The sequence below is a fragment of the Prionailurus viverrinus genome, chromosome B1 (assembly GCF_022837055.1).
Source record: "Prionailurus viverrinus isolate Anna chromosome B1, UM_Priviv_1.0, whole genome shotgun sequence".
In the NCBI taxonomy this organism is placed as follows: domain Eukaryota; kingdom Metazoa; phylum Chordata; class Mammalia; order Carnivora; family Felidae; genus Prionailurus; species Prionailurus viverrinus.
This window is the reverse complement of record NC_062564.1, coordinates 82,987,123-83,059,211: the sequence shown is the minus strand read 5'-3', so window position 1 is coordinate 83,059,211 and position 72,089 is coordinate 82,987,123. Positions and strand designations below refer to the sequence as shown.

Sequence of the window (72,089 nt, the reverse complement as noted above, 5' to 3'; positions counted from 1 at the left end):
GAGGGAAAAACTGGGTGTTTTTTTCCCTAACTCAGTTCTACTCAATACATATGTATTATACATCCGTAATATATAAAATTCTATATTATATTATGGGAAGAGGGTCAGGAAAAGAATTGCTTTCTTATCAACCAACTGTCCTACACAATTCTCCCTTCCCTACTTCCTCTGAAATCAGCTGTGTGAGGGAGGGGTAGAAGATGAAGCAGGTGGGAAAAGTAGAGATGGGGGACAAGAAGAGAAAGGTGAAAGCAGGTGATACTTTTCGGTGCCTGGTTCAGAGGTAGAGGCACTGAGATTGCCAAAAAGATGGGACTTCAAGCTTCCCTACCACAGTTTAAAAAATAAAACATTCTTGTCTTATACGAAGTAGGGCACGTCCCCAAAATACCTGGGTGTCCAGGTACTGTGCTCCTACTGCTCAGTAGGTGGGTTACTTGTAACTTTAGGAGATACCTCCATGAGACACCCCCTTCCCCCAACCAAGATGTCCATAGTAGCTGCTTCTGATTTTGCTCTAATCCTATGTATTTCTTATTCTAATAGAATATTATATATATATATACATATATATGTGTATGTGTATATATATATATATATATATATATATGTATATTTTCATTGTTGGCTTTGTCCACTCCATGATACATTTTACACGTGATACATCTATGCTATAAATCTATCTTACTTCTCTTAATTGCATATAATGTTCTATCATAAAAATGTACCACGTTTTATTTATCCATTCCCTGTTAACCATTTCCAAGTTTTGAAATTAGCAAATATGTCAATAAATAAATAAAAAAGATTGAAATGAAGTTTTTTTCTGTGTATAAAATCCTGAGTGGGTTTTTTTTTAATGTAGATATCTATCTGAGTGTTTTGGATTAATTTTTAAAGGATAGGTATCTAAAACGTAAACTGTGGGTTCCTAGACTAGAATATTTTCAAGTGTGCTACTACTGAGGTGACTTCCCTATTCCACTCTCATCTTCCGTCAGCAGTCTTTGAGGGATCTGCTTCCTCACAATCTCATCCTTGACATTTACAAACGACGTAAGTTTTGCAAATGAAATCAAATACGTGCACGATGTTACCTAGTTTACACACAGCTATTTTGATGCTCTGGGCATTTGAAACCTCATGTCTTTGTCATCCTATTTTCACTTTGGCAGATTCTGCTCCTCTAGCTCACAGGCTCACTTACCTCTGTTCACACCTCACTTACTCTGGAGACGCCGGAGCGGCTGGTGCTGGGGAGGAGAAGTTTCTATAGCATAAAGACTATTTTTTTTTTTTTTTTTACAAAGATGAAATTACCATGACTTTATTTAGGGCCATGGAATAGCACTCAAATCAAAGAGGGCATATCCAATATGACTCATAAAACAGTTATGTGAAATTCTCTACTTTAATCTTGAATATTTCTTTTATAATAAATACACTTCTCTGAGATAACCTTTAATGGTTGCAGACTATTTCATTTTATGGATGTTCCAGAACTTAATAAATAAATTCCTATTTATTTATTTGTTTGTTTTCCAAACAGTTGGATAGACTATAATTGTAAAAAATCTCAGGACACATTCAACACTGGACTTACTGGTCAGGCGAGCCTGGAAATACATTTCTCCAAGAGTCTCAAGAAAGTTTGGGCTCAAAAGGAAATGGAATATTTTTTCCATGTGTTCAGGCCTAATTGTATTTCTTCTTTTTGTGATTTTTCTGTCAACATTCTTCCTCTGAATTTTCATTAAATTAGAACAATTCTCTGGATTTATTATAAAAACTGAACAATTAGATTATGAAGCAAATGGATTTTGAGAAAGATATACTCGGTTTCATCTTTACAGAATTTCTTACCCAGAGCATAGTATTAACTGGACTAATTTACAATATTACTTTAGTATTGTTTCATTCAGGATAATACAGCTCACTTTGCTTGACCTCAACATGGCATATTCTATTTTTATTGCCTTTATTTCACTCTTCAGGATCTCACTAACTTTTCCAATTTAGTTTTTTGCTTCAAAAGTAACCTTTGCCATCATCACGGTAGCAAAATACAAGAAAATGCTTTTCTCATTTTTGCTGTTAATCACAGTTGGAGGTGATACCCGAGTTAGCTGGAAAATATACAATTAATGCTATCTGTAGAGACTGCTATCTTTGTTTTTTTTTTTTTTTAATTTCTTAATGTCTCTTTATTTTTGAGAGAGAGAGAGAGAGAGAGAGAGAGAGAAAGCACAAACAGGGGAGGGGCAAAGACGGAGACGCAAAATCCATGATGCAGGCTCCAGACTCCGAGCTGTCAGCACATAACCTGATGTGGGGCTCAAACCTATGAACAGTGAGATCATGACAGAGCCAAAGTCAGACACTCAACCGGCTGAGCCACCCAGGCACTACTGTAGAATCTGCTTTGTAAGTAAAGCAAGCAACGGACTCTATTGGGTGCCTGACAAAGTGATGTGCCGACATGTGAGAATATCAGGACTTGTGAGTTCCAGACCCTGGCACTAGAGATTTTTTGCAGATGAGAGTGGTTTTGTTTGTTTGTTTGTTTGTTTGTTTTTTATTTTTCTGTAAACCATAGAAGGGTAAAAAGGAGAAGATGGATTTCTGCAGTTTAGTTTCATGACTTTAAGAAGACCCAAATCTCAGATTTATTTCTTCAGGACAGGGAGCATGACATAGTAATCATCTAATTTTTTTTCTCACTTAACCTGATCTGTGATCTGTTGGAACTTATCTGTTCTTGCAAGCAGAGTTTTGTTGCCACAGTTCTGACATTTAATTAGAAAAATTTTATCGCAAAGCTTCTAATACTTGGGAGTTGGGCCAACTCCATATTCTATTTTCACAAGCACTTCTACACAAATCTTTATAAATCTAAATAGAATTAAAAGAAAAGAAGTATCCCATAGGTACATAACACCTCATGATGGACTGTCCTTTTATGAGGTGGGGGTAATTGGGAGCGTGGGACAGTAGGAGGTCTGTTAGAATAAAAAGTGTGAATAAGTATTATTTTTAATTGGGGCCACTTGGACACTAGGCTATTGTTGCCTTTTTAAGGGATATGTGTTCCTTAGAGCTGCTTTCCTTAAAGAACTCTTGCCTGTGTCGGTGTCTCCACCCACCAAAGTACCGTAAGTCCTAGAGAATGAAGGACATAAAAACAGGGTTTAGTCAATCACTGTTCTTTTATAAACTAGGCCCCTGTTCTTCTGGTTTTGTTTTGTTTTTTTGTCTCCAACAGAACATATTTTGAAATTTCTGTTTAGAATATTGACAGATAGTAGAGTCTTTATAGTCTGACTGACAGTTTGAATCCCTATCAATCAAATATTTAAGGTACTTCTACACAGGGGAACGATGGCATTTTATGTTATTTACGTGTCTCTGGAAGACAAGAACATTTCTGTACACTGACAGACTACATATGTAAAAGTAAAAGCATCTGCCCTCTAGCTGGCCTAATCCTAGAGAAAATAGTAAAGAAGACCAGAATATTTCAAATTGGTAGTATAAGACAAATAAAGAAAAGGCGTGATCATCTAGATAATACAAATCAATTTCCTATCCGTGTTGTACTAAAACCTAGACCCCCCACAGCACCCTGAGGTAATTCCATTACCATGCTAAATTACTTGGCACTTGCATGGCCTTTTTATTTTTGTGTTACTATTATTCCTGGCAAATGAATAAATTTTGCTCAGCAGAAATAAATTAGACAGCTTGTCACTCAAGCTAATCACTCTGGAGCTTTCCTTTCCCGGTTCAAAAGATTGGTTGACACCTACTGGGCATTTATTTAGTCACTTCTTGATAACAGAGCATCTATTTGCACATGGATACGAGTAGAGTTATAAAGATTTAAAAAGTAATTATCTTCAGGTCTCTTTAGGATTTGAAAGTCTAATTAAAGAAGTTTAAGACACTATAAGTCTTAAAGAATTAAGTTTATAACATCCAATCCAATCAGAGTTTGCGATTAAAGTGAGAAACAGGTATGTTAAAGATTGCAGAAACATAAATCTTAGCCGGGATTTAGTTGCTCACAAAACTGAAGTTTCAGAGAGATTTGGGTCTATAACTGTGCTGAACAAAGACAGGTAAGTCCAGATCCCCTTTTCTAGCTGGCATTAGGAATGTACCCTGGCACACACTTTGTGTTAATGATAAATGCTGCCTTGTTGGGTTATACTGGGTAGAAAATGGCCGTGAGACACAACTGGCAGAAGTCATGGAGAAGGGCAAGGACATGGGTTTTGAAATATCTACTCCTTTAGATGACATCTATACTTATGCATAAAATTCACTCCATCCTGTTTATTCCTATATCCTCTCTTTGCTTTGTTTCTTTCAGGCTATACATTTTCTTAAAATATGTGAACAAATCTATTGGTTTTATGTATGCATCAACCCAAGATCTAAAGGATACGAAGATATGAGGCTCCTGGGTGCCTCAGTAGGTTAAGTGCCCAACTCTCAGTTTTTGACTCAGGTCATGATCTCGAGGTTTCAGGAGTTTGAGCCTCACAGGGCTGTGCACTGATGGTGTGGAGCCTGCTTCAGATTCTCTCTCTCTCTCCCTCTCTCTCTGCCCCTTTCTTACATTGTCTCTGTCTCTCTCAAAATAAATAAATAAACTTAAAAAAATTTAAAAAATAAAGGATATAAAGATCGACAGAATTTTGCTGTGTACTAAAAATTGTCCATGTTTTTCTCTTGGGAATGAAAAAGTTTTAAAGGTGAAAAATAAACATCTGAGAAAAAAGGGTAAAGGAAAAATGCTTTTGTTGATTATATGTCAACATCTAAAAACAAATCCTATCCTGAAATATCAGCAATTCAAGTAAATTGGCATAGGATGTGTCCAGAAGAACAGGTTCTAGTAGGAAAAAAAATCCATAAACTTTATCTTAAAAAAATCAACTTTAGGATCATTTTTTGGAAGGTGTGCCTTTGAGATAGCTGAATATATTTCTTTCAGGCAGATGAATTATGACTTCTTGGGTAAAAAATAAAAGCTGTAGAAGTTTGTGACAATCACTAGAAGGGAGAATGGTGATATTCATCACTTTGGCTTTGGCCAGGGTAGGTAAACAGATCCATTTAAAATTTTGGTGGCAGAGGGATATTTGAAAAGTACTTCTAAAGTTATCTATTTTTCCAAACAATTTTCTTCATGTTCTACCACCTTGGGGGAGCTTTATGGAAACGGATGAGCAGTAAATAGACTCTGTATTAGAGAGGAAGAGCTTGCTACCAGCATACTAATTTACTTGTATTACTGAGATTTCAGGAGAGAATTTGCTTTTAGATGTTTACATATGATCAAAAAAAGTATTTTTCCTTTACTCCTTTCTCTCAATTATTTTTCACCTCTAAAGTTTTTACATTCCTGAGAGAAAAATATGGACTGTTTTCAGTATACAAAGCAAAATTCTGCCTTCTTTTTCAAGCCTGGCGTTTCAAGTTTGACCCATACCACAGTGAAGGAGATATGTTTTGTCTGACATCCCTTCGGCAGCGCTAAAAGATATACCAAAAGTCACGTGAGCAAGTTAAGCCTTGTAGAATTTACTTCAATGTCTTCGAAAAATGGAAAAATGCTCACCAATCAGGAAAAAAGAGACCAAAGGAGAATTATGATTTCCCCTTCATAGGTAGTTTTTAAAAAATGTTTTTTTTTTTAAATCAAGCTCAGAATTATTTTATTTACACCGAAGTGTATTGCTCAGTGCCATGGTAATAATCAGATGCAGAGTTCAACAATATGTATGATTCCTTACCGGATATAAATAAGAGTTTAACATCATTTCTATCTCTGGGTGAAAATAAATAGCTCTGAAAAGTCGATTATTCTCATTTTCTTGCACACTTGGCCTCTAATAGTCATTTTGTGTCATTCTTGTCAGGGTCCTGATACGAAGTTGGATTGTATGTGTCATATTAGCTGTAAGCCTTTACTGAAAGTGAAATGAGAAATGCCTTTGCCAGCAATTCAGAATTCTAAATTGCCAGTCTTCCTTGGTTTTAGTTTGCCCCTCATCAACCAGCCTGTGATAGACTCACGCATGGATTTTGGAGTTAGATTGCAGGTTGAAACTTTACGCAGCCCCTTATATTTTTATTTGGCCTGTTATACCCAGAATTCGTGATCCCCAAAGATCACCAGGGAGCCGAGTCTGATGCAAAAGCAAAGAGCCTTTATTCAAGCTAGCTGGAGCTCAATCCCCTACCTGCACCGATGCAGAGGTGAGATACCAGAGAGAAAGAGCGAGTTTCAAAAGCACAAAGGTTCTATAGGGATCTAGGGGCAGTTGGTGGGGTAATGGTTGTGGCCTTAGCCGATTGGCTGGGGAAGGGTCAGAGTCCCCTTGCGCAGGTTGCTGGGCATGGTTTGAACTGGAAGTTTGAACAGGTGAGCGGGAAGTTACTCAAGGGGAGGAAGCGTGGTCTGAGGTTTGAGTGGGAATTTCTTTCTGTGGTTTTCCTGGAAAGGGGCCATGTCGGGGACATAGTCACTCAAGATGGAGGACACAGAACAAAATGGAGTCAGCTGGTCTAGGTCCGCTCTTTCAGGCCAAGTCCCTTTTGAAGCCTCTCCCCCACTGCCCGCTCCCCTCCCCCCCACTATTGGTAGAATGGGAATAATGAATATACTAGCTTCGTGGAGTTGTGAGACACAAAGGAAGTAACATGAGGGGTGGATCTAACTCAGGGTCTGTTACTGGCAGTAGCAGTGCTCCATGGAAAACTGCAACTTTTTGTGACACTGCTATTGGTATGATAAAGGGGTATTTCAAGTCTCCTCATGGTTACCACAGGATATCTTCCCTGGGGATGAGCAAAAAGCCAGAGGACTCAGAAAGCCAATGAGCTCTAATACTGAGATGTGCTCAGGAGGTGTGGTCATTGTCATTGGGTTTAATAATCATCAAAGAGAGTGACTCACTTCTTAGAAAAAGTGACTTCTAACTCCAAGGCCCTCAAAGACTGTGACCAGTAGGCACTGCCCTCTGATGTGCTTATCTAATTATAGATTAGCTATAGTTAATTAAACACCTTAAATCTGATCATTTCTACCTAGGAATGTATATTACCTAGGCTAATATGCTATAGAAAACCCTGAGCCTGATACAGAACCTGGCAGAGGGTAAGCAGGTATTTAATATATATGTTAATAGCTTGTGGAGTAAACCCAGATCTTTCCTTGGTGCTGGGTTAGAACTCTGGGAGCATACCTTGATGGAACTTAGCTAATCTAAGCTGCTGAATAATCCTTGAGGTGAGCTGAAACTGTTATTCCTTTATTTCTACAAATTTTATTGAGTTTATATGGAAATGCTATAGTTGGCAGTCATATTCACAATTTTGCTTAATCCTTACCCTAGTCCTTCAAGGTAAATATTATTCTTAGTTTCACATAGGGGAACAGAGACTTAGGTAAAATGACCTACTGACAGTAGCAATGTGTAGACTTATATGACACCTTGGCTACTATCCAGATAGTGGTGTGCCTTGCCCAGAGAGGATTTGGGACACCAAGTGCTGTCATATTCAGTTGCTTCCAAAATCTTTCTTTGAGAGTGTATTATTTAAATACATTCTTCGTTTGGGGCACCTGGGTGGCGCAGTCGGTTAAGCGTCCAGCTTCAGCCAGGTCACGATCTCACGGTCCATGAGTTTGAGCCCTGCGTCGGGCTCTGGGCTGATGGCTCAGAGCCTGGAGCCTGTTTCCGATTCTGTGTCTCCCTCTCTCTCTGCCCCTCCCCCGTTCATGCTCTGTCTCTCTCTGTCCCAAAAATAAAAATAAAAAACGTTGAAAAAAAAAATTAAAAAAAAAAAATACATTCTTCGTTTTAGGCTTGGGCCATGTTATGGACTGAATGTCCATAACAAATTTATATGTGGAAGCTATAGCTCCTTATGTGACTGTATTTAGAAATGGAATTAATTAAGGTTAAATGAGATCATAAGAGTGTGACCTTGATGTGATAGGATAAGTATTCTTATAAGAAGAGATACCATAGAGCTTGCTTTCTGTTTTTACCATATGGGGACACAGAAAGAAGGCAATTATCTATAAGTCAGAAAGTGAGCTCTCCCCAGGAGCTAAACACTGTTGGAAATTGATCTTGAACTTTCCAGCCTCCAAAACTGTGAAAAAAATAAATTTCTGTTGTTTAAATCATGCAGTCTGTGACATTTTGGTATGACAGCCTGAGCAGACTGAGACAGGCCAACACAAGGCACAGATGCTTGGATAGTCTCTTGTATGCTTGCTGGTTTACTGGTTGACAGAAATAAGGTATGCAAAAAAAACTAAAGGCATATTTTCCTTTCCATTTGTTTATTTAGAGTTAAGATTTATTTATTTTTTTTTTTAATTTTTTTTTCAATGTTTATTTATTTTTTTGGGACAGAGAGAGACAGAGCATGAACGGGGGAGGGGCAGAGAGAGAGGGAGACACAGAATCGGAAACAGGCTCCAGGCTCTGAGCCATCAGCCCAGAGCCTGACGCGGGGCTCGAACTCGAGGACCGTGAGATCGTGACCTGGCTGAAGTTGGACGCTTAACCGACTGCGCCACCCAGGCGCCCCTAGACTTAAGATTTAAAAAAAAATTTTTTATATATAATTTATTGTCAAATTGGTTTCCATACAACACCCAGTGCTCATCCCAACAGGTGACCTCCTCAATGCCCATCACCCACTTTCCCTCTCCCCCATCCCTCATCAGTCCTCAGTTTGTTCTCAGTATTTAAGATAGACTTAAGATTTTTTTTTAAAGAACTTTTAGGTTCACAGAATAATTAAAAGGAAAGTATAGAGATTTCCTCTGCCCCCGCAATGCATAGCCTTGTCCCTTATCAACATCTTCCAACAGAGTGGTACCTTTGTTACAATTGATGAACTTACATTGATGTGTCACAATCACCTGAAGTCCAGGGTTTACATCAGGGTTCACTGTTGGTGTTGGACACTCCATGGGTTTGGACAAATGTATAATGACAGGTAGCTATCATTATATAGTATCATACAGAGTATTTTTATACCCTAGAAATCCTCTGTGCTCCATCTATTTATTCATCTTTTCTCACTCAACCCTGGTAACCACTGATCTTTTTACTGCCTCCATCTTTTTGCTTTTTCCAGAATGTCATGTAGTTGGAATCATATAGTATGTAGACTTTTCAGATGGGCTTCTTTCATTTTGTAATATGCATTTAAGTTTCCTCTATGTTTTCTCATGGATTGATAGTGTATTCGTTTTTAGCGCCAAATAATATTCCGTTGTGTGGATATACCACAGTTTTTTATCCATTCACCTAGTGAAAGACATATTGGTTGCTTCTAAGTATTGGAAAGTGTAAACAAAGCTGCTGTAAACGTCCATGTATAGGTTTTTTGTGTGGATATAAGTTTTCACTACCTTTGGATAATTACCAAGCAGTGTGATTACTGGATCAGAGGGTCAGAATATATATGTGTTTAATGTTTTATAAGAAACTGCCAAACTCTCCCAAAATGGTTGTATCTTTTTTGCATTTCTACCAGCTCTACATCCTTGCCAGCATGTGGTGTTGTCAGTTTTCTGGATTTTGCCATTCTAAAATATATATATATTTTATCTATAAAATATATATACTTCGATGAAGTGTCTGGTAAGGTCTCTGGTCCATTTTTTAGTTGATTTGTTTGTACTCTTACTGTTGACTTTAAGGGTTCTTTGTACATTTTGGATATCGTCCTTTATCAGATGCATCTTTTGCAAATATTTTTCTCCCAGTCTGTGACGTGTCTTCTCATTCTCTTGACGTTGTCTTTTTCAGAGCAGATTTTTTTTTATGAGCAATATGAGTTGATTTAACTATTTTGGAAACAACCCCTTCCCCCCCAATAATGTCTGAACCTAAAAGGTACGTAAAAATGGCAAAACATATTTGAAAATAGTAGATTTGAAGGTCATTGTAGCTTTTTCCTCATCACATGAACTCTTTCTGCAGGACAGTAAATTACAAACCATTTCAAACTGTGTTAAATCACATAATCAATCTGGCTGCATTTGTAGCTGCTTCTGGGAAAGTAATCTTGTTGGAGCTATTCCTCTGGGATGTTTGGTCAGTTGGTCCAGAAGAAGAAGTCCTGGAGACAGCAGTGGGCCTCACCTGTCTTGTCACTACTCATTCTGCTCGTCTCCTGTGATGGAAGCAGGCACAGAATCCTGGACCTTGTTGACATCACTGGTGCACACCCACTGCCCATTGATGGACTCCTTCCACAGGGCCTCCTTATTATTTCTGCCTGAGAAAGGCAGGATGTTGGCCGTGATGGACCAGCTCACATGCCACACATCATTGAACTTATGCAGCAGTTTGAGCAACCACATATTGCCTGAGGCATCGTCATGGGTCCAAATGAACATGTGACCATCCTGGGAGCTGCTGGTGATGGTGCTGGTGAACAGGCTAATGGAGAGGGCCCAGGCCACATCTCAAACCCAGTCACTGTGCACTTGTAGCTTCTGTTTCTTCTGTTGGCTGGTCTCCTCTTCCTTCCACAGCTTGATGAGGTTGTCACAGCCACTTGATGCAAACTTCTTAATACAGTTGGGCTTCTGCACCGATAGCTGGACTATGAGGCTTCCAGGTTCAAAAGGAGGGGGTCAACTGACTGCATTGCAGCCAATAATGTGAGCGTTGTTGATCTTTTTCACTTCCCACTGGTCATCTCCTGTGTACTACAGCAGAGATATGGCCCCATCTGAGTTGATATAGGCCATAGTCATGGAAGGGCCCAGCACACAGAATTTACTGAGAAGTCGTATCCTGTATGCTTGTCCATCCGTCTTCTCCCAGATGCCATTCTCCTCTTTCTCAATAAGGATTTTTTTTGTCAAAGGAGCAGCATGCCAGGATGTTGACATACAGAGAGTGGTCCCAGGCCACTTTCCACACAGGATCCTCATGACCCCTGAGGTCACCAATGAGGATCTTCCCTCCATTGTGCACATTGAAGATTCTGATGGACCTGTCTGATGAGCAGGTTGCCAGGCAGGTGCCATAGTAATCCATTTGGGCATCGTGAAGCATGTCCTAGTAAGAGGTGTCTACAGTGTTGATTGCTGACACCATGGCTCTGATGGCAGCGGCTCCCGGTCTTGGATGTGGCAGCTCCTGGTGGTGCCCCTGAACAGCTCCTCCAGAGCAGAAAGTTTTAATTTTAGTGAAGCCCAGCTTATCAATAATTTTTTTCATGGTTTATGCCTATGGTGTTTTATCTATGAAGTCATCACCATACCCAAGTTCATTTAGGTTTTCTAAGGGTTTTATTGATTTGCATTTTACATTTATGTCTATGATTTATTTTGAGTTAATTTTTGTGACAGGTTTAAGTTCTGTGTCCAGATTTTGTTTTGCATATAGTATGTCCAGTTGTTTGAGCACCATTTTTTAAAAAGACTATCTTTTTTTCCATCATGCTCCCATTGCTCTTTTGCCAAAGATCAGTTGACTATATTTATGTGGGTCTATTTCTAGGCCACTTATTCTGCACCACTGACCTATGTGTCTATTCTTTCACCAATACTACACTGGATTGGCTACTATAGTTTTATAGTAAGTCCTGAGATCTGGTACTGTCAGTCCTCCAACTTTTTCTTCTCCTGAAATATTGTGTCAGCTGTTCTTGGTCTTTGCCTCTCCATACAAACTTTAGAATCAGTTTGTCATTATCCACAAAATAACTTGCTGAAATTATATTAGGATTACATTGAATCTTTAGATCAAGTTGGGAGGAACTGTCATCTTGACAATATAGTGTCTTCTTATTCATAAATGTGGCATATCTCTCCAATTACTTAGTTCTTACATTTCATTCATCAGAGTTTAATAGTTTTTCTTATATAGATCTTATACTTATTTTGTTAGAATTACACCTAAGTATTTACTTTCCTTAGGTGCTAATGTAAATGGTATTGTGTTTTTAATTTCAAGTTCCACTTGTTCATTGCTGGTATACAGGAAGGCAATTGACTTTTGTGTATTATACTTGTGTCCTGCATCCTTGATATAATTGCTTATTAGTTCCAGGAATATTTTGGTCCATTATTTTGGATTTTCTACATAGATGTTTTCCTTTTATTTTTAAGGTGGAAGTTTTAGGTCATTATTGACTTATTTGCTGTGGGAAATCATATTAATTGTGTGTATCAGTGTTGGTAAGAACTTATCTACAAATTTAAAATGATTTTTAAATCCTAATTGATTTCTAGATATTCAAATGAGAAGACAACATTTATGTATCGTCAGAAAAAGATTTAGGGAAAATAAATTAGTAAAATAATAAGTATTATATATATATATCATATAGCATCATATATGTATAGTATTGGAAGGATATATAAAAAATATTAGTGTGATAATGTGATCTCTTTGTGGAGATGCTATATGTAATTTTCTTTGCTTTTGTTTATATGAATTTTTAAAAAAGATTTCATCTTTTTAAAGTAATCTCTACACCCAATGGGCAACTTGAACTGAAACATCAAGATCCAGAGTCAAATGCTCTACCAACTGATCCAGCCAGGTGCCCAGTATGATTTTTTTTATATTTGTGTCTTCAAAATATGTAAAAGAGAATTAAAGTCACTAACAACCAAAAGCAAGTCAATTTTATAGATGGGTGAAATACACTTGATCCTTGAGCAACATGAGGGTTGGGGCGCTGACCCTGCCATGCAGTGGAAAATCTGCATATAATTTTTGACTCCCCCAAAACTTAACTACTAATAGCCTACTGTTGACTATTAGCCTTACTGGTAACATAAACAATTAACACATATTTTGTGTGTCATATATATTATATACTGTATTCTTACAATAAAGTAAGCTGAAGAAAAGAAAATGTTATTAAGAAAATGATAAGGAGGAAAAAAATACATTTATAGTAGGGTACTCTAAAAAAAGTCCACATATAAGTGGACTCACACAGTTCAAACCTGTGCTGTTCAAGGGTCATCTCTACATATCTTCTTCCAAAGAAGGACAAAGAATTGCAAATAAATGTTTAGAGGTATAAGAATTAGCAAGTAGGATGTGTCTTTTGTCCAGAAGATCTATGGCATTAATTCACAGATACAGGTGTAAAAAATGAAACAAAACAAATCACTCAGAATTTCCACAAAATGTTGCTTCCGTAAATATACTATCAACACTAACTTTAAATAAGCTGCACACAGGATATCTTTTAAATGGGTGACTGAGTTGTTCATATTTTGTTGTTCTTATAGGTGTTACCGCACAACTTTAGCTTTGTAGAGGACTCTGTGGGGAGTTCTTGGGATAGTGTCCTGAGAGAAAGGACAGTGGCTTTGGAGTCAGCAAACCCAGAGTTGACTCAGGTACCAGCTGTGTCACTGAAAAATCATTTAAGCTCTCAGAGACTTCATCTTCTCATCAGTAAAGCTGACTTCACAATTCTGTGTCCTTTGCATGATTTTTGTCAGTATCAAACCAAATGAAAATAATATATGCAGTGCTTTATGACTCATAGCACTCTATGCAAATTCTAGTTATCATTATTCTGAAGATGGCTATTACAACCAAAGTTACCCAAATTATAGAAACATAACAGAAGTAGTGCTGGAAATATTAATTTAAAAATTTTTTTAAGACTTATTTATTTTTGAGAGAGAGAGACACACGCACACAGTGTGCGAGCAGGGGAAAAGAGAGAGGGACACACAGAATCCAAAGCAGGCTCTAGGCTTGAAGCTGTCAACACAGAGCCTTATGAGGGTCTCAAACTCATGAACCATGAGATCATGACCTGAGCTGAAGTCGGATGCTTAACCAACTACTTAGCTTAACCAACTACTGAGCCACCCAGGAGCCCCTGGATATGTTAACTTTCAATGTTGGAGTCTTAATTAGGCTTAGGGCATGGCCTTTTCATATTCTTAATTTCTGCTCTGATCTTAATTAATGTATACCACTGTAGGTATTTTGGATTTCTGGTAGATGGTGAAATTTGAGGTTTAAGAACCCTTTTGAGCAATGGCTGTCTAACCAGGGTATAGTTTTGCAAATTCTAATTTTCATTCATTCAATATTTACCACTGAAATCTATTGCTTACGGTATTCCAAGTTTTGTGGTCACAGCAGCAAATAAAACAAAGCACCTGCTGAAATGGAGCTTACAATTTAATGGGGGGGGGTGTTGTGGTCCATAATACAGTGGAAAATGAATATCTAATAGGTCAGTAATGAATATAGGATAGAGCAGGAAGTGTAAGAAGTGCTATGAAGAAAAACAAAGTGGAAGAAGGGAGGTCGTCCAGGAAGCAGAAACTGGGATGGAGATTAAATGCAGAAAGTTTACTGAAAGGATCAACACTTGTCAGAGAACAGGAGGAGGTAGGGTTGGTTGGGGGGAGAACTTGGGCTACAAAGTAGACACAACTAGGCCTCCACTAACACCCTGGGAGCTGGGAAGCCGGGAAGGGCCTTCAGAATAGTGTTGAATTGTGGCAAAGGAACCCAGGTCTTTATGCTCCTGCAATGACCAAAGAGTGGTTGCAAGCTGTCCCTGGGGAAAGGAGTGTGACCTTGTGAGGTGACTTTCTTCTGCGCAAGGCAATTCCCAGAGACAGCTAATAGCAGTAATCAGCCAGTAGCCCTGTATCCATTAGAAGGTGTGCGTGGTGGGGGGTGGGGAGCAAGGGATTGCTTATTTTAAAAGATAATCAGGGGATCTTCTCTTAAAACTTTTTTGAGAGTATATTTGAAGGATATGAAGGAGAAACCAAGTAGACATCTAGGGGAGGAGGATTCCTAGGGAAGAGAATTTTGACCTTCATTTTTAGATTTTTCTTCATGTAATTTCTATGCCCATCTACTGCTTTTCTACTCACAGTAGAAATAATAATGCTACTCTCAGTAATAATAATAACAAAAACAAAACCAATATCATTTTTCACTCTGTAATTGCAAGCTTTAATTTTAGAAGCTGATGTAAAATGTAAATGTTTCATAAGATTTCACTAGAGTTTTAATAAACCAATCCATTTATTCATTCGATTACACAGTGAGTATCTATAAATGCCCAATGTATGCCCGTTACCATGTGAGGTGATATGGGTATAGTGGTGACAGGTGAATCAGTCCCTGATTTGAAAGCAATTGACTTGGGGAGACAATTGAAACACGCTATTTGAAAACACAGCATAAAGAGTGACTTGGTGTGGTTAAGCACAGGGAATGAAGATACAAAAAGCAAGTCATTACACTAAACCACGATGAAACCAGCGTACATGATGGGGAAGGGTGGGTAACTAAAACATAGTCAAAATGAAGCTTTCTTTGAATAGGGGAAGAATGGTGTGTTCACAACAAAGCTGGTAAAGATAGGGGAGGTAAGTTTCTTTGCAAAGGGAAACCATGTTTTGTTCACCTTTTAAGTTGTAGAATGGGTTAAATCCATAAGGGTCTACAAAGATCAAACCACCAACGCAGAAAACACACATTTCTGTAAGAAATCAGTTGTGTGAGAGGTTTTCATTGCTAAAGATGGACTTTGAGCATAAAAGAGACTTAGGTAAAACATGTATCAAGGACTGAGCTGGCATCTTTTATCAGTGTGGCTGCAAGTTTGAATAGAAGTGTATTGATCAGAGGTAGGATGAGTTCTGAAAAAGTTCGTTTTGAAAAGCAACATTGAATGTGTTAAATATTTTTAGGGGATGTGATCTGCTAATTGCTCTAACAAATTTTATACATCCTAGGGAAAGGTTTGAAACTTTCCTGTCAGTCATTCCACCACCTATTTATTGAGTGACGTCTCTCTTCTACTCACTAGTCTAGGTATATAAGGACCCCTACAGTCATTGCTCTCAGGAAACTTAAATCCTGGTGCCTGTGGGGCTGCAGGTAGCTTATGACAAACAAGGAAGCCAATGTTATAAGATGTTGTGAGATATTCCCATTCTCTCATAATTGGCATCCATGATGAGAAAGACTGAGTACCACCTGATTCAAAAGAGAAACACTGAACTGCTGCTCACTTCTGGGGCCCAGCCACCTCACAGGAGTTTCTTAGACTTTACAGAACCAGACTTTCTACTGGCCAGGCTCATAGAAAGTGAGCAATGTGGAGGGAAGAAACTCATCGGGGATTCCTGGTCAGTGATCTGGTAGGGAACACATGGAGGAGGAAAGAAGGGTGCTTTCTATTCCCAGAATCTAAGTGGGGAAGGGAAAGGGACTCTGAAAGAAAAGCTTATAAAGGTTGAGGACATCTGCAAGAAAACAGGAGAGACTGACATTTTGCTTACTGTTGGAAGGCTATGTGGGCAGCATTTTGCCAATATGGCCCTATTTCTATATGAGTAGGGGAGAGACACCTGAATGGAACAACAGGGCTTAGAGAAGGGCAGCGCTTGAGCAGCTGAACTCCATCCATTTGGTGTGTACAGATGCCAGAATATCCAGCAGATCTAGCAGAAAGTGTCGCTGGCAAAGAATTATGTCGCTGGCATCTGGCATAAAAGGACTGCCCCCTAAGCAAAGTGACATTAACAGTAAGATCCTTGGGACAAGAAGTTGGGGATGGCAGTTGAGCCAGAATGGAAGAGGTAGAGCTGGTATAATCCCCATGTGATGTCAAAATCCTCTGAGATTCCCCCATGCCTTTGAGAGATCCAGCTTTGTACTTTGACTCCCAGAGTCCACTGGTGGCCAGTTTATGTAAGCCAGATTAGCAGCTACAACCATCAGGCAGAGAACCACAACCTGGAACAGTTAAGTACAATGAATTTTGTACTTCACATTTTGAAATTGAAATAGCTTTAATAACAAAAGAGACCAGAAAGTTTATTAAGTTTCCAAGATGTCGGGAAGTAATAGGAAATGTATATTCCATATAGCGTAAGTGAATAAAAGATTGAATGTTTTGGGGCACCTGGGTGGCTCAGTCAGTTAAGCGTCTGACTTCAGCTCAGACCATGATCTCTGTCCATGAGTTTGAGCCCCATGTTGGCTTCTGTGCTGACAGCTCAGAGCCTGGAGCCTGCTTCGGATTCTGTGTCTCTCTCTCTCTTTGCACCTACCCCATTCTCTCTTTCACTCTCTCTCTCTCAAAAATAAATAAACATTAAAAAATTAAAAAAAAAAAGATTGAATGTTTTTTAGCCAGGTGAATCAAGACTTACCAATAACCAGTTATACAAATAAAGAGTCCTAGGAACTGAGTGCTATGAAGAAAATAAAGGAAAAAAGTGAGATAGAATTTAATGGAGGAAGGAGAGAGGCAGCTGCTTTACTTTGGGTAGGCAGGAGAGACCTATTTCATTCAACAAAATGTCATTGTTTTTCTGCCCACTCACTATTCCCAGCTCTGGGGATATGGTGGTAAACAAAGCAGACAAAAAGTAAAACCATCAATAACCTTTGAATGTGTGAGACAGGAATGATATGCAGGAGGCAACCAAGCAAAGATATGAGACAAAAAGGAGAAAAAGGTAGAACAAGAAAGGAAGAAGCATAGCGTGTTGGAGTTTCAGGAGAAAAGGTCAGTGGCTGGGGCCTATGAATAAGGAAAGGGTTGAAGGGGGTAGGGGAGGGAGAGATAAGATCTGGCCTAAGGACAGTGAGATTCTTGAAGGTGAGATCCTTGAAGAGCATGCTGAAGAGTAAGGGTTTTGCTCTGGTACAATGGGAAGCCTAATGGAGATTTTTAAATAGGGGTAATAGTTTATGGGTTTTTAAAAAAATTTTTTTTTAACGTTTATTTATTTATTTTTGAGAGAGAGAGAGAGAGAGAGAGAGAGAGAGCATGAGGAGGGGAAGAGCAGAGAGAGAGAGGGAGACACAGAATCTGAAACAGGCTCCAGGCTCTGAGCTGTCAGCACAGAGCCCGACGCGGGGCTCGAACTCACGAACCATGAGACCATGACCTTAGCCAAAGCCAGACGCTCAACCGACTGAGCCACCCAGGTACCCCGGGAAGTAGTTTATGTTTTAATTTATGTTTTAAGTTTTAGAAAAATTACTCTGATTGCTTTGTGGTAGAGGGAGTTGTAGGAAATAAGAATAGAGTTAGGGAGATAAAATGTGGGCTGTCACTGTGTTCCAGACAATCTCATCTATTCTTTGTAGTAAGAATAAATGATGTTGGTCACTTTTCAGTGCTCCCTTTTCTAAATTTCAAAATACTTAGGGATGGAGTTACTTTGATCTGAGAAAATTACAATATTCAGCACTTTTGTGCTTTAGTAGGCCTAGAAAGAATTGCATTGATTTAGGGTAAGTAAGACTTACATTAAACGGATTGCTTTTGATTTAAAGATATTATGTTTCATCGGAGAATGGAAATTATTTTCACATGGTTGGCAATATTTGAAATAATTACTCAACTTCAGTTGATAAATGGTCTAAAAATTATTTTATTAGCTTTCCTCAGAGCACATCTCATTACAAATAACACTACCCTCAGGAGAGAAGAGTCCATGAGAAGGGTCAAGGACATCCTGTGAGTAACATAAGTAGAGGCTGAAATAACATGTTCTAATATATGATGCACTGATAGCATTTGGCAAAAACATCTGGAAGAGACCCAAAATGAGACAACAATCCCAGTTAATAAGCTCCACTGAGTGATGTTCATCAACTGATAATGTGAACTCAGGTTGAACTCTAGTCATAAAACTTGGAAAGAGGGAGGTTTGAGAAATTGTATGTTCTTTATTGCGAAATGACTGGCCTGAGCATAAGATCAAATCTAGGAATGACTCTTAGGGTCATATAAGTTCAAGGCCAAGCTCAAATAAATAGAAAACACTCAGCACGTGCTGATCATCTCAAATTCCATTCCCAAACCCATCTATACTGAAGAACATTTTCAATACCCCCTGAAGGACTGATATTCTTGTCTCTAATTTGAACTGAAGTCACAATTCTCTGTAAACCACAATTAAGCAGTCACTAGAACATATTAGACAGGCAAGCAACACAGTCTAGGAACTCATAGATCTAGAGGACTGTTTTTATTATTTGTAAGTAAAACCCCATGTAGACTAATGTAGTTTATCCATTAGAGAAGTGTAAGTTAGCAACTGTGTGGTCATGATTTTTTTTTTTTAACTTCGAAAAAGTTAGTGGTTTCTATTGCAGTTTTTCTTTAAAGATGTAATACAGCTTATTATAGAAAATTTGAAAGCTAGGCAAATGTAAAAAAAACACCCTAAAATTAGCTATAATACCATTTCTAACCACACACATGCATGTGCTCGTGTGTGCACCTGTATACACACACACACACACACACACACACACACACACAATGAGCTCTTACTATTGGATCCCTTTGTAATCTTTTTTTTTTTTTAATTTTTAAACATTTTTAAAGTTTATTTATTTATTTGTTTATTTATTTTTAATTTTTTTTTTCAACGTTTATATATTTTTGGGACAGAGAGAGACAGAGCATGAACGGGGGAGGGGCAGAGAGAGAGGGAGACACAGAATCGGAAACAGGCTCCAGGCTCTGAGCCATCAGCCCAGAGCCTGACGCGGGGCTCGAACTCCTGGACCGCGAGATCGTGACCTGGCTGAAGTCGGACGCTTAACTGACTGCGCCACCCAGGCGCCCCTAAAGTTTATTTATTTTGAAAGAGAGCAAACAGGAGAGGGGCAGAGAGAGAGAGGAGAGAGAGAGAATCCCAAGCAGGTTCCTCACTGTCAATGCAGAGCCTGACATGGGGCTTGAACCCACAAACTATGAGATCATAACCTGAGCCAAAGTCAAGGGGCAGGTGTTTAACCAACTGAGCCACCCAGGCACCCCCAGGTTGGTAATCTTTTAAACATGTAACAAACCACATTCCTTGTCATTAAATCTAACAGACCCATCATAGTGTGACTGTTAAGTAATGTTCTGAGATTTCCAAAATACACTAGAACTTATACATTCTAAATTGTCACTTTGGGAGTTCATGGTATGCGTTTAGGCAAACGATGCTGCTGAGCAACACAGATGTGCCACAGTCTTCTTATAGTCTATCAAGGAAAGGCATGTGATGTGTGGCCAGGGCCCTGCCATACCCTGTCTCTTAGGACGGGAGACATGAAACCTCAGACATCCCTTACCTTCACTCCTAGGGCAAGGCTGTCGTGGTGCATCTGGTGTGAGTGATAGGGAGGGGGAGGACTACATGTTGTGACATTAGACCCTTTGGTTTAAACTTTATGTCATACGCCTGAGGGGCTCATGCAGTCTGTCAGACATTTCTGACCCAGGATCTGCCCTGTCCTTGAGATGACAGGTACTCTCCAGAGATCATCTGGATGTCTGGCCTTCCTCTGCATGTTTCTACCCTATGCTTGTCACTCTCTTTACTGTTAAGGGAAGACTCTAAACTCCAGGCAGGTGAACTATAATTGAGATCACTTCATACCAATGGAAGCCTAACAAAAACTGTGCCTTGGAGGCGAAGACTTGAATGAAACTCATTCCCTGCCCTCAAGCTGCTCACAGAATAATAAACTTGGCCTTTTGCTTGTTTTATTTATTTAAAAAAATTTTTTTAAATGTTTATTTTTGACAGAGAGAGAGAGAGAGAGAGAGACAGAGCATGAGTGGGGGAGGGCCAGAAAGAGAGAGGGAGACACAGAATCTGAAGCAAGCTCCAGGCTCTGAGCTGTCTGCACAGAGCCTGACACAGGGCTCGAATTCACAGAGTGTGAGATCATAACCTGAACTGAAGTCAGTTGCTCAACTGACTGAGCCACCCAGGCACCCCTGCTTGTTTTTAATCACAGTGCAGCTTTATCAGTAGGCACCTGGGGTATTTGAAAGTCTCAGTTTTTCTATGGCATTCCTTTCCCGTCCCTTACATGTTATTTCATTTGTGCCCGGACAGCCACACAGTGAGAATACAGGCTGATGTCTTCCTCATGCTTCTGCACATTCTCTGCTCTTGGCTTTGTTCATACCTTCATTCCTTCGTATTTATCCTCCTGGGATGGGCTTAAAATTTTGAAAATAATAAATCATCAAGGTAATACATGTACGTTTTTAAAAGTCAAATGTCGGGGCGCCTGGGTGGCGCAGTCGGTTAAGCGTCCGACTTCAGCCAGGTCACGATCTCGCGGTCCATGAGTTCGAGCCCCACGTCGGGCTCTGGGCTGATGGCTCAGAGCCTGGAGCCTGTTTCCGATTCTGTGTCTCCCTCTCTCTCTGCCCCTCCCCCATTCATGCTCTGTCTCTCTCTGTCCCCAAAATAAATAAAAAACGTTGAAAAAAAAATTAAAAAAAAAAAATAAAAGTCAAATGTCTTTTCATGGGATTATAATAAAAATCGTAACAGTTGATATTAATTGATCACTATTCTAAATGTTTTATATATATATATATATATATATATATATATATATATATAAACTCATTCACTCCTCACTACAGCCCATTGAGAAGGTACTTCTGTTATTATCACCCTATTTTGCAAATAAGAGTAATGGGGCACAGAGAGGTTAAATAGCATTTTCAAGACCTCACAACTAGTACTGGTAGAACTTGGATTCAAACCCATGTGTCATGGCCATAAGAACTGTGTTTTTAACCACTATGCTATTCTGTAACAATTCTTTGTTCCAGCCTCTCCCCACTGCTCATTTTAGGCCCTAGAAACCAACACTCACACAGGTGGTCTTGTTATTCCCCAGGTAGCTTACTGTTTTTTGGGAAAATTCTAATACACAAATCATGTTTCCTCTTCCTTTCTAATTCATCAGTTAACCCTTTAATTTCTTTTCCATTTTCCAGATCTTTACTGAAATATTCATCTGTTGTTATTATTATTTCTTCTGTTCTTTCCATTTTGCTTCTTATACCTTACTATTATTGTTAGATGGCGTCTTAGAAAAGAGAAAATAGTCACATGTCCATTGTACCATCTTGAATGAAAAGTCTGCTTTTACATGACCTAGGGAAGTGGTATTTGCATTAGCATTCATAGGGTATAACTTGTGATCCACCCCCAGCCTGCTCTCCCAAACTTGACTTTGGGCTTACATATGCTTCTTATATATGCTTCATATTTTTCTGAGTCTGGTGTCTAACCCTTTCAGTCTTTCTTGAAACCTACAGCTGAACATGATCTTTCTCTCTCATCTCAATTCCTGGAACACTTGTGGTGTTTCTCTGGAGGCAAGATGTGCCTCATGATTTCTGTTTTATTACCATCATTCCTATGCATAATTTTATTTCCATGTTGCACAGAAGCTTCTTAGGAGTGACTGCCAAACCCTTTTGTAGTGGGAAAACCTGGGCTTGAAATCAGGTGCAGTTCTATTCAAGCAATAATTACGAGAGTAAGAAATATTTAAATTTACAAATTCTCAATAGCTGAAGAAAAAAAGCATTTGATAGGATTCAATAACTGTTGCTGATGAAAAAAATATTCCCTAGCAATTAGGATGGAGCTTTCTTAAACTATAATGGTTGTAGACAAAAAACTTATATTATTCTTCATGGAGAAACTTCAGTTCAGACATATTCCCTTTAAGAAAAAGAGCGAGAAGGATGCCAACTATTACTGCTACTGTTTAACATATTACTGAAGATAGTGGCTAAAACAACAAGTCTTAGCTTCCATGACCTTTGGTTGTGGTTATGCAACTAAGTCTGGCCAATGGCATGTGAGTGAAGGTTACCACTTATACCACTTGCCAGTCTGGCCCAGAAAACCTCAAATGAGTGTCCTTCCCTTCTTTTTCCCTGCCACTAGGTGATTGGAAAGATGACTTTGCAGACCAAGAGGAACTATGAGCCTAGATCCCTGAATGACTTTATGGAACAGAAATCTCTCCCCTTCCCTTCCCAGATTCACACTGGACAGTTATGTGACCAAAATGACAAAATTTAATTGTGCTGAACCCTAAAATTTTCACCTTGTTATAGCACTTAGCCTATCTAATACAGAAACAGAGATTCTACCATAGCAAAAGCCTGAAATATATGTCATTGGCTTAGTATTTGGGTGTCAGGGGACAAAGATTTAGATATTACTTCCCCAAAGCAGACTATTCATGCTATGCTGAAGTAAGTAATCTGGTAAGCATTGTTTATAATAATTTGGAAGGGATACTGTGTGCCTTCTGCATCTATAGTTTAGAAGAGTGGTTAGAGCCCAAGTTTTAGTGTTTGTTAATTGTTATTGCTTTTAACAATATTATAACAAAAAATGAGTTTATTAGGAAAGAATTGCCTGATTTTCAAGAAGAAATTAAGAATCTCAGAGTGTTGGGAAAAGCAAACGCTTCTGAGCTTAAAACACTAGGACAGATAAGACTGTCAAAGACTTAGAGGGAAAAGACATCAATGCTTCTCATTAACCAAAAGAACCTGGCCCTAGGGCTGAGATCACATCAAGAATATTGCTTTTTATCATAGCCCATTATTTAAGATGCCTCAAAGGAGCTGTCATTAAGTCAGAGGCAAGGATTAATTCCAGCCCACAAAGAAAGGAAAAGATGTAGAATTTTGTCTCAGAAATAACTTTGGGTGTAGTTACAGGCAAATGGAGCTGACTGAAAGCAAACTGACTAGAAGTCACTTAATTTTCTAGGGAATTTGTGTTGCCAGAGTTAAGTGTCAGCCTGGCTTGAAAAAGCTTTTGCTTGTTTCTCTAGCCAAACAACCCTAGCATCATTAGAAAACGTGTTACAAAATTTGTGTACTCACAAGCTATACACAGGGAACACTGTTCAACACTCAGTTCAAATATGGCCATGGAATTTAATGACCAGGAAGAACTTACCAGGTACAAAACCAAATGTAAGTGCATTGCCGTAGAGAATAACGGATCTTTCCATATCCTGGGCAGGAGTCTTCACAGTGTTGCCCATCAGATTCTCTCATTGCTATGGACAACTGACTGATAATGTGTTTCAAATTCATCTCTTTTTTTTGCAGATACCTTAGTTCCACCATTGTGTATTAGGTATAGCAGTAGGCAGAAAACTTGTCTTCTTAGTTTATTGACTGTCTGGCCATGAGAAAATACATTGCAACCTGATGAGAAGACTGTACATCCTAAGGCATCCTGGGCTTTGCTGTACATGCAATAACAGAGGGAAAAAGAGAAGAGTGTGATACATGTGCGGGAATGAGGGTATACATAAGTATGTCATGACCAGAGGCCTGGGTTGTGGAAGGGACAGCCAGATGTCCAATAAAATCCATTCTACCTTTATTCCTGGACCCAGGGCTTGACTTTTCCCAGATCCCCTTGCAGTTAAGTGTGGCAACGTGACTGAATACTAGTTAATGGAATGTGAGTTGAGAAATGGCCATTCCCCATCCCTGTCCTTTTGGTTCTTGATTCATGGGAAGGACGGATGAAACCTCCCACATATGCTTCTACATACTATTTCCCTCTTCTGGAATAATGATGTCCAGGGAAACTTTGGAAACCATGTGTTGACGATGGCAAAGATGCCATCAGCTTAGATTCATGAACAACTATGTGAAGGATAATCTCTATTCCCCACTGACTTGGAATATTTCTGTATCTTTACCCGAACAAAAAACAAACTTTTTTATGTGTTAGCATCATTATATTTTGGGGCTTAAACTGCTCTAATTAAAGCCACAGGCAATCTGGTGGGTGAGATAATGTAGCAGTAATTTCAGACAGTGACAATACTCAAACTCAAATGGATGGCAGCCTGAGTAGGCTTGGAATCACCATCACATAAGGCCCTGAGGATACAGAGAAGAGGGCTATCTGGTCAGCAGCCAGATGAAAGAGGTAGGATTCAAGTCCATTTTTCAATTAGTGGAGGAATTGTGGGAAAAGCCCTTCTTATAAATCCAAAATCAGTATCAGTCACTTGAAGAAACTACCAGGAAACACAGTACTGTTCTCATTTCCAAGTATGTCTTCAGAATACTTGAGGACAAAAAAAAAAATACATGAACTCTTGGTCTGTCCCAGTTTTGATTTCAAGAAGTTACCAGACGCCTATGTAATAATGTATCATTGTGGTGGGCTCTATTCTGAGCACGGTGAAGGAGTTAGACGTGAAGATCCTCTGTATTGTCCTGGAAACTCTGCTGGTACACACTGGAGGTAAGAGAAAAGTAAAACACACGATACTGGAGGCAATACTATACAGCTGTATTAAATAAGAATAAGGGAAGAAAGCTGGGAACTTGGAGCTCCCATATATTGGAAGCTTTGTGATAACCCTGAGGTAAGGAGATGAAAGCAAATAATTAAAGGTTGTTGTTATTGTTTTTAATACTACACGGTTATCATTTCTTAGAGGGTTGAGTTTTGCTTTAGAAGTGAAAAGGAACTGTTATATGTCAGGGGAAACGGACAACATAACTCCTATGCATTTTGTTCAAACGGTCCAGTAAGAGACATGATGGCTTCTTTTGCTTTCTTTTTGGGTTTTCTTTATAAGGCCCCTGTGGGAACCATGGTCCCTGGTCCATTGCTGCATGGGGTGGCTAGCAGATAATCTGGAAATAAACACTATTCACTAGCAGACTTATTGGGAGGGGTGGGAAACAGATGCACGATTTTCTGTCTTCTGTTGTTGGGATGATACTCTGCTATGGCTTCCTTGGGTTTCTAAGAGGGAGAAGTAGCCTGATTCTTTCAAACAAGGATTTAAATGATGTAAAATTTGTTGAGCTCATGAATTATCATATACATACGTACTCCTAACATTGCACCAAACGGATGTCTGAATAGGAAAAAAAAATAGTTTTTAAGACTATAGCATGTTAAAAAAAATGGGATCACGTTCCTTTTAAAGTGTACAGGCCAAGTTATTTTATTGATGAATTTTTCTGTTTTTCACTTTCTTTGAAACAGTTATCCTTCAAGTTTCAAGGACGAGTTTTGCAGAGTCACAGCACGTTTTGAGCACACCCAAAAATATGTTTCATGAGATATGAACCATGGTGCAATACCAAGGTATCGCTGGTGTTCAGGTTTAAAATAGAACTCTGGCTTAGAGATATTCAGCAGGATCCTGCAATGTTGGTTTCACTAGTGCCGCTTAACAACAAGGAAAAAGAAACTATTAAGTATCGCTGAACATTTTTTCCGAACTTATTAGTTTATGTACCTGTTTTTTTTTTTAGGGGAAAACATACTGTCATCTACCTTTTCAAGAATAAACTAATACCTGTCTTAAAGGTTTTGTGAAGATCACATTAAGCATTTCAAGCAGTTTGACATATGGCAAATGCTCAATAAATGTTATGTTAAGGTATCATTATCCATGAAGTTTGTGTTTCAAATAAATTTTATTTATTTATTTATTTATTTATTAATTTAACGTTTATTAATTTTTGAAAGACAGAACGTGAGTGGGGGAGGGGCAGAGAAAGAGAGAGTCACACAATCCGAAGCAGGCTCCAGGCTCTGAGCTGTCAGCACAGAGTCTGATATGGGGCTCGAACCCACAAACTATGAGATCATGACCTGAGCTGAAGTTGGACACTTAACCCACTGAGCCACCCAGGTGTCCTGAAAATAAACTCAAATGGTAAAATATTTATTGAATGCATAATTATACTACGGTGCTGTGGTAAGAAAAAAGAAAAAAAATCAATCTTGTTTCTGCTAAGACATTACAGTCTAAGATATATAATGCCAGTGTTCACATTTATGCAGGCAGGAAAGTGAAACAAATCATTGTTATAATCACAACCATGTCATTTAAGGAGAAGAGACAGTTTAGGAAGGTTTATGGATCTAGAAAGCACCTGGAATTAGAAAAGAGAATTCTCTTTTCAAAGAGAATATGTCAAAATGATCAAAACTTTCTGGGTTTAAAAGTCAATAGAATGAGTAATTCTGAAAAGAATGGCTATGCTTCTGTCTGTTTAATAGTCATTTAATATCTAAAAAGTAGTGACTTCTTACTTTGAGGAAATTTTTTTCCTGGTAAATTGTATGCACTGTAACTGGAACTTAAGAGTTATGCCACACTTAACTTGTAGGGTGGTTCCGTTATTAGCTGTTAAGAACAAATGGTAAGAATATTTTTCATAACATTCTGAATCTCCATATGCTTTCCATCTAATTCTCTAAGAAAGGAAAGAAAGCAAGTCAGAATTATGAGAGGGGAAGGGTTTTTTTCCAATTACAAAACCTACAGTGAGTGAGTGTGACGGATATCTAAAACATGAGGAAAATTAGTTGATCACTACTTCCTTTTATCATTGAGATCCAGTTTTTCTAACTCTATTGTCTTCAAAACAAACCTACTTTTTCAATTTAATTCCAAGTAACACTTCAAAGCTATTTAGGAGAACTGAAATCGTAAAAGGCAACTGATTTCGTTTTGTACATCTAATCAGTGAAAACACATATTGTAACATTCCAGTGACAAAAGATAAGAAATACTACCTTTCCTGTTTTTCACAACAAAAAACTGAGATGGCAAAAAGAAACATAGGAACAGACTTTAAAAGGTACATATTTCCACAGGGCATTTAAAGCGGATTGTCTCTAGAACTCTATGCTGCTTTGTGGGTAGCAAGTAAGGAAGACTTTGTCACAAGTGATGTTAATCAGAGCTGCCTTTTTATTGAGCACCTCCTTGGTGCTGAGCACACCCTATATACCTCATTTCACACAAATGTCAAGGCATTTTTGCAAGGTAGTTATTCTTTTCTTTTTTTTATGTTTATTTTTGAGAGAGAGTGCGAGCAGGAGAGGGGCAGAGAGCGAGGGAGACACAGAATCCGAAGCAGGATCCAGGCTCTGAGCTGTCAGCACAGAGCCCAATGCGGGGCTCGAACCCATGAACCATGAGATTGTGACCTGAGCCAAAGTCAGATGCCCAACTGACCGAGCCACCCAGGTGCCCTTCAAGGTGGTTATTCTCATCTTCCCATTACAGGTAAGGAAACTGAAGTTATGTGAATAAACAAGCAAGGGTTCAAACTCTGGATCCAAAATTGATTCTCTTTCCATACCATGCCAGACTAAGCCTTTCTATCGCTATGAATAATGTCATTTTAAATATTAAGAAAAGCATCATGGGATAAGAGCACATTTTTTCAGGCCTCACAGGAGTTACAAAAATGAATTAAAGTCCCTGCTCCCAAGGGATCTCAGTTAAGTAGGGGATAGAATTTAGATCATAGTAAATGCAACGCAAGATGCACAGGTGCTGTGAGAATTCAGACCACATGTTTCATTCTAGAGACTGAAAGTGGGTTACCAGTTAGTTGCCAGTGCACATATTCTAGCTGAACAGAGCTGAGGGCATAAGCTTAGATAGATACCTGTTGACACAAGAACAGGTTCATGCATGATTTTGGGTAGAATTTTGTATTGATTTTTGCTTGGATGACATGCGGCTCTTAGGAGTTTCTTATGAGAAATGTGCTACATTTGATAAGACAAATGCTTAGAATAAACCAGAAGGCTCTTGCTCCACTACTGTATATGAATATCACTAAAATAGCCCTTACACCACGGCGTTCCTCGGATCCCCATGTTCTTCGCAAGTGTCTCACCTTTCTCCATTCTTTTCCCTTCACATGGCCCCTCTGCTCACACCTACATGGGCAAACACCCAGGCCTGGAGGATAGAATTTTCTAATCAGCATCACTCCCACCCCTGATTCTAGTCTCAATTTTAAGAAATTCAATATAAACCATTCATGTTGGCTTCCAAGGTAAGATTTCTTTACTATCACTATAGGCTGGTTTAATTATAACAACATGAAGAGAGTAAAGGTAATTTCTTCCTACAAACATTAAATTGAAATGTGAAAAGTCCACAGATCGAAGTACAGAGAAATTAACTGGAAAAGTTCCAGGAGTGTAAAGCAATTCATACTTTCATTATTCTCTGAATTCTCTTGCTCTTGCTGAGATGGTACAGTCACTCTAGTCTCTTGTCTTTGACTCGTAAATTGCATTAGCAACAAACCTAGTCTGTTCTCTCTTGGTTCAACATTTTATTTTTATTGAAAAAAGTACATTTAAAATTGCCTTCGTGCAAAAAAATGAATAAAAAAATTGCCTTGGTGCTTGAGTCATTCATTTGATTAAATTAACCCAATAATACTGTTAAAACTACCTTAAAAATACATACTAACAGCAATATCCTATTCTTCTTTTCAGCTGAATGATCAATTTAACAAAGTAAGACTCTCAGAAAAAATGTGTATGTTAAGATTTAGATTTCGTAATTTATTTAAAAAAAAATGTAAGCTGCCAAGCCCAAATGTGTACATAATATTATTTACTTAACTATCACAATGAAAAGCCGTATGGATTTGTAGTAATTTGGAAATAGAATATCACAGGAGGGCACTTCTTTGTTTTTATATTGCCTTTTAAATTTTACTATAAATGAGTGAGAGCTATGTAGTTACAAAGCCTTAGTCTCATGTCTAGAAATTTCCTTTGGATTATTTAAGCTAATTTCCAAAGCTTTATTAAGAAGAGAATGTGGGAATGGATGGATTAAAGAATTCAATTGAGAACACAGTACAAATTATTAAAATATTCACCTGCTTGTCAACTTGGCACATCTTACTGAATTTATAGGGTTATTAACTCTGCAAGGTAAAGTCATTAATTCCTTTCTTTGTCAGGACACTGTGACCTCTTACATAAATAACTCTTCCAGTGGAACACAACGCATCTGTCAGTGCCCTGAAAGAGTTAATGCTCGACTGTCAGACAAACTCTTTTAAATAGGTCATTTACACACATGAAGCTTCCTTTTAACATGGGAGAAACTTTTTGTGTTGTTTTATGTATGAGAGAAGGAATGTGAATGTCATTTTATACATCTATATCTACCTTACATATAACTCATGATTTTATGCATGTGTGTATGGAAGGCATCTCCAAACACAAGGTTTACTCATGTGACTAAAATATCATCATCATCATCATCATCATCATCAGTGTAGTCCCCTATCTTGCAACGAGGGAAATATTAGGATTTCAGGTCCCTTAATATATGTAAAACAATGACAAGATGCAGAAGTTTGGAATGAGAACTTAGATTTCATCTAGATGTGACAAGCCTTTCATTCGACAGCACGATCATTAAAGTATAATAAAATAGAATAAATCACTTGTAAATAACTGCAGATGAAGCCAACCAAAGTTTGGGGATCAGAATTCCAAATCAATTAATTATAAAAATAATGCTAACACACAAAAGCAAGCATGAAAGAAAATATTTGTTCTACATTTTGAAATAGACACCTAATGAATACAGACATTTTCCATCACTGAGTCACTGGACTCATTACAATGAAATTTTCATCCTGAAGTACGTACAGCTTAGGAAGGTATACGCTATATTGGAGTGTGTAATTCACACATTCATTTTTCACTTGACTGAAGTCTTGTGTCTTTGACTTCTTCCAGAATCTGGCTTGATGAGCAGATTCTCATGAATTACTGTTCTGTAGAAGGATTATAGAGGGAAAAAAAGCAGTAGTATGGGGCATAGTTATATTTAAGCACAATAGGAAATGAATACATAAAACATACTTTAGAATTCTACATTCTCACAGAGTTGTTCTTGAACATAATTATTAGGGAATGAAAGGAATTTTCTTTCAGATTAGCACTATTAGAATAATATGTAGAGAAAGAGAGAATTTTTTAGAAAATCTATTCCAAAAGCCTTAGATAAGGCACAAACGTAATTACTCTGCTCCTAATTTCTACAGAGATGAGAAACTAACACAGAACTTGTGTAGGAGCCGAGTACAGTGGGAAGGCAGCAAATGATAAGTGAGTTGAATTAACATATATGTCTTTGAATCTAAAGCAACCTCCCTAGTCTATAATCTCTCTTGAGAATAACTTTTTTCTTTGGACATAAACAAGAAGAAGTCTGTACAACAACTCATTGCTAAATTTCTCTCTGATACTACCACATGGGAAAAGGGTGTTGGATTGGTCTCCTTCATCAAATCTGACCCTCCACCTTTCTTGGCTAGAAAGTTGGATTTATGTTACTGCTGGAGAGTGTGTTAAATGGATGAGAAGAGTTTTGCTCTTATTAAAACAGAGTGTTTTCCACAGTTTTCTTCTATTTGGGTATAATGGGAACTGTGTATCCCAAACATTTTCCCGTGAGAAATGAGCTGATGGAGTCACATGCGCCCACCACCATGGACAGCGAACTCCGACTCACTTATTCTCCTTCCCCACCAGGCATAAACAATGTGCAAGTTCAAGGGGGGTAAAGCAGTTCATACTTTACACTCCAACATTTCTAGTTCTTGTTAAGAAGGCATTGTCACTCTACTGTCTCTTATTGCCTTTGACTTGTACATTTCTTTGTAGCAGGATTCTATGAAAACAGGACTAAAACATTTTTTAATAATTGTGTGTGTTTCCCAATGTTTCCTGTGAGATGGATCAGATTTTATAACCCATTTCACTAACTTACTAAGACACATTTGATAACCTCATTTGCACAAATAGGGGGAAATAAAAGAAGCCTGAAATTTGGCTCATCTGACTTGCCACTGGTTCTTTTCACTGTCTTTCCATATATTTGAGACATGAATTGAGAACCAAAGCATTAATCTTGCTAATATAGAAATGCACATAATTCCTTGAGTACAGCATATTCTGTCTTCTTCCATGCCTTTTGTCATATTGTCCTTCAGCCTGGAACTGCCTTATCTTGCCCTGGGTAATGTTCATCTCTCCTTTAAGACGGGCCCCAGGTGATTCTGTCTCCAGAAGCCTCTGCTACCTGCTCCAGTCTCTTTAGGTGGTATTGCCCCTAATACCTTAAAATTTGTTCACTGCAATGACCACCTTTCATTAGATTCTCAGCTTCTAAAGGATAGAGACATTAACTGGTAAATCTAATTAAGTGTGGTGCCTAGCCCACAGTAAGCATTTGGTAAATATTTGTTGCACTTAAACTAACAATGGTATTTTAATGTGCTTTGGTGGATTAAATTGTCCCAAACTTTTGCAGACTATTGTACAGAGAGACTCAATATTGTATAGGAAGAAATGGCAGAGGAAATGCTAAACACTAAATTTGTCACCAAAATACATCAGTAGTTAAAAGCATATAGCAATAGAGTAACAAACAAAATTAGGCTTTGGGTAGTAATTGCTCCATTTCAGAAATAGCATCGAAACATTTTTTTGAAACCATGCACAATGTAGATTAAAAAATACACATGTTAGTTCCACCTGCAAGTCTTATAACAAGGTAGCCTAAGTAAATTAAGTAAATCTGGCACATGACTGAAAACTTTGTTAAGTATAGGCAGATTGGGTTTTATTAATCCTTTTAGCTGAGAACTGTGTATATGCCATTTAAAATTTTTTTAAATGCTTATTTATTTACTTTTGAAGGAGAGAGAGACAGAGCACAAGCGGGGGAGGGACAGAGAGAGAGAGAAGGAGACACAGAATCCGAAGCAGGCTCCAGGCTCTGAACTGACAGCCCAGAGCCTGATGCAGGACTTGAACTCATGAACCATGTGTGAGATCATGACCTGAGCTGAAGTTGGATGCTTAACCGACTGAGCCACCTCGGTGCCTCCTGTATATGCCATTTACTCTACATAGCATGACCTTCCTGGGACTAAGTAATTACGTGACAACCATGGTTAAGCTTTAAGAGCAATCCACAAGATAACCTGACAAGGCAAGTCCTGCTTATAGGTTATGTAGCTGGAGCAAATCTTTAAAACTTCCTTTCCTCACTCCAAAGTCTAGGAAACCTAGCAAGGCCTTTGAAGATAGGTGCTTGGTCCCAGGTTAAAACTAGAATCCAAAAATTTACAGGTCTTCAGTTCTGTCATAATTTTTTATAATTATGGAAAAACCCCAGTCAGTTTTGCAGAAGGCAGAGTCAGGTCCTCTTTGCTTGAGTCTTAAAGCCCATTTCACAGAGATTTGTTCTTGGTGGACATCTCCCAAAATAGACATCGCTTGGGTTTATGCTTCAGGCAACATTTAATAGGAACTATGCACTTAATTATAGAGGTTATACAAGAGGCCATAATGAAAAAAATAAATGAAATTGGCTTGGTATTTAAACCAATAGCTCAGGCTGCAAGCACTCCTCGGCTCTTATGAATTAATTGCTCTCATGCTGGTATAGAGGCTCCAGCATTGTTACAGTTTATATTTTTTTCTGTAAGGGAGCATTAATATTTGGATGTTTTTTAATGTACAAATCTCCCACTTTTTAAAGTTGGCAATGAATGCTGTTTTAAAAAACCACTGTGTGGGTTAATACTGTTCTATGTAGGGGTACCTGGGTGGCTCAGTCAATTTAGCATTTGACTCTTGATTTTGGCTCAGGTCATGATCTCAGGGTCTTGGGATCGAGCCCTGCACGGGGCTCTGTGCTGAACATGGAACCTGCTAAAGATTCTCTCTCCCTCTGCCCCTCTCTCCTGCTCAGGTGATATCTCTCTCTTAAAAAAAAAATATGTTCTTTGTGAAAAAAATTGACCTGCAGTTTTCCACATGTTGTGTATCTACATAGCACCTGCAAGTGGAAAAACAGGGGGCCACGTGACTAGCCAGTTGTGTAGAGGAGGTCATTTGCTCATGGAGCCTACATTACTTATTAGAGCTAACAGGCATGAGCACTTACTATGGCCAAGAACTGTTCTCAATGCTTTACTTGTTATAGCTCATTTAATCCTCATAAAATTCCATGAGGTCGACATTATCATTATGTCATTATTAAATTATCTCCACACTAACTACCATTATCTCCATATTAGTAGCTTCTTCATGGTTACGTAGCTAGTAAGTGTTGGGAGTATGGATTCAAACCCACGTCTGGCTGCAGATCAGGGGTTATTAAATTGTATCCTCTATAGGGCCTCCTGGATATAACTTTGCAGTTTGGAAAATGAAAAGTATACAGAAGATCTTAAGTTTTGCTTTTAGTTATAGTATGTGTTTTATATTGTTTTTTAAAATGTTATTTATTTATTTTGAGAGAGAGAGAGAACACAAGCGGAAGTGGGGGAGGGTCAAAGAGAGAGGGAGAGAGAGAGAATCCCAAGCAGGCTTCCCACCGGCAGTGCAGAGCCCAACTCGGGGCTCCACCTGAGCAACCGTGAGATTATGACCTGAGCTGAAATCAAAAGTCAGACGCTTAGCCAACTGAACCACCCAGGTGCCCCTGTTTTACCTTTTTTTTTTTTTTAAATACTTTGTTCCTAAGGGATAATTTCATTATGCTGAAGACATAAAAAAATCTTACAGAAGTAGCATCGATAAAATAGAATACAAATGAATCTTACTTGGGCATACCTCTCCCAAATCAGAAGTAACTAATTTTTTTCCCTCACCAAAACGCAAAAGGCATTAAGAATATTAGCACCAACCTGGATTTCTTGTTTCTACAGAACTTTCAGGATCTGCGTCCTCTGGTTGTGCAGTTTGCACAGGAAATGGAGTTTTCTATGAATAAAAACCAGATAAATATTAATGCCACAATTTTCTAAAGTTAAGACCTTATAAAGAAAATGCCTCAAGTTAAAAATATTTTGGGGGGTGGGGCTCCTGGGTAGCTCAATCGGTTAAGCTCCTGACTTTGGCTCAGGTCATGAACTCGACGTCCATGAGTTTGAGCCTCATGTAGGGCTCTGCGTCGGGCTCTGTGCTGACAGCTCAGAGCCTGGAGCCTGCTTCGGATTCTTTGTCTCCCTCTCTCTCTGCCCCTCCCCTGCTTGTGCTTCTCTTTCTCTCTCAAAAATAAATAAACATTAAAAAAATTTTTTTAAAATATTTTTTGGGACTGAAGTTTGTTTCCTTTTGATTAATATGTGCTTTGTAGAGGTTACTTTTGGAAGAATTTATGGTTTCATAGATATCTACAAACTTTGATTTCAATTTGTATTTGTCTTTCTAAATAGTATTTGATGTTTCCATAGGTGAATTATTACCCCAAACATTGACTCTCATATTTCCATGATGTAATGAAAAGCTAAAATGGATTTTTTTTAAAAAAGAGGTAAGGGAGCCCCTGGGTGGCTTAGTTGGTTGAGGGTCAGACTCTTAATTTTGTCCCAGGTCATGATCCCAGGGTCGTGGGATCCAGCCCTGCATCGGGCTCTGCAGAGTGTGGAGCTTGCTTGAGATTCTCATCCTCTCTTTCTCAGATTAAAAACAAAAAAGAAGTAAGGTCTCTTAGCATAATGGACATGATCCAAGTTTTCTATATACAAATAGAATATTTTCTCTGAATTCTGCCAACTAAGTATTTTATTGATTTTTTTTTAGGTTTTAGATTGCCAGCCAAGAGAGAAGACAACTCATTTTGCCATATATGCCCAAATACAAGGAGATGATTTTCTCCCAATATTTATCCTGCAGACAAGAGGAGTCATCTTGCATTCAAGTCTTTACAAAATTTCTCACATTACAACAGGCACTCTCAATTACTTTTATTAAGAAGTATTATTTAGACAAGATACATTTACATGGAGTGTTTATAATCCATCATAGGTTTGGATCATTACAGAAGTCACCTAATAGAAGTCGTTAAAAAAGAAAAAGGCAGGGGTGCCTGGGTGGCCCAGTCGGTTAAGTGTCCAACTTGGCTCAGGTCATGAGCTCGCCGTTTGTGGGTTCGAGCCCTGCGTCTGGCTCTATGCTGACAGCTCAGAGCCTGGAGCTTTAGATTCTGTGTCTCCTGCTCTTCTCTCTGCCCTTCTCCTGCTCACACTTTGGCTCTCTCACTCTCGCAGAGAAAATAAATAAATAAATAAACATTAGAAAAAAAAGAAAAAAAGAAAAAGGCAAAGGAACTTAATGTGAATTTACTATCAGTCTTGTTACACCCCTGTCATAGCAATGTTGTAACCCTTCTAAATAAGTCTTTTTAAAAAATATATATAGTGGTTATGGTGTGGAGATCACAGAGATCAAGAGCAGAGGATGAATGAGAACTCAACCGTACCATTCTTTTGGGACTAGGTCTTTAATGATCTAGGATCACAGTTCTAATTATAGCATCATAGACACACACAAATGTATCTTAAACATCTTAAATAGAAGGGGCCCCTGGGTGGCTCAGTCCATTGGGCGGCTGACTTCTGCTCAGGTCATGATCTCACGACTTGTGAATTCAAGCCCTGAGTTGGCCTCTGTGCTGACAGCTCAGAGCCTGGAGCCTGCTTCGGATTTTGTGTCTCCCTCTCTCTCTACCACTTCCCTGCTCACACTCTGTCTTTCTCTGTCTCAAAGGTAAATAAACATTAAAAAAAATTTTTTAACATCTTAAATAGAAAGTTATAGTAAAGGTTATGTGCTCTGGAATGCTGTATCATATGGACATAAAGTTAGCTTTTGTGATGAAGAAAAGAAAGTCACTCATGCTGGAAAACACATAGATGGAGTTTGAAAAATTTGTATAAAGAAATATGACAATGAAAACCAGCAAAAGTGTTAAACATATGTAAATATATCATGTTATTTTTAATATTTTGCACACACAAGTTAAAGTATATACTACAATTAGAAATTTGACTCTTCCATCTCTACGCATCAAAGTATATTAAGTCAAGTGAGACAAAACTTTATAAAATTTTTCATTGGGAAATGGAGGATAGTTTTATATTTCAGCTTCCTCTATAGGGCAAATGCAAAAAAAAAAAGTGTCCAGTTGAAAAAGATGGAATGAAATTTTGTTTCTCTTTGACTTGAATTGCACTCAGAGGAAGCGCACTTATAGCAAAATTAAAAACTGAATCTCACCTTTGTTAGTCGTTTAATACAGAAGGCAATTGAGAGGATAGTTCCGATGATACCAGCCATTACTGCATACACAATCCCTGTTATCTCTATGGGAGAAAAAGAGAGCAGAAAATTGCAAAAATATGCAATAAGCTACCACAAAGCAACTGAAAAATAAAACAGGTAAAATCATGGTAGTATCACTTTGCGTTTTTACGGAAAATATATTAATATACTTTTAGGTATATCTTATATTTTAGAAGATTAGGTTTCCACAGTAACCATGTGGGAAACTGGAACTTTGAGTGCTAAAGTCTTTGTCCAAGGTCACACATCTAATGACAACCAAGACTCAAGAGTTCCAACTCACCTCCATTGTTCTACAGGACCTCACAGGCATAATTATGGATAAGAGCTATGTGGACATTCTACCTTGATATGGAAAAAACCCGCAAACTCTTTCACAGTTTCAAAGTTATGAGAGAAAACAATGTCTAAACTATACTATATGCTAATATACAATGTGCACACTGATTAGTATATTTCTAATGTAATAGACAAACTATATGACATTGTAAATATGCTAAAAATATTTTTCAAATCTTTTACTTGTTGAGAATGAAACACAATTGAAGTTACAGTTTCTTGCGTATTCATTCATATTTGTACTGCTTTCAAATGAGGTAAATAGAACTGAAGGCAAGACATAGAAGTAAAATGGCATATCTATTTGGCTAATTTATACTTAAAAGACTTATTATTGATTGAAAAAAAGGTAAAAGTGTTTTTTCCTGTCCCTGGTGTTGTCCAGCTTCCTTTCTATTTAGCTTTAATTCATGAATAGGGATTCGTTTCTACCATTCATTTTCTTGTGCGAAGTATGGATACAGGCCAAGTGTGAAGGGAGGCTGAGAAATGCAGAATAGTAAAGGAGCACATGAATCAACTAAAGCCAGGTCCACAGCAGCACCTAAGAAGTGGGGGTGACGGTCCTCCAGTCATAGAGGGTTGGGAGGATAACCCCAAAGTGGTAGCGTAGGCCCCAAAATAAATCAGGATTGAGATATCAATGGTCTATGTTTATTCTTGATGTGGTGCCAATCAATCAGATGATTTTAAGCTCCTTGCTTGCTTTACAAGTAGGAAACAAGGAAGTTCAATTGTTTTATAAGCTCTTATGAGACTTTGCTCAAGTACCCATGGTTGGTTAGAAGGCTAAAATATCTAAATTAAAAGAAAAATTAATATCAGATTATGTATTGCTAGTTCCAAAATGTTTAGGAAAATAAGAAATGCATATTTTAATTTTAAAAAGAGCATGTGTTGTTTGCCTTTACAGTTTTGTATGATGAGAGTTAACAACATATGCTCTTCTGATTTAAAAATTGATGCTTTTGGGGGCACCTGGGTGGCTCAGTTGGTTGAGTGTCTGACTTCAGCTTAGGTCATGATCGCATGGTTCATGAATTTGAGCCCTGCATTGGGCTTGCTGTTTTCAGCCCAATTGGAGCCTGCTTTGGATCCTCTGTCCTCCTCTCTCTCTGCCCCTCCCCTCCTCATGTTCTTTTTCTCAAAAATGAATAAACATTTATTTTAAAAAATTGATGCTTTTTATTTTCTTAGGCAATCGCAACTAGTAATGTGTCTAGTTGATCTTAAATCAATAGTTTAAGATGAAATTATTATTATTCTACACCAACTGTTAACATACCTCCCGCAGAAAAAATGTGTTCAAGTAGTCCGTCTCCTAAAAAAAGAAAATTTCAAAATAAAGTCAGAATACATAGAGTGTGTCTTTACAATTCCATATTGGAATTAGATTGTTGAGTGGGTTTCCTTTTATTAACTGTGCTTTGCAGCCACTGTTAAATTTTTTAAAATTGTTTTTAATGTTTACTATTTTTGAGAGAGAGAGAGAGAGAGCAGAGGAGGGGCAGAGATAGAGGGAGACACAGAATCTGAAGCAGACTCCAGGCTCTGAGCTGTCAGCACAGAGCCTGATCCAGGGCTTGAATTCACGAACTGCCAGATTGTGACCTGAGCTGAAGTCCAACGCTTAACTGGCTGAGCCACCCAGGGGCCCTGCTACTATTCAATCTGAAGCAGTTAGCTAGTAAAATTTATGAAGTAATGTGTCAATATTAACAGTAGTAATTTCAGTATCTACTTTCAAGCACTTATCGACTTATATCAAAAGCAGTGCATTTTCAAAAATATGTAAAAATGGTGAGGAAAAAGGAGACACAGTGAGCCATTGCCCCACACAAACTGTAGCTCATCCCCAAGAGAGGTCATGTTGCTATGAGTTTTCCAGATTTATACCACGGTCACCATCTGGATCCATTTACTGTGTCTCATTTGAGCTTTTATCAATGGTTGCACCGGATTCCCTATCTGCAGAAGTTTCTAGTAATGTTGCCTTAATGCACCACCAGAGTTAACCTGATGAGTCCACATCTTACATTTCTTTCTCTGCTGTCTCCAATGCCACTTTAAATCATGAAGCCATATGACTACTTCAGCCTCACAATTTTCTTGAATTTAGTTGTTACAAATAACATTATACCTTATTGTGTCACATACTCAGGGACTTGGTGATATTTGATCATTCCTTAGAAGTTATGTTTAAAGGTTATTTGGGGCTTGTCTTCTCTTTCTTCATGACAGTTGGTGGTTGTGGTTGGTGTATGAGCTCTGGAGCAAAACAAATGGGGTTTCAGTCATAAGAATCTCTTTTACTAGTTGTGTGACCTTGGACAAGTTACTTAATTTCTTTGTGCTTTAATAGTTTCTTGGGCAAAGGAAGATCATAACACCTGTCTCTCTGGATTCTGCAAAGATAAAATTCTGGATGTCTGCAAAGATAAAATTAGATAATGCATGGGAACACTTACAATCCCCCACTATGCTAGCCATTATTTTTAGGATTCAGGGCATATAGCACTGGGTGTCTATATTTGACCTTTAAATGCTTTCCGGTTTGACACCATCATGTTGGCTTCACATTGAAGTCACTTTGAAAATTAGATTGTCTCACTGAATGCAGAAGCCTAATAATTAGTTCCAAGCACTTAGCCTAATTTTCCTCTCCTAGTCTCTGTTCTTAAAATCTGCTGCTTCCATTTATCTCAGTGTTATTTTCTCAATGTTTCGATTAGCTAATGAGACTGCAGCCACTCTTAAGTTTTTTCTGAGCCTTAAAAAAAAATCTAGAGTATCTTGCCTAAATCCCACCTGCAAAAGACACTTTCCCTTTCTGCATTCAGCCAGCTCTTGTGAAGCCATCTTCTTTTTCCTAGAAAAATAACCGGAGGGGTGTCTGGGTGGCTCAGTCAGTTAAACATCCAACTCTTGATCGTGAGATTGAGCCCTGGGTCAGGTTCCATGCTGAGAGTGGAGCCTGCAAAAAAGAGAACAGAATGGAAGGGAAGGGAAGGGAAGGGGAGGGGAGGGGAGAGGAGAGGAGAGGAGAGAAGGAAAGAAAGGGGAAGAAAAAAGAAAATAGAAAAGACAAGAGAAGACAAGAAAAGACAAGAAAAGACAAGAAAAGACAAGAAAAGACAAGACAAGAAAAGAAAAGAAAAGAAAAGAAAAGAAAAGAAAAATAACCAGACATAGTGAATGCCACCTGACTACCCTTTTCTCAGCACTCAGCCTGGCTTAAGAGTTCTCATTTACTAGGCAATTATGCTATGTCAGGCTTGGGATGAAGCAATTTTGCCTATGTTTTCTTATTTGATCTTTAGAGAAATACTGTAAGATGAATGTTATGGGCCTATTTTAAAATTCAGGGGACAGAAACCCCTTAGGGAAATTCACTCAGGGTCAACAGCTGGGACAGCTGAACACTGCTTGGTTTGACCACAGACCATCCTCACCACTGCACCGTGAGATCCCTTTTACCTGTGTGCACCATTTTGTGGTCGCATTCAGCATTTATTCACTCTGATAGATTGTTTTAATTTTTTAATCCCACAGTAGTATTTCTGGGAGATATTCCAGAAGTGAGAACTCCTCTGGAATAGGGATTGCATCTACTTAGCTTCTGTTTCTCAGTGTTTGTCACAGTTTTGCCACAGTGACAAGTCTAATGAGATAGAGTTGCGTCAGAACAATGACTCCAAAGTAACTATTTTAATATATGAACAAAGCCTGTTTTTTCGTTGTCTCTTCTTTGTTTTTGTTTCTTAAATTCCACCTATGAGTAAAATTATATGGTACTTATTTTTCTCTGGCTGACTTATTTCACTTAGCCTTATACCTTCTAAATCCACTCATGTTGTTGTAAATGTCAAGATTTCACTCTTTTTTATGGCTGAGTAATATTTCATTGTGTATGTATACTACATCTTCTTTATCCATTCACCTATGGATGGACACTGGCTGCTTCCATTTCTTGGATGTTGTAATTAATGCTGCAATAAACATAGGGGTGCACATATATTTTCAAATTAGTGTTTTGATTTTCTTTGGGTAAATATTCAGTAGTGGAATTGCTGGATCATATGGTATTTTGATTTCTATTTTTTTGAGGAAGCTCTATGCCGTTTTTCACAGTGGCAACACCAGCTTGCATTTCCACAAACAGTGAAATAGGTGAAGGGATAAGAGTACACTTCTTGTGATCAGTAATCACTTCTTGTGATTAGTTTCAGACCTGAAACTAATATCCTACTATATGTTAATTACACCTGAATTAAAAAAAAATTAATGAACAAACTTTGTTCCCCATCTGAGAGATACTGGTGTATAGTAACTAAAAGTTCTTGTCTTATTTTCTTACCATGAATGTTGAATTGTAAGGCCTCTGTGGTAACCACATCTGTATAAAACAGAAGTTAAGAAAAAGATCAGAAAAAAGGTGACTGAGTGGACTCCAGAACATATCGTAAAATAAAAATTTATTCCATGTCTCTCCCAGTGGCAGCTCTGGAATTTCTACATCAGGGCTTTACAGCTGAGGAAAATGTATCTTTATTTCCTCATGTGTGAAATGATAAAACCTGCCTCAAAATATTATAAGGACTAAATTAGTTTAGTGTGTGTGTGTGTGTGTGTGTGTGTGTATGTGTACACACATTAACAGAGTACTTGGCACATAATGAGCTTTAAATACATGTTGGTTATTATTGTTATTATTCTTATAAAGGGGGGAAAGACTGGAAGCTGTTTTTGCACAGTATTTTCCATAACTTTGAAAAATTGTTGAAAGGGGGAGAATCGTGATGATTACATAGGACGAAAGTTCTGCCTCATGCCTCCCTGTCTCCACCTCCTTGGTCCAATTCTACTTTCCTGGTAAAAATTAAAACAAAGGCATGACCGAATTCAGTTTTCTTCTTGCTTGATAGAGGGTGAGTCAATTCTTTTTTCTCTTTCAAAAGTAGCGTTTCAGAGTTGTAATAGAATTGTAGGAAATGCTGGCTCCAGTCTGAGGTGACTGGCTGAGGACATGGATAACCAAGTGATGTAATAAATTCTAGGCCATGGTTATTCTTTAGAATAAACATAAGCATGCAAATATATTCTCATATGTCCTTTTAAAATCTCATGAAATGCATTATAAATTGTTTTTTAACATTAAACAATTATACTTTTAAACTTTATAAATGTAAAATTATGAATTGTTTTATCAAGTTTGATAAATTAAATAGGATTTTTTATTGCAAAAATAATCTAGGTTCAATGAAGAAAAGTTGGGAAATGTGAGGAAAGCAAGAACAATATAAAAATCATCCATTATCAAACCACCCAGGGATGGGAACTTTAAACATTTTTGGTATATAGCCATTTGAACTTTTAGCTACTGCATCTAAATATGGGATCATTGTGTTTTAAGTATGTATAAATATGTACATAGTGTTTAAAATATTATACCACAGACATGCACCGTATGCCACAGATTATTCTTCCATGACAAGATTTTTAATGGCTGTATAGAATTCCATTGTATGAATGTACCATTGTTCAGTCATCAATCACTGACTTTGAGCATTTCTGTTATTTATGCTTATGAGAGTTATAAATCATTCTTAGATAAATATCAGTGAACTAAACTCTGTGGATGTATCTCTGCTTATACCTTTGAAACATTCTAGTGAGAGAAATGGGGCCCAACCACAATGAAGAGTGAGTGGAAAAGTGCCTCCAGACGTTCCCCAGAGAGAGTGTCACTTTGGCGCTTCAGCTAAATGCTCAAGGTTTCCTGGGGAATCTACAAAGAATTGAAAATGTCTGACATTTCTGGTCAGTCTACTCAAGGTCAGAGTACCAAGACCTGCCTCTTCCTACCAGCTGCCAGCTAATCCTTACCCCCAAATTGTGCAGGCAGGAAACATTATCCCCAAACTGTTTTCTGCAATGTTTTCCCCTCTTTTATAAATCCTATTTTCACCATGTTCTTCAACTTGGTCCAACCACCTGATTCATCACATGTATTTAAAAAAACTGCTGTACAGATTCACTACATATGATAAATGAAATACACCTCTAAGTTAATCTTCAACACTCAGGTGTGATGATTTAAAAGATAATATAGGAGGGGCGCCTGGGTGGCGCAGTCGGTTAAGCGTCCGTCTTCAGCCAGGTCACGATCTCGAGGTCTGTGAGTTCGAGCCCCGCGTCAGGCTCTGGGCTGATGGCTCGGAGCCTGGAGCCTGTTTCCGATTCTGTGTCTCCCTCTCTCTCTGCCCCTCCCCCGTTCATGCTCTGTCTCTCTCTGTCCCCAAAAAAATAAATAAACGTTGAAAAAAAAATTAAAAAAAAAAGATAATATAAGAAAAAACATTTTAAAACAATAACCTGGTGATGGTATTTGAAGTTCCAGCAAATATTAAGATCAAAATTATGGAAAGAAATATTTTTATTGAGGATCAATGAAAGTGTGTAAAAATTATAAAAAAGGATAACTAATGAACGAACTTATCTATAGCTCTTAGTTAATGTTACATCTCCTTTATACCCTTCAGTTCAGTATAATTATTTACATGTAGGGCATTAATTTATAATTGCTTTAGGATACCAAATAGATTCTTTTGAGATGTAAAACTTGTTTCCAGGGCTGCTAGTTCCCAGGGCTAGCTCATTTTGAATTCCCTCAGCATTAGAAGAGTGCTTTGTACATAATAGGTATTCAGTGAAATACTAATAGTTATACACTTTTTGGCCAATTTCTTCTAGAGAAACAACTAGGTGAGTTTCCAGATTGCATCTAAAATGAACATAACAAGGAAGTAAATAAGCCCTACTCAAAGTGGCAGGTACAGAATGAGTGCAAGAATATTTGAAAAACACGCATTCACAGAAGACCAACAAAATACTTTAAACATTTCAATAACATTCACATATTTTAAGCCCAAGAAAAAAAATCTAAAAGTGAGAAAGAAAACAAACCACACCCAAATTTTTAAGGGTTAAAAGTGTTAAAATGCTAAAAACTTTAACTGAAGCCAGTGAGGAGTTTTCACTGTGAGCACAAATACGCCCCTCCTCCAGGCTTCCTAAGTCTTCCACAGGACATCAGGGACTGCAGGAGTCTGGGGCCAGTGAGGGAGGTGTGCTCAGTCTAAGGGCCGCGGACCCCCTCCTCTTTATGCACACCTATAAGGCCTTGTGTGATCCAGCACCCCCCCCTTTTCTCCACACCTCATTGCTTGCCCCCAACCTTCTCTCTTCAGGTGCAAGCCACACTAAGACGCCTCTTGGTTCCTGAAATGTCCTGTACTCTTTCGATGCCCACACCTTTGTGCTTCCTCTTCCCTTTGCCAGAAATATCCCTTCCCAGCCTCGTCTTGCCTAGTTATCTGCTTTTCAGGTCGCAGTTTAATACCATTTCCTTTTGGAGGTCTTTTCTTATTTTCCCTACCTAGACCACAAACTCTACCAAGTCTCCAGGGTTTGTCATGGTGTGGTAGAGTCCCAGTGAAATCTTATGATTGACTATTTGTAATCCAAATCTGTCTTACCAGGGCCATCATGGTTACAGGGAACCTTGGGTATTCATTCATTTATACATTAATTTACAAAAGTGTTTTAGCATGTTTACAAAGAACACAACAAACAAACCAACAAACAAATAATTCACGGTCTTCACAGCAAGGAAATTCCAGTTTAGTAAAGAAACCCAAAGATTTAACCCATGTATAATAAGGTGTCTTAGGGTGGCAGGGAAGTGGGGGCACAAAGGAGACTATGGTCAATTCTCTGGGAAGGAGGAGAAGGTGGAAAGGAACACCTCCATGAGGTGTTCTCCTCTTGAGAGAACTCTAGGATTTTGACTGTGTGGCTATTTAGGTATAGAGTCGTTAGTGTCAGCAATGTGTTGGAATTTGATACTATTAAGGGAACTGCAAGTATCTATGCAACTGCAGCACAAGATGTGAAGACACCAATGCAGCAAACAAGGGAAACAGCTGAAGAGGTAGTGAAGTGCGATGTGGTGTGGGCTGTGGTATGGAATTTGGACTATATCCTTAAAGCAGTGGAAAGACCATAAAGGGTTTGAACCAAATTTTCATTTGGGGAAGATCACTGTCAATAGCAGGCTGGATGATGTGGGAAAAAAGAGCATGCCCAGAACTCATCTTAAGAGGATCCCACCTTGTGTTCAGTAGTGGCCAAGATAAGCAGTCCCCTGGGAACCCAGCCACACCTCCTCACAGAGCTTCCTTATCACTACTTTGCATTGCTTTTGGTGGAGAAGGCCTGTAGTCTAAAGGCTTAAAGGAGGAGAAAATTACAGCAAGTTGTAAAAAAATATGGCAAAGACCCAACAATAGTATCTAACATTTCTTAAAACTGGTACATTAGTGCTCTGAATTTTAAACAAAGTCAGAGGAGAAGAAAAAAGTATTTTAAATGTATAAGCAAAGTACATGTAACTTTTAAAAAATTTTTGATATTGAAATGAGAAGATGCTTAGGGAAAGAGACCCTGTCAAAATAAGTCTTGAACTTTATCAAAACCATTTTAATTCTCTAGCAAATAGACTTTTTTTCTTTTCCAACAGCTATTTCTCAGAGGAAAGCAGAGTTTAGTGGAAATTTTGTTCCGAAGAAGTAGAGGCTGAAGCCCAAAGCTCCAAATTGTAGTCAGAGCTCAGGAACATCTAACATCAAAGGCAACACATTGTTTAGAGGAACAAAGTCCTTGAGGCAATTTCCAAAAATTGCATATACTTTATTCAAGTCCCAGTTGTGAATGTTGTGTTTTACTTGCACCCTTACAAAACCTGAATGGTGGCCAAATTGATTTGAGGCTAAAAATTTCCAGTTATGTTCTTAGAAATACCTGCTTTAATTCTCCAGATTTAGTTGTTTTGATGCAATTTCTTACCACAGTCACCTAAAGTCACCAACACAGTAAGTAAATACTTACAGTAAATAAATAAACAAATGTCTTAAGAGCAACTTAATAAAAAATGCTTTTAAACTTCTTTTGCTCAATAATCAAATATCTGGAGCTGATCTATAAAATGATCTTTGTCACGGTTTTCCTTCCATCTTCAGAAAGAAAAATAGATTATCTTGTAAATATTTCAATAGTAGTTAATACTTGTGCTTGCTTAGCAGTATGAAGAGGACTCAGATATCTGTTACTAAAATACATAGTTTGCAAAAAAAAAATGTCAGCTTGAAAGAAAAATAGCTCTACTCACTCACATAAATTTTTATATTTTCTAGTACTTAGTTAAATTTTACAGAGCTTGCTGGTTATTCTAAGATAGATTCACATGGGACAAATTGAATAATTTTATCAAACACTTCAAATTAAATAAACTAGCCCCTGGTTGAAAATGTCACCTAGGAGAAACAAAAGAAGTATCTCTTTGTACATTCCCAGGTGCTTAAGCTACTTTCAAAATTCAAGGTAAGGAAACCAAAATCCTTAATATATACCCGTAACAACCATTGGGAGTATTTTGATGTTTATATTTGGCAGCAATAGCTCTCCAGTCTATCTCGCTCTCCCACGTTCCTTGGCCCTAATCAGCTAATGGACATCTGAGGACACATGCAGTTATGCAAAGCAGAAAAATTTCTGTGAATAAGAGGATACACAGGGCTTTTTACAATAGAATCTTCGGTTAGATTGATTAGGTAGAAAGCATCCAAGCAAATTTGCAACCATTGAACAACAGATGTGGTTTGCCTAAACCTCTTAGGGATGGGCTTATGAGAAAGGCCTCTCTCTCTCTCTCTCTTTTTCTCTTGTGCTCTGGGCCCCCAGATTTCTGTAAGTAAATTGGCTTTCAACAAATCTGATTGCATCATTCGCTAATGAAAGGTCAATTTAAATACTGTCCTTTTTAACTCAGAAGGTACTTTTACATTTTATATTACAAGGTCTCTTGGAACAACTAATCCAACTTCCTTACTTTACACATAAGAAATTTGATATTATAAAAATTAAATGATAAGCTCAGTTTAACACAGCTGGGAAGGAATAGAACCAAGGCCTAATTCTGCTGGTTCCAATAACGTTTCCATTTCCAGATCTGTGACTGGTCAAAATCTTGTCAGTAAGATTTCTCGGATGTATTAGCATATTAGCTGGTGAACATTGGGGTGCATTGTACACACACAAAAAAAAGACAATTAAATTCTGGCATCCTAGGGCCAAGGAGTTTTAAAATAGTCATGTATTATTCATTTTGACTTTTTCACACCAATTTATTGTACTAATTACATTACATCTCTTAGCCCTCAGTGTCCTCTTGCTATAGCCTCTTGCTACAACCATTACTGTTCTAGTAATTTTGACACGAGGGTCATTTTTTAAATCTGTTCACTTTTCCTAGGTAGAGCACAGCCAGACTATTCCTGAAAAATCTCACTGCCATATATATGTGTATATATATTGAATATATATATATAGAATATATATTGAATATATATAGAATATATATATTGAATATATATAGAATATATATATTGAATATATATAGAATATATATATAGAATATATATAGAATATATATATTGAATATATATAGAATATATATAGAACATATATATAGAATGTATATATAGAATATATATATGTAGAATATATATATATAGTATATATATGTAGAATATATATATATTGAATATATATATAGAATATATATTGAATATATATATTCAATATATATATAGAATATATATATTCAATATATATATATATATATAGTGTGTGTATATATATATACACTATATATATATGAGGTACTATGGAAGGTGTGTCCGCATTTGGCTACCCAACATTACACATTTCCTTAGCTGCTCTAAAAAGTATACTCTGCAGTCCTTACCCCATGCTTACTTACAAAGACCCGCTGGTCGAAACTGGAAGGATGGGAAGAATTTTAGGTAGAAATGTGGAAAAGGAGGAATGAGGGTAAAGAAATAGCATGTGAAGACAAGGACATTGCGGTGTGCATTTGTGTGGAGACCAGGAGACAGGTGGCAGGCAAAGGCTGGCAAACTTCTCAGATTGACAAGAATTTAAAGTTTAAGTAGAAAATTAGTGCAAAATAAAACACAAGGGTAGCTTCAGCAAGGCCTCAAATTCCTCATTTAAAATTTTGTTTCAGTCCCCAAATACTGAAATGGCATTTGCTATGGCACTTTGTACAAAGTACATTACAGAGACTGGAACTGAATCACATAATTTTAGGTTCTGGAAGGGTGTAATGAATGAATTAATATACTACCCAGAATATTAAAGATTCCAAATTTTCATGACTGTATCATCTCACACTTATAATATCTGAATTGTTCCAGAACATTCACCTCCTTTCTTTCTTACCCTCACAGCTCTGCCCTCACAGTTGTGCACTAAGACAGACTGAGACATCTGTATATTGAGGCAGGGAACATGAGAAGGTCCCTGTCACTATTCCCAGGGTACCAAGAAGGAGGGGCAACTTGTGGGCCCAGGACACATTTAGGGATACAACGGGGAATAGAGGTCCAGTCTCCTAACACCATCCTCTGTGCTCTATCCACCAAATCACATGGCTCTCCCAAATAGTTGACATTCTAACATGAAATGTTATTAGAAGGAATAAAAATAAAGTGCAATATTGGACAAATAGCCTACAATTTTGCTTTATGCCAAAACTTCCAGTAGCCGAGCTCCTGTCATGATGTGATAAAGTCAGCTCTTACAGCTGTTGGTTTGGGTTTGGTTCCCTCCTGACTTACAGTTGATAGAAGTCTTATCTTACGAGAGCAAACTCTTACAAGGACACATCCTGCCTATGAAATGCCTTAGTTTCCAACTCAGAAAACTAAATTTTCTTAGTGCTATAGGTTTTTTTTTTTTTTTGGCACTGGATGACCATGAATATTGGTTGATACATTTATTTGTGGAAGTTTTACATAGCTAATCTGTGGTAAAACAGTGACAAAAACTCACATCTGCTGACTTCCAACCCAGTGTCTTTTCTGCCAGGCCCTATTATTTTATGCAGAATGAATGTATAAATGGGGATCTTGCCTGCCCCACCCCCACCCTCAAAAAAATGTTTGGAGAAGGCTTTGGCTGTTAAGCAATAATATACTCAATTTTGCTCTTGAACTGAAGGATTGACAAACTCAATCTGGGTCAAGTTGTCATTCATTTTTCTTTTTGGGAAGGGTTTTAGTAAGCCAAAATAGCCAGTTACAATTCAGAAAAAATGAGCTTGCTAAAGAACAGAGTGGTTGTTGTGATAATATTTGAGCCTAGTGTTTTGAATAGCCCTCAATATTCTGTTTGAACTTTCTGATCCCTAGCTCTTAAGGAAGGGAACAGCCTGTTAACTGGTGCATTTAGCAGGTGAGCTGTCAAACGCAATGACCAGCTTCTGTTCGTTTATAGAGTGACATGCTCTGGTAGTTCCCTTGAAACGAGGTAGTCACACTTCTGCCTTTCCTTAACTTGATAGAATAATAGCTCCTCATTGAGTCTGACTTGAAGCTGTGGACTAGAATGACAACAGCTTCCGTCAGGAACCTTGAACTTTATAGCCTGGTTCTGTACTACCCAGTTTCTGGCCATTCTCGTTGTCCCAAATCATTGTTGAGGCAGCGGGGTTAGAGAGATAAATCAGCCTCTAATCTCGGCCACTGTACGTTCTTCAACCCAGATAGAAAGAAAGCAAGGGATGTTCATCTACATTGTCCCAGTGAGAAAAGAGGTCAGAGTTCCAGTCCAGTCCAAGCTTTGCCACTAACTGGCTGAGGATCTGAGTAAGTCACTAAACTTATCTGAGCCTCAGTTTCTTGCTTCTAATATGAGAGTAATGGAACAGATATCCTGTAAAGAATGTCACTACTCCAGAATCATGGAAATTTATATGGCTGAGATAATAATATTCATATTTAACACATTATGTATTCATTACATGCTGGGTATCCTCTCTTGCCACCTTCAAAACCTGAGAGCATATTATTATATATTAACCATTATTTGTAGAGGAGAAAAACAAAGATCAGAAACATTGCCTAACTTGCCTAAGAGATTCAGTTGATAAATGGCAGAGCTGGGTTTTAAATTCAGATCTATTTGACTGCAGAGCTGTCTGCAAAGGTCTACTATGATCTATGCAGAATAAAAAGAACGAGAGCCCCAAGTAAGTTGCTTTGAGAGATTAAATTCTCAACAAAGTATGTAACTACTCTCAAACAAGTCTTCACTTATGGCAAAGTAGGGCTAAGTGAAAAGATACAAAAATAATAACTCACCTTGTGTGTAACCTGAGGTGGGACCTCTAACACAGAAGGGCAGGGTGACATGCAGTGTCACAGCCATGTTATGGAAAGACAGATGTTTCTGGTTAGTAACAATTTGTTAGCTGAAACCTCCCTTTTTTTGAGCCAAGAATCTTTCAATCCACTTACTATGCCTATCCCAAATCCTCAGAACAAAAGAGGATCACGTACTTTAGGTGTGCCAGCTTTATTTAAAATATTGGCATTTTGGCAACTGAACTTCCTGCACACATTAGGTTTGAACTTAAGGAGTTAGGCTGGATGAGAAAAATTCTAATTAAAAGTGAAGGGGTGCCTGGGTGGCTCAGTCAGTTAAGCATCCGACTCTTGATTTTGACTCAGGTCATGATCTCAACGATTGTGAGATGAAGCCCTGCATAGGGTGTGGAGCCTGCTTGGGAGCCACTTTCCTTCTGCCCCTCCCCCAGTGGTGCACTTGCTTGGGAAAATGAAAAAAAAAGAAAAAGAAAATCTTATCCCAAGGTTCTCACACCACTGATACTTTCTGCCACTGGTTGAACAATGACAAATAGCAACAATAAAAACTAGATCAACATTCTCAATCCTGACTGCATATTGGAACCATCTGTGGTGCACAGGCATGAGATTCCAGTGTGCTGCCAGTGGCAGGAGCCATCGCTCCAGACTAAATCCACATGTAGAAGCTTCATTTTCCAGGGCTTTGAGAGCTACTCTTAAATTTTCTGAGGTTCTTATGGCACCCTTATCTACAGCTTGAACAAATTCAGAAGACAATTGGAGAGTAGCCTGATTTGCTTGAGAAATACTAACATTCACAATTTTCCATATTACATGATGGTACGTCTTGTGGTTTTGTCTTAGAAAAGCCCCTCTCCCCCTGCAGTTGATTTAACTACATGCAGTTTGCAAGGGTAAGCTCCTGAGTGTGTGAAACAGACGACAGGTGGAATGGCTCTACTGGGAAGGTGGGCAGTAAGCCTGGAGCCTCGCACCCTGTGTCCACTGCCAGCTAGAGGCAGCTCCAAGGAGCTCTGCGAGAACTTAGCTAGGAAATCCTCAGTCTCAAACTGACTTTTCAAATTGCAGAATGAAATCCCTTGTGCAAGAGTTGGCAGACTTTCTGTAAAGGGACAAAGAATAAATATCTGAGGTTTTGTGGGCCACATGTTGGTCTCTGTTACAGCTTTTGTCGTTACTGTGCAAAAGTAGCTATAGGCAACGTGTAAGCCAAAGCATAAATAAATAAGTGTGGCTTTGTTCCAATAATTATTGATAGACACTAACATTTTATTGATTTTATAGATTTTATTAATTTTTATTAACTTTCATTTATTATTGAGAGGCAGAGAGAGACAGAGCATGAGCAGGGGAAAGGCAGAGAAAGGGGGAGATGCAGAATCCGAAGCAGGCTCCAGGCTCTGAGCTGTCAGCACAGAACTCGACATGGGGCTCGAACCTACGGACCATGAGATCATGACCTGACCTGAAGTCGTCCGCTTAACAGACTGAGCCACCTAGGCACCCCGATAGACACTAACATTTTAATTTTACATAATATTCACATGTCTCAAAGTATTATTATTCTTCTGATTTTTTAAAGCACTTAAAAAAGTAAAAGCCATTGTTAACTTGCAGGCTATCCAAGACCAGTGGTGGTCTGGGTTTGGCTCCCAGGCTGTAGTTTGCTGGCTCCTGCATTACTGTATTTAGAATCTCTGGCTATGGAACTCAGTTGTCAGTATCTTATAGAGACAGTCCTTCAGATAATTCCAACATGTAGTTAAAATAGTGAATTCCTTCATTAATGGGCCTTGAAATCAATTCAGTGTGTCATTACTGGCATTAAAATAGTAAATTGTACAAAATAGAAGAGACTGCATCACACATAATAAGGATACTTATTATTTTGTGGAATTTTGTTTGATACATGTTTATGTATTTGTGCACAATGACTTACAGTATACATTCACTATGTCCTAATCACATGTGAATGTGTCCTAACGTTGATATACCTTGCTGTACCCTACCTGAATACCTGGCCTCTGGAGGGGCTGAGGAAATCAACATCCCATGACACAACTGAAATCCATTCAAGACACCCATGAGCTGTTGCCAAGTTGGCTCCACCCTAGAACAATCTTATCCAGCTTTTATAGAGTCCCTAAAAGCAGTTACAGTTTCTAAGTGTACTGCATCATTAAAATGATTTAAGAGTTCTGAGAGAGAATTCTTAAGAACATAAAGTTAACCACTGGGATAATTACAAATAGGTTATATACATTCAAAACAGGAGGAGGATAAAAGCAAACTGACCATAGGGTGTATGTCAAAACATCAGAAATAAATCATTAAAAAAAGAAAAGTGTGGAATAAAGGCAACAAAAGATACTACATGTCACTTGTGAGCCCATAAATGTACATAAATTAAATTTCCATATTAAAATACAAAGACCTTTAGATTGAGTCAAAATAGGATAAAAGGCCCCAACAAATGTATGCTAGATCACAAGGAGCACAAACAAAACTAAAGAATGCAAAATGTGTAAAAAAAAAAAAGTGCGAAGGTATGTTAGACAAATAAAAATAAATAAAAACAGGAATCAAAAATTTAAGATTAGACAAAGTAGAATTAAAGGCAAAGACACTTAAAAAGACATGGAGGATTAATTTATACTGTTAAAGGATCTATTACACAATGATTCTTAGGTAAATATGGGCCATTATATCCCCAAAACGAGCAACAAGAAATATAAAGCAAAAGAAGAAATTGACAGAATTACAATGGTTGTGGAACAATTTTAACAGTGATAGATCAATGAAGCAAAAACAAAACAAAACAAAACACTGACAGGACCTGAAAAATATCTGACTTGCAATCACAAGTGATTGATGTTGACTTTTCTGGAGTAATAAATCAATGAGAATAAACTTTACGGTGTGTCCCTACATTCCTATAGACTCATTTTGAAGTGACGTTGCTGAATTGCCTGACAAGATGGCTTTGAGATCTGTACGTGACAGAATAGCTCAGAGGACACCAAGAGGCATATGTGTGCAGTGTCTCTCCTAGCAAGATGCAATTTCACTGCCATGGTTCATCTTTCCAGTTGGCTTCAATAGATGGACTATACTCACTTTTCGTACTTTAGGATTATTTTCTTTCATTTGATTTTTAAGTGCAATCATGACTGAGAAATAAGTGGTAATCATCAAAGGTATGATCCTAAGATTAAAAGGTACCTAGCCCAGATTAAAAGGAGCAAAAGGCTAACATCATAGTCCCCCAATTAGGGCTCATTAAGTGCAGCAGCAGAAGACAAACCATCAGCTTTCATTATAGGCTCCACTTTAGTGAAAGCATAAGCAGAACACTGACAATGTTACAAGTCAGAAGAGCCAAGCCTGAAACAAGCCCATATGACAAACGAGGTAGTTTAATGTATTGATTAAGTGCTTGGATTCTAGAGCCAGCCTTTGTGGGTTCAAACTAATTTCCCTACTAGTTGAGGCCTTGGGCAGGTTGGCTAATTTCTCGGTACCCTTGTTTCATCTTTCGTAAAATGGGGATAATAATTGTTGCTTACCTTATAAATTACTGACTTAGTAAAATGAGTTAAAATATGTGTAAATTTTTGCACAAATAGAAAAGCTGTTCTTAAAATTCCTATGGAATTTCTAGAACCACAAATAACCAAATTAATCTTGAAAAAGAACAAAGGTGGAGGACTTACACTTCAAAATTTCAAAACTTATTACAAAGCAACAGTAATCTAAACAGTGTGCTGCTAAACCTCTTACTCAACACATCTCTGGAGGCAAAGGAAACAAAAGTAAAAATGAACTACTGGGACCTCATCAAAATAAAAAGCTTCTGCACAACGAAGGAAACAATCAGCAAAACTAAAGGCAACTGACAGAATGGGAGAAGATATTTGCAAATGACATATCAGATAAAGGGTTAGTATCCAAAATCTATAAAGAACTTATCAAACTCAACACCCAAAAAACAAATAATCCAGTGAAGAAATAGGCAAAAGCATGAATAGACACTTCTCCAAAGAAGACATCCAGATGGCCAACCGACATAGGAAAAAATGCTCAACGTCACTCATCATCAGGGAAATGCAAATCAAAACCACCATGAGATACCACCTCACACCTGTCAGAATGGCTAACATTAGCAACTCAGGCAACAACAGATGTTGACGAGGATGAGGAGAAAGAGGATCTCTTTTGCATTGTTGGTGGGAATGCAAGCTGGTGCAGCCACTCTGGAAAACAGTATGGAGGTTCCTCAAAAAACTAAAAATAGAACTACCCTACGACCCAGCAATTGCACTACTAGGCATTTATCCACGGGATACAGGTGTGCTGTTTCGAAGGGACACATGCACCCCCATGTTTATAGCAGCACTATCAACAGTAGCCAAAGTATGGAAAGAGCCCAAATGTCCATCTATGGATGAATGGATAAAGAAGATGTGGTATATATATACAATGGAGTATTCCTCGGCAATCAAAAAGAATGAAATCTTGCCATTTGCAACCACGTGGATGGAACTGGAGAGTTTTATGCTAAGTGAAATTAGTCACTCAGAGAAAGACAAAAATCATATGACTTCACTCATATGATGACTTTAAGAGACAAAACAAATGAACATAAGGGAAGGGAAACAAAAATAATATAAAAACAGGGAGGGGGACAAAACAGAAGAGACTCATAAATATGGAGAACAAACTGAGGGTTGCTGGAGGGGTTGTGGGAGGGGGGATGGGCTAAATGGGTAAGGTGCATCAAGGAATCTACTCTTGAAATTATTGCTGCACTGTATGCTAACTAATTTGGATGTAAATTTTAAAAAATAAAAAATAAAATTAAAAAAATAAAAATAAAAAATAAACTCTGAGGACCAAAAAAAAAAAAACCCAAAAAACAAAACAACAACAACAACAACAACAAAAATCCCACAACAAAACAAAACAAAACAAAACAAAACAAAACAATGTGCTGCTGCTCAAAGAATCAAAGGAATAGAATTGGGAGTCTAGAAATAAACCCACATTTTTATCAATCAATTTTCAACAAGGGTTCCAAGACCATTAAATAGTGAAAGAACAGTCTCTTCAACAAATTGTGCGAGACAACTAGTATCCTAATGCAAAAGAATGAAGTTGGATTCTTATCTCACATCATCTAAAAATATCAGATCAAAAAAAGGACCAAAGACATAAATATGAGTTAAAATTATAAAACCCTTAGAAGGAAACATGGGAGTAAATCTTTATGTTCTTGGATTTGCAGTGGTTTTCTTTTACAATATAGGACACCTAAGGCACATGCAACAAAATTTTAAAAAATAGATAAATTGGACTTCATCAAAATTATAAACTTTTTGTGTTATCAAAGGATGTTCTCAAGAGAGTAAAAACACGATCCACAGGATGGGAGAAAATACTTACAAATCATCTATCTGATAAGGGTCTTGTATACAGAGTATATAAAGAACTGTTATAATGTAACAAAACCACAAACAACCCAATTTAAAAACGGGCAAAGAACTTGAGTAGACATTTCTCCAAAGAAGATACACAAATGGCCAACAACCACATGAAAAGATGCTCAACACCATTAGTCACTAAGGAAATGGAAATCAAAGGAAATGGAAATCACAATGAAATATGACTTCACACCTACTAGAAAATAACAAGTGTTGCTGAAGATGTGGAGATATTGGAATCTCATACACTCCTGGAGGATGTATAATAGTGTAAAATAGTGAAGCTTCTGTGGAAAAAGTATGGCATTTTCTCAATAAGTTATACATAACATACCATATGACTCAGAATTTCTACCCCTAGATACACTCAAAAGAGAATTGAAAACAGGTGTTTAAAAAAAAAAACTTGTACAAGAATTTTTATAAAACACTATTTCCAAAAGCCAAAAATGTACACAAGACCAGTCTATCAACCGATGAATGAATAAATAAGATGTGGTACATCCATGCAATAGAATATTATTCATTCATAAAATAGAATGAAGTACTAACACTTGCTACATGCTAAGTGAATGAAGCCAGACATAAAGACCATGTATTTACGATTACATGTACATGAAATATTCAGAATAGGGAAACAGAGACAGAAAGCAAATTAGCTGTTGCCAAGGCTGGTGGGGGTGGGGGGTGGGGGGTGGGGAACAAGAGTTTAATGCATTTGGTACTTCCTTTTAAGCTTATGAAAATGTTCTGAAACTAGATAACAGCTATAGGAGTACAGCATTGTGAATGTATTAAATACCACCACTGAGTTGCACATTTAAAAATGGTTAAAATGATGAATTTTATTACATGTATGTCTCCACACACAAAAAATTAAATATATGTACCTGGCTTAGAGTAGTGCTTGGCAGTAGGTAAATGCTCTATGAATGCTGGCTATTAATCTTTGGAATGTAACTGTATACAGAACCTAATCTGTACTATACCCATCTAGAGATGGATGCACCAAAGTTGATTAGCTATACATAGAATTTTGTACGCTAAAAATAAAGATGGCACCTTCTTTTCTGGTGCTTACGTATAATAATTTGTATACAAAGAAACTCTTAACAAAAATCCCCAAATAGAGAGGCACCTGGGTGGCTCAGTTGGTTAAGCATCTGACTTCGGCTCAGGTCATGATCTCGCAGTTTGTGACTTTGATCCCCACGTCAGGCTCTGTGCTGACAGCTCAGAGCCTGGAGCCTGCTTCAGATTCTGTGTCTCCCTCTCTCTCTCTGGCACCCTCCCCTGCTCATACTCTGTCTCTCTCTCTCTCAAAAATAAAGATTAAAAACAAATTAAAAAAAAATCCTCTACTATAATTGGAAGAGATGATTCTTCTTCAAAATATCTTTCACTTAAAACTTGCACATAGTGATTAATGAATTATTTTTAAATAAAATGGGCAAAAATTCTTTCACTTTTTGATAGCAAATGCATATGTACTCACAAAGGTATTTCAAAAAAAATTATATATGACAAATGTAGGTAAAATGATCCTAAGACAAATATTAAATTCAGCATGATATTAGAAGAATACTTTATAATAGCCAAGTGATTAATACTAGGATGTGAGGTATAGGGCAATATGATAATATCCATTGATATAATTCATCATTCAACATATTGAAGAATAAAAATACTGTGAAATAAATAGAAACTAATAAGATGAACAGACATTCTTAAAGAAAACCAAACAAAAGTTTAAAAAGTATTTCTGTTATGTTAGGTATAACAGATACTTTCTTTCTTGTGACAACTGTCAGGAAATGTATTATTTTACCATTAAGCTATGGAAGTCAACTTTCAAAGTTTCAACAATGATGCATAAAAGGCATTTTATAGAATTTAAGATCTTTTCTTTTTCTTGATTAAAGCTCTTTGTTTAATGCTAGCAAGAAATTTCTTAACATAAGGATTATTTGCTGAAAGCCGCAGACATCATAATTAATGGCGAGACATTCATATTATAGACAGTTTCAAGACAAGGATGACTATCACGACCATTTTGCAGCATTAACTAACATAAATAACATTTAGAAGTTCTAACAAATGCAATATCATAAGAAAAGCAGCTATGAGCATTTATTTCAAGTGAAGAAGAAACAAAATTTCACTTTTATAAGGAATATGATTCTTAATTTTGGAAATTGAAGAGTCAACTATTTTAACCAAATAAGGTTAGCCATGTCACTTATAAAATGAACGTATACAAAGTGATAAATTCATCTTAGGCCATTGATAATTTGAAAATGTAATGAAATATATTTTAATTAAAACAATAAAAGGACATGTAAAATATCTCTTCAAAAGGAAATACATAAAATTTATCTAAAGTTTTTTTCAGAATTTTTTTCCGAATTTTTTTCAAACTCTTCAGAGGACATAAGATAGGGCTCAGTGAAAAAACATGATATATTCCCAATTCAAAGATTTACTATTACAAAATGTTTTATTTGCTCTGAGCCAATTTATTCATTTCATTCTATCATTCATTCCATTCTAGCCAAATAACCCTGGAATATTTTTATGTTGCACAAGGGATAACTTTCCCAAATGATTCTGAAACTCATCTGGAGGAATAAACTAAAACTTCTGGCTTCCAGTCAAGGCAAACTAGCTTCTTGCAGATCAAGCCTCCTGTCCACAACAAGTAGAAAAGCTGAGCAAATTTAACACATCTAGAGAGGGCATCAGAGCCTACCAAGACAGTAGGCTCTGAAGGTGGAGAGGAAGTACAGAGAGGTGAGCTTGCCATTGGCTTTCCCCTGAAGACATTTGTCTATTTTCAAGTGAGACCTGAGAGGCCCTGAAACTTGTGAGAGATTTTAATGGTCTCACAGAACTAGGGGTTCAGAGCCCACTGAGGAGGAGTGGGAGTCATGACAAACTCAACACGTGTAAAAAAATTTTTTTTAAGTTTATTTATTCAAGTGCTCTCCATACCAAACATGGCACTCAAAACTCACGACCCTGAGATCAAGAGCCATATGCTCTACCAACTGAGCCAGCCAGGTACCTCTTATTCTAAAAAAAACTTTTTAAAATAAACGCCATGAGATTTTTAAGTTGGGGCCTCCAAAGTGCTATTCCCTAGAAGTGTGTGTGTGTGTGTGTGTGGTGGGGGGGGGGGCGGGGAACAGAAAGTGAGCTTTCAAAAAGATGGATTGCTAGCTGCAACTCCGTTGCTCAGTTGCTGAGTGGATTAAGATGTTTCTTCTCAGTAACTACCCACTGGAAGCCAAGATCTGACCTGGCACTGGTTTGCCTCACCTCACTCACCTCACCTCAGACCTGACTCTGATGGATCCCAGCTATGTTTAAAATTCTGACATGTTATTCATCATTGATTTTTTGAATTAATTTTGAGTTTTTAAAAAATACTTTATGAAAGTATTTAACTTGATGACTAAGGTTTTGGTGCCCCCTTAAATTTGGTCCTGAGGTGAGTACCTCACTTGTCCCATTCTAATCTTCAGCCCCGAGTCCTACACTTGAAATTAGTGAATTTCACTGCATGCAAATTATAACTTGGTAAAGCTGTTAAACACACACACACACACACACACACACACACACACACACAGAAATGGTTTGTTTTCATTAGCAATCAAGGAAATAAAAGTCAAAACATAAATACACCATATTTTTCACTTAACCTTAATTTCAGATACAGATTTCTGGGACACAATTTGGGAAGAAGGTACTGAGACAAGATGCTTTCAAAATTTACTGATGGGTATATACTTTGGCATAACTTTTTGGGAAGCAAATTTAGCAATATTCATCAAAATGTTTAAAAAGTACATATTCTCTTTAATTTAGCAATATTCATCAAAATCTTTAAAAAGTACATCTTTCTCTCACAGAAAGATGAGTCTACAAGGATGTCCATCGTAGTGTTGTTTAGGTATTAAGGAAGGCACTTGTGATGAGCACTGGGTGTTGTATGTAAGTGATGAATCACTAAATTCTACTCCTGAAACCAATATTACCCTATATGTTAACTAATTACAATTTAAAGAAAAACTTGAAACAAACAAACAAAAACAGACTGTAAAGTAGAAACAACCTAAATATTTGAAACACGGCATAGGTTAAACAAACCATAGTTAGGCATCAGATGTAATATTGTGGAGCCATTAAAATGTTTTGTAAGTGTACTCATTAATATGGAATAGATGTTTTTTAAGTGAGGAAAAGTCAGGTTTCAGAATATTATACACAGTAATTTTTTTAAAAAAATTTTTAACGTTTATTTATTTTTGAGAGACAGAAAGAAACAGAGAGCTAGCAGGGGAGGAACAGAGAGAGGGAGACACAGAATCTGAAGCAGGCTCCAGGCTCTGAGCTGTCAGCAAAGAGCCAGACGCGGGGCTCGATCCCATGAACCGTGAGATCATGACCTCAGCCGAAGTCAGTTGCTTAACTAACTGAGCCACCCAGGAGCCCCTACAGTAATTTTTGAAGTACATATTTATAAACATGCCTAGAAAAAAACATCTGGAATATTTGTACCAAAATATCAACAGTGCTTATTTCTGGATAGCAGATCAGGAATGATACTCTCCTCTCTTGAGGAAGAAAGTAGAATATGTTGGGTAAGGCTGAGGGTTCTATGGTCAAACCTCCTGGATTTGTATCCAGCTTTCCTGCTCACTGACTGTATGTCCTCAGGCAAGTTTTTAAAACATTCCGAACCTCTTTGTTTCATCTGCACGATGGGAATAATACCTATTCCACAGAGTTATTGTCAGAATAAAATCCACGTAGAGGGCTTAGCATAGTGCCTGATATACAGAAAGTGTTCAGTTTGAACTAATACTTTTCTCATTTTTCTTGAATGAACACATGAAAAGTTAAATATATGCCATGACCCTTGTTCCCTCTTTATATATGGTTTTTGTAAAGGTGACAGTTCATTGTCTCTATCACTGGGTAATTGCTTAAGTTTAACACTTCTGTCAGTTATGTCGGTTTCTTGGAAAGAAACCCAGGCCTTTTGTTTGTATCTTCAAAGCAAATTGCCAAATTTGAGTCTGATTCCAAAATATCAGAGGAGATGAAGCTTTAGCTGAGATGATGTCAGGAATCTCCTCCAGCACCTTTGCTCTGGCAGTTGGTATGACGCCTGGGGACAGAGAGAAGAATGTATGGTATTTTATGATTTGGGGCCTACAATGGTTTTAGAGTCATTTAATTTTCTGAGACAGACATGGGCCTGGCTCCCATGATGTTACAGAAGTCTCTTAGTGAACAGTGTCCCAAGGTTCTATGCGTCTGCCACTTTTCTGATACTCTTAGCTGCTGGAGTATGGCTGTTGGCGGCTTGGGGTTGTGTATCACAATAGAATTGTGTGTCATAACAGCTATGTATGAGCTGTGTATTGTAACAGATGTGGACAAGTTGTGTATCATAACAGAAACAAGCCCTATTAAAAATTGAAAATGGGAAAATTCGTAATGATGGTGTATCTCCTCTGTTTGCCGACAATTCTTGCTTTTTTTCTCTATCAGATTCCTGAAATAATAGTCAGCAGACATTCTAACCAAGTTTATTTGAGTAACCACAATGAAATGCATCTGCCAGTATCTTGGTTTTCCTGTTCATATTTGTCAGCATTGCTTAATGACAGAGGCCTCTTAGAAAGCAAAGATTAGGGGCGCCTGGGTGGCTCAGTCGGTTGAGCGTCCGACTTCGCTCAGGTCACGATCTCACGGTCCGTGAGTTCGAGCCCCGCATCAGGCTCTGTGCTGACAGCTCAGAGCCTGGAGCCTGCTTCAGATTCTGTGTCTCCCTCTCTCTCTGGCCCTCCCCCCGTTCATGCTCTGTCTCTCTCTGTCTCAAAAATAAATAAATGTTAAAAAAAAAAATTAAAAAAAAAAAAGAAAGCAAAGATTATTTGTTCAGTTTACCTTTTACATTTTTTTTTACCTTTTCCTAATTATGTTTTTTTTTTTTTACCTTTTCCTAATTAAATATGGAGAAATGATGATAATGGCTGGAAATCTATTACCCACCACTTTTGTTAGTAACTTACGTGGTGATTGAACAGTCGTGGCCCTTACTGGTGTTTCGTGAGTCATTGAGACACTTTCAGTAGTTAGTTGAGAGGAACTATAGCCTATAAAGACAAGTTGAGGAAATTACTTAACATGTGCTTCCCCAAAAGGTTCATAGATGTTTTCAATAATCTTCTAGAAACCAAAGTAAAAAGAAATCCATCACAGGAATGCTAAATCTGGTTTGCCAATTTAAAATTAGTGGGTGTCAGTCTTGAGGTACCATCTCTTTTTTTCCTTCTTAGAGGGATCCTTCCCCAGGCATTCATAGTGAGGTGTCCGTTTCTGTCTAAAAACCCAATTTTACCCCAAGATTATGAGATTTATAGGTTTGGGAACAAGGCTACAGGTCATCTCAGGCTGACCTTTGGGAACTCATAGAAGTTAAGCGATGGAAGGGATTTTAGATACTATCTATTCTGTGTTTTATTCAATAGGGACAAGGAAACGGATGCCCATGAGGATGAATTGATTTTCCACAGTGAAACTAGTCTGCTGCAAAATTCTGGTCATTTGTTATTTCTGCAATTATTATTTATCGAGTGCTTACTATGTGCCTAGCAATGTGTGGGATGCATAAATAAAGACACAGGTTTTACTAGTAAGAAATTCAAGTAGTCCCTGAAACCCAGCTCAGAACTCTTCCCTACAACATCTACATGGACAGAAAGGCTCTCTTTTTGGATCGCTGAGAAAACAGAGATGGCTGTTTCTTTACTTATTCCTTCTAAGCATGTGCTTTTCAAACTGATGTACCTGCTGACATATGGAATAAGATGTCCAGGTTATCATGGTATACCTATACAGAGCTCTCATTTTGCCTAAACAAATGAAAACAAATATTCTTTCCTTCCTTCTCCTCCCTCCCTTCCTCTTTTTCTCCCTGCCTTTACTTGCTTCCTTGCTGATTCACCCGATATCCTAGGACATGTCAAGAGCTGTGCTAGATTCTGGAGATACACTAACGAATAAAACCTGTGATAACACCTGTTCCTTGGGATCTTCCAATTAAATCAATAAATTATGGCCTAGGATGCAAATTTTGCACAAATTTTAAAGTAAAACCAGGAAACTGAGGGTTTACTTTAGAGGGTCCTGGTTTATGAATTTCCTGGTTGAAGTGTTACAATAGTGCATTCTCAAATTCCTTCTTCGTGTCCAAATCTGATTTTCAAATAAAAGCATTGAACACACTCTTGTCCAGTGTCAGAAATGTTGCCTTTGTCCTTCCCCCAACTTTTGCGAGGTCAGCTTCTTCCAGTCATTCACCTCTCTTCATAAATGTCACTTACTCCAAGAAAAATTTCCTGCTACCCTTTTGTAAATCAGCCTTCTGCATTATGTTTATCGCTTTTCCCGGTTTAATTTTATTGGTGTTCTTTACCATTGTTCTTATGTTAGTGATTTACTTATTCAGTTTAGGGCTGGTGCTCCCTCTCACTGCCCTGACTGTGTGCTCCACAGGAGCTCACTGCTCCTACTGGCGTGGCCTCCGTGTCCAGCACCTGACACACACGCGCTGAACGAACAAATGAGTAAATGAATTCAGAGATTGGGAATCAAATACTTTCAAGAGAACTTACTCTCCATTTGGAGAATGACATCTGATAAATTTAGAATTAGGAATAGTGGCTTTACCCTCAAGATCTCCAGGGAAAGAAATATCATCTTTTCTTTATTTTTTCCCCTAGCCAAAGATGTTTAAACCACTTTCCAGGTTCTCTACTTAAACTAGGGAGTAAGGGGGTGCTCAAACACCTTTCCATTATTCCATTATTCCAGAGAATGTCTTTGGATGGTTTCAGAAAACGCAAAGATGATGGCAGCATTTGCAATGAGGGCCGCGGGGGGCCTTTGGGGGTCGCATGGCCTTGATGACCTCTCATGAACTGTCATTGAAGACCTTAGTACACTATCCACTTGAGCAGTTGTAGACATGAAACATTTATTTCTTCTCCAGGAAACCTTTCCAAATATCCCCCACCCCCTCCACAAAAAACTGGGTAATGTATCTAGTTCGATTGAGTAGGCCTTCTTTGCCCTCTGAACAGCACAGTACCTCTTTTCTTTTCTGTGTAATAGCTCTAGAAGTATTGGAATATATTTAAATATTATACTACATCCCTTCTGCTTGTTTTCTTTTCTTCAAGCTAAATGTTTTCATATTTTGCTACTTAAAAAAAAAGAGAGTAATTTTGTTAGTCTCCTGTTTTCCTGTAATTGTCCCATTTTCCCTGACTTCTCAGAAATCATCCTCACACACCCAGATTTGTTCCCTAGCCAGTAATTACTATCATAGCTAAATTATTTACTAATTTGCTATTCCTTTGTATAGTCCCTATTTCATTAGTAGGAGGCAGGTACCAACACTGTAGGCATTTTACAGATGAAGATAGGGAGGTGAAAAGAGGATAATTTGCCTTAATGTCCCCCAGCCTTTCAGATGTCAAACCAGGTTTGAGCTTAGTTCTGTCTCTTCCTCATCCCTATGCTTTAACCATTACACTTTTTTATTGGCTAATATATCTTAGAAAATTCTGGCTCCCTTCTCTATCTCCTAGAGAGTGTCCAGTAGATCCTTAGTATGTGCTCCAATTTGAGTTAGAGCCATGTATGAGGGCTCCATACATTTCAAGTAACTGCCTGCTCCTTATCTATGTATTTCCAACACGTAGACAATGCATTTGAGAAGACATTAACCATCACATTCTCAGAAAAAGGCCCCAAATATTGCTAATTTAATACAACTTAGTAATACTCCACATTATTTCTTTATCTTAATGAATTGATTTTGATTTCTCCCCAAACCACCTAACACTTAAGCCAATAAGCTGCTTTTTCTTCTTCCTCCATCATACCTCAGTGAAAGACCAAAGCGTGGGAAACAGCTCCCCCACGGATGCAGACTTCATGCTTGTAGCTTGTACTTTTTTGGCGGGTGAAGGAGATTATAATTTTTCACAAAACGTTTTGAAAACTGAGGATCACATATCCACCATCACTTTCATTAATGACCATTTAATTTAGAAGTTAACCTCATTAAGCACAAATAAGGCAATAAATTTATTCACACAGAGACATTTCTCATTATATTTGGTACAATTCTTTTCACTGTGGCGAGGCTTTGAACTGAAGCATGCTACTGGAAAATTGTGATCCAGCCACAATTACAGAACTCCTTAACCCAATTCCCTCTACCTTACCAGCTGAGTCCCAATAGAAATCCATCCACCAGACTGGGCTCTGAGATACTACTCATTTATTTATTCATTTAAGTAAGATAGAACTAAAATCAGGTAGTTTACATTTTAACCTATAATCTGACATCCACTATAACAGCATCATGCTACAAAAAGAAATGTACTTACCTGAGAGTAGTAATACAGTTAGTATTATGGTTTTTTCATACATCCTGAGATCATGAGCTGGCTCTCAAAAGTCAGTACCAGAAAACCACCAAAGACAACTGGAGTGCAGTCTGTGGCCCCAGCTGGGACTCTGTTATCTTTCCGACACACCTTTCTGAGGCATCAGTTGATAGGCCTGGGAGGCATTTTAAATTATGCAAATTTGTGAAACATCTGTCAATAAAGATACATGGATAGCAGCTTCACGGATTAAAGTGTTAAGTAAAATCTTCACTTCAGGGAACTGGGTGTTACATGTTAAGTCTACTTTGCATAAATTAAGTGGGCATTGCAAGGCAGTGGTCTCCAGAAGCTGCCCGTTTGAATGAAGAGGAATTGGACCTTGATGGCCTGAGACTGGGGCCCTGAGCAAGGCTGGGGTAGCTATCAGGGAGCTAGAGACCTTCTCGGTTTTCATGTAGGTGTTCTCCTGGGCCAGGACGACAATGACTTCTTACACGTGAAATAAATGTATTTGAGAGGTTACCTTACCACTGAGTGCTCTGGGGTTTGAAAGAACTCCCCAACTCACGACAAGCCACACAGCGATATGAGAGTACATGAAACACAGGGAAATTTGAATTCAAAACAGCATTTCAATTCAACAGCTAGTGCCCACATGGCTGCGGTCAGTGAATCATCTCTCTCCAAAATATGCCTCACTAAGTAAGCGTGAGTGAATGCCAAGGCAATAAATGCAAACGCTCAAAACCAAAAATAGACAACCCCAAAATCTTGTTGTAAAGCAGGTTAAAATGTGGGTTATGGAAGGCTGAGGCATATCCATTTTAAAGGGAGGCATAAAAAAACAATCATATGAATTAAATCTGAAACAGCTCAAGAAGGTGATCTCCTTCCTGTGAGAGCCGTGAATATCTTTCCTGTTTGACCCAGAAAATCAATTTGCTATGTCAGCAATTTGTCAAATAAATTATATGTACATTTTTACCCAAAATGTGGTTAAGAAACTATTTAGGAAACTAGTGGTTTGCAGCCTCAGGATATGGAGCCACAGACAAAAAAAATAATCATTTACTGGGGAAAATATGGAGATAAATGTTAGCTAACATCCCAGAGAGGGGTTCTGAGGGGATAAAGAAGGCACTGAGATGCAGACCTGAGGGGGAACTAAGAATGAGGGACACAGAGGGGTCTCTGAGAGACAGCGCAAGAATGTGAAAGCCCCAGAATCCTGAAGCCCCTCTGAAGCCTGTGCCAATTCATGCAAAAACAATTACAGCAAAATTTACAAATCATTAAATGTAACCAATATTCAGTAAATGAATAACTTGCTTAATTTAGTATTTGCTATGGCTGGATATCAGATTGGGTTGCAGAAATTGTTTTCAACAGATACTCAAATAAAGGAGATTTATTTTGGATATTATTATGATCAGTAAAGATTATGTCACATGATTTCATATTTTTAAGGAGAGAACAATTATCATGAGCCTTAAAAATGCTATTGCCCTTTGAAAATAGGTAAACAAGGGGCTCAGTCGGTTGAGCGTCCAACTTCTGCTCAGGTCATGAAATCACAGTTCATGGGTTTGAGCACTGCATCTGGCTCTGTGCTGACAGCTCAGAGCCTGGAGCCTGCTTCAGATTCTGTCTCTCTCTCTCTCTCTCTCTCTGCCTGTCCCACACTCATGCTCTATCTCTCAAAAATGAATAAACAAAAAAAAAGAAAATGGGTAAATAAATTAGTCACTATCCTCACAATGGATTACTATGCAGCTATTAAAATCATGTTTTCAAAAAATAAAATCAAATAATATTTTCAAAAACAGTTGATATGGAGACTCAGGATAAAAAAAGTAAGCGGAAAATGGCAAGATCCAAAACTGCATATACAAAAATAAAATCCTGTTTGATTCTTTTTTTTTTTTTCTTCTGTGCTTATTACCTCTGTTTGGAACACACTTACTGTCTTTTTACATGATCTACTTCTATTATGCTTAGGATCTCAATTTCAGAGCACTTCCTCCAGGAAGGTTTCTCTAACTTCCTGTCTGCATCAGAGGCCCCGGTTCTGTACTCCTATTGCACTCTTCTCTTCTCTTATCATAGGACTTAACATATTGCACTGCAGTCATCTTTGTGTCCTCACTGGACTATGAATTCTAAGTGTGCATGCCCTGCCTGTGACTATCTTATTTACCACTGAGTGCTTGGGGCACCGTTGACAATAAAGATTTGTCAAATCAATCAATAAATAAATATTGCACTGCAGAGAAAAGAAATTTCTTTCAGGCAATCTTGAGGAACAGAGGTGGATCTATCATCTATCTATTATCTATCTATCCATCTAGCTATCTGTCTATCAACTGTTTCCTAAATTATATCTTAGTTTCAGGCTACCCCCAGCATGGAAGTCTCTTTCTAAGGCAGAAGGAGAAAAGGAAAATCAGTCTAAAATCCAGCCTTCATACCTTCTTCCACCTGGACTGTTTGGCCGTTGAGAACACTTTTCTTCATGTGACCTCCTGCTTTCCTAGCAGATCACTTCATTAACCACGCTCAGAACTCCTATAGCACTTAGGCTAGTTCATTTGTTTTCCTGCATGGTCCTTTTCATTATATTTGTAAGTCTTATCTCCCTTGTTCTACCTTCAGCATCTGGCAGAATACCCTACAGAGGCTGAAGGGCAGTCAGTAAATTGCCATTAGTGCTGGCCACCAGATGACATAGGTAGTCACCTACATGAATATGAAGCCACAGGAAAGAAATGGGTGCTTTGCTCTCCGTCACTTGGAAGGACTAGTTAGCTCTTAATAATGTGGGGAGTGGGAATTGACCTTGGGTCAAGTATGGGTTTGTAGCTTCCTTCAGGCAGATATGTTGACACTAGCTAGTTTGATTAAAGACAGGCAAAACCTGTAAGGGTCTCAGTGTAGAAACTGGAGGTCAGACCCAGCATTACTTACACTCAGGGTGCGCGGAAGACTGTACAGTGACCTCTAGTGGCATGTCTATGTAATGGAAGGAAAAATGTGAGATCTCGAGATGCAACGGAAAAAATATACATCAGATTAATACTTCTCCCTTGTACGCATTTCCACAATCTTCTTAACATTCTTACTGAAACACATATTCAGAATCACCATGAAACCCTACTTGTAAGATACATCATGCAAAAGGGTCAGACAAATTTACATCTCTTTTGAGAATTTTGAGTCTATGCCTAAAGTAAAAAAACAAATACTTTCAAGACATTTAATCACACATAGAAACCTTATCTCAATTTCTTGCTACTGGATGTCTTTAGGCTATTTTTTTCTTGAGTGTCACTGGCCCAGACGAAGGATGAAGTATAAGTATAATTTGGCAAAATAGGAAAGTCAATCTGGATCTATCAACTTAGCTCGAACTTGTTTCATTCACCATGGGGGATTATCCCTTTTTGCCAATTACTTATGTCCCAACTATTTCAGGATCACACTGTCCTGATTCACAATGATTTCATGCTAGTCTGATCTGCCTGTGGAGAAGCCTACTTTTTATGTTCTGCATGGAGAACCGAAGAGGAGGGGAGGGACAGGAAAGTTGAGACAGAGTGGCTTCAACTGCGGGCCTCCTTAGGAGCCTGTTGGCTTGAGGAAACTTAAACCACTCTGCTTTGCCAGAGTGGTTTCACTTCTTTCCTCGACCTTCTTTTGTTATCTTACCATTGCAAAATTAAAATAAATACAAATTTAGACCAATCCGATGTTCAAAGTCACCCAATTAGGGAGGCAGAACAGATACAGGTTTTCCCTGCCATCGGAAAGTAGAGCGTTCTCATGAAACTTTTCATAGGCTAAAATGGCATTAAGCAAAGAAGCAGTTACTATCTACATGGAAACATACCTGAGCATTTCCAGAACCGCGCCCCTCCAAAAACCTCCCTTAGGCTTTTCTAATACCTTAGGACACATCTTGTTAACGGATGCACAAAATAAATCGAGATAAAGCACAGGTGCTCACGGGTGCAGTTCAAGGCTGGGGTGGCTGTGTGTGGGAGATGCTGAGAGGAGTTCCAGCGGAAGGAGCTGGGCTGGGCAGCTCTCGTCGCTCTCTCTGCTCAGGCTGCCTCCACTGCTGTCAGCTGTCCGACAAACACTGGATGCTATTTTCACTTTTTGTCTTTTTCCCTAAAAGCGAGAATCCTCTTCGGATTTCTTTCGGTTACTGAAAACAGGCTCTTATGTAGGTAGGTCTTTCGTGAAAGCAAAGTGGCACAAGAAAATTTCAAAAAGCGAGGGATACCTGTATTATTCTTATTCTACACATGAGAAAATTGAGGGGTAGAGAAGAGATTGCAAATGTATTCCTTAATTTGATTTGGCGCTAAGTGTCTTTCCAAACATATTGATTTAGTTGTCAATATTTAGAAGGTGTTATATTTTAATTAAAATCAGGAGGGGATTTATTATTTTTTCTTTCTTCTTTTGGTATGAAGAGAAGGTATGTATTGTTCATATTAGGCATTTATTAGGAGGGATTTAATTAAAAATCTGGCCCCTCTTAAACATTGGGAAGATTTGCCAAGAGTGAGCTTGCATCCCTGCCGGGTGAGGATCCACCAGAGCCGAGGGAGGATTGGCTGTCCCTTAGGACAGATAGGCTTTCTTGAGTTAGCTAAGTCCTTCACCTGATGCTTGCAGCAGTCAGCTTAGACTACCTGATAATCTGAAAAAACCTCAAGGCCTCAGTGTCTTCAGCAGCATCGGCTCATTTCCCGCTCCCGTTACATTTTGTCTGTGGAAGGACTAGGGCTTCCAGGATCCAGACTGAAGGAGCAACCCCACTTCGAATATGCTGTTCTTGGTGCAGAGGGACAAGAAAAATGGTCAAAGGGAGCAATGGCTTTTAACGCTTCTGCTCAGACATGGTACATGCCATTTTTACTCACATTTTATTGGCCAAATCAAATCACAGGCCAAGCTGACCTCAGTGGGGCAAGGAAGTATACTTCCTCTAAAGGGAGGTCCTGAAAGTCATATGGCAATGGTGAAGTTATATAAAACACAGGAAGAGCAGCGAATAATTGTGAACAATAATTGGCCATATCCCTTTTTACTCTCTGCCTAGCTCCTTTCTGCATTTGGGTTTGTAAATCCAATTTAGATAGTTAGGATACCTATTTAAGGCCTTTTAGAGCTGAGATGTAACCCAGGTCCCCATTCCCTTTCTTTGCATCCATAAGGTGATATTTTGTGTGTTGGAGGTGTGCTCAGTAACACCCAAGAAGTCAGAAACTCTCATAGACATGAGGAGTAGGCGTGAACAAGTGCTCTGCGTTGTCTCAAATTCCATTGAGCTATCCTATTGGAATCAGGTACCAGGCATGGTCTCTCCATGGATGATTAACAGGTCCAGTTTGTTCTGCATCCATTCAGTCATTCAACAAATGATTAGTGAATACCTACCAGGCACTGTGTCAAGTATCAGAGATACAACCTTCAGTAACTCAGCTTCCTCTTCAGGAACTTACAGATCACCTGGGGGGACAAACAAGAAGGGAACTGCACTATGGAGTGCCAGGGATGTATAATAGTGAGAAAAGAGCCCATGGGAGCACAGAGAGAGGCTCCGAACTCAAAAGGAAGGGGATTAAGGTGTACAAATATTCAGGTATAAAGTAAGTAAGTCACAGAGATCAAAAGTACAGCTTAGGAAATATAGTCAACAATATGGTAATAATGTATGGTGACATGGTGACTACACTTGTCATGGTGAGTACTGAGTAATGTACTGAGTTGTACACCTGAGTATCAATATGTTGTACACCTGAAACTAATACAGCACTGTATGTCAATTATCCTTCAATTATAAAATTTTTAAAGGGAGTCTCCTAATTCAGACATAGGGTTCTGGAAAGATTTTCCAGAGCAAGCAAATAGACACAGAGGATGAGTACGCAGGTCAAGGGAGAAGAAAGCACATTTCAGGCAGAGAAAACAGCATAAATGATGGTCTGGAATTGAGAGACATCATGGTAGTGGTTTGTAAAACTGAAATTCTGAGGATACGCATGCAAATGTGCATGTTTGTGCTTTTCAGTGTCTAGGCTGTCAGTTCATTCTGCCCTTTACCTTTGTGTGCATGAATTTGGCCCTCGTTCTCTACATAAAAAAATACTGCAAGGAGGGTATCAGCAAGATAAAGGACAAATATATAGCATTTCTGGTTTTTTATTGAGATGAAACATATACACATTTTAAGTGTGCAATTTGATGGATCAGTTATATATATATATACACGCATACATACGTGTGTGTGTGTGTGTGTGTGTGTGTGTGTGAAACCACCTCTCAGGTGGTGAAACAGAACATTTCCAACATCCCCAGTGATTTATCTTACTCCTTCCAGTCAACAGACATCCTGCTGCACTTAGGTAACCACGGCTGACTTCTAACACCATCGATTAGTTTTGTCTTTTCTTGAATTTCATATAAATTGGATCACCTGTTATGAACTCTTTCATGTCTGGATTTTTCCCTGCTTATCATAAAATCCAAAAGACTTATTCAGGTTGCTTTTTCATGGATAAGGAGATCTTTCTTTTACATTACTGTGACTATTCAACTGACTCTGCTCTCCTTACTG

The 72,089-nt window shown here is 38.1% G+C and overlaps 1 protein-coding gene and 1 pseudogene across 2 annotated transcripts; both read right to left on the bottom strand.

Annotated features, from left to right (window-relative positions):
• Nucleotides 1–10,195: 10,195 nt before the first annotated feature.
• On the bottom strand, nucleotides 10,196–11,153 carry LOC125164508 (protein SEC13 homolog; annotated as a pseudogene).
• A 16,452-nt stretch (nucleotides 11,154–27,605) lies between these two features.
• GYPA (glycophorin A (MNS blood group)) lies at nucleotides 27,606–65,652 on the bottom strand. 2 transcript variants are annotated; one of them, XM_047857354.1, is made up of 7 exons: nucleotides 65,459–65,611; nucleotides 62,069–62,152; nucleotides 41,547–41,585; nucleotides 38,475–38,510; nucleotides 36,785–36,870; nucleotides 34,411–34,486; nucleotides 27,606–30,480 (listed from the first exon to the last, which is right to left on the bottom strand). In XM_047857354.1, the coding sequence occupies exons 1-7, from the start codon at nucleotides 65,499–65,501 to the stop codon at nucleotides 30,473–30,475; spliced, it is 372 nt and encodes a 123-aa protein (XP_047713310.1). In that variant the 5' UTR covers nucleotides 65,502–65,611; the 3' UTR covers nucleotides 27,606–30,472. The 2 variants fall into 2 exon arrangements, with proteins under 2 accessions (XP_047713310.1, XP_047713311.1); XM_047857355.1 differs by lacking the exon at nucleotides 41,547–41,585 and having other exon boundaries at nucleotides 65,459–65,652.
• Nucleotides 65,653–72,089: the final 6,437 nt, after the last annotated feature.

Bases quoted from the DNA above. Each gene is read 5' to 3' on its own strand.
- GYPA (XM_047857354.1), bottom strand. From the start codon at position 65,501: ATGTATGAAAAAACCATAATACTAACTGTATTACTACTCTCAG. The intron at 36,871-38,474 runs GTATGTTAACAG...TTTCTCCCATAG, and splicing joins ACACATTTTTTCTGCGGGAG to AGATAACAGGGATTGTGTAT. The intron at 34,487-36,784 runs GTGAGATTCAGT...TTTTATTCATAG, and splicing joins GTATTAAACGACTAACAAAG to AAAACTCCATTTCCTGTGCA.